At 46.1% G+C, this 63,735-nt stretch overlaps 1 protein-coding gene and 2 long non-coding RNA genes across 4 annotated transcripts; 2 read left to right on the plus strand and 1 right to left on the minus strand.

Moving 5' to 3' along the window:
- Positions 1-14,920: 14,920 nt before the first annotated feature.
- On the minus strand, positions 14,921-35,978 carry LOC138752016 (zinc finger protein 227-like). Its single transcript, XM_069915173.1, has 3 exons — positions 35,892-35,978; positions 35,102-35,338; positions 14,921-18,040 (listed from the first exon to the last, which is right to left on the minus strand). Exon 3 carries the CDS (start codon positions 17,848-17,850, stop codon positions 16,012-16,014), a length of 1,839 nt encoding a protein of 612 aa, XP_069771274.1. The 5' UTR covers positions 17,851-18,040; positions 35,102-35,338; positions 35,892-35,978; the 3' UTR covers positions 14,921-16,011.
- On the plus strand, positions 32,462-35,372 carry LOC138752024 (uncharacterized). The gene is made up of 2 exons (XR_011350319.1): positions 32,462-32,620; positions 35,130-35,372. It is a non-coding gene; the product is annotated as an uncharacterized lncRNA (long non-coding RNA).
- Positions 35,979-36,542: 564 nt separating the features above from the next.
- LOC138752025 (uncharacterized) lies at positions 36,543-48,639 on the plus strand. 2 transcript variants are annotated; one of them, XR_011350321.1, is made up of 3 exons: positions 36,543-38,656; positions 46,138-46,290; positions 47,334-48,639. It is a non-coding gene; the product is annotated as an uncharacterized lncRNA (long non-coding RNA). The 2 variants fall into 2 exon arrangements; XR_011350320.1 differs by having other exon boundaries at positions 36,635-38,656; positions 46,767-48,638.
- Positions 48,640-63,735: the final 15,096 nt, after the last annotated feature.

Consider the following 63,735-nt stretch of genomic DNA (forward strand, 5'->3'; position numbering starts at 1 on the left):
TTCATGGAAATAAATGACAAATTGACCAAATATCAAAGCTCATTTATAAAAATAGCACTGGCCGTCACAAAAAAATGTATCGCGATCACCTGGACGTCGGACTCCCCTCTGCTCATAGCACGATGGGCTGTGGAAATGGACAGCTGTTACCTATGCAAGAAAATCACATATGACTTAAAGAATAAATATGACACTTTTGTAAAGGTCTGACAGCCAAACCTGGACCACATCGGGGCCCAGATACAGTAATAAAAAGGAACCAAAAAGGGTAAAGAGTAACATATATTCAAAAGTGTGGTTCCCCCAGCTGCACTTTATATATTTAAAATATATGTAAGTTCTCACAGTGAACATTTCTGTGTGTGTGTGTGGGATGGGGGGGGGGGGGGAAGGGAGGGATGGACTGCTTTGTTTTTGTTTGTTGTGCTTGTAAGAAAAAGTTTAATATATTGTATATTTAAAATGTTACTATATTTTTTTAAAATCAAAAATAAAATATTCCAAATAAAAATGATTATGGTGTAGGTATGAAGCATCAGACTTCTCAAAACTCAAAAAATTCTTGTTGAGTAGTTTTCAGAGATTTGTTTCTTCATATGAATGTTTCCCTCCTTTGCATGGAGGTGACAGAACTTGTGTTTTCTTCCACAATGATTCCACAAACTCAGGTATGAGTCTGACGAAGTCACCATCCCAATAGTTACGATTCAGAAACAAGAATGATCTTGCTTCCTTTTCCCCACAACTGGGTCAGTCACTAGTGGCTATTTAAAATGCCACCACAGCTCTGCTCTCTCTCTTGACCAAGAGAAGCAACAAAGTGGTCATCCCTTCTGTCGGAGCCACTGTCAGTCTGTGTTCCTCACAGAATGTTTCTGCATTTCAGTCCTCCTCCTTGCAAATGTCTCTGGTTTCAGTATATGTTATCCAAAAGTGTCTTTTATCATGTGATGATGTCATTGCTGTCTTTCAAGTTTATCTCTTCTAAAGGTTTTATGAGCCAATGCTTCAGATCTGTCTGCTGACCACAAGCGAAAGCTTGTTCGTTTAAACAGATACTATCTACGTTTCCATTCTAATAACATGGGAAAAGAAGCAAAGAGTCTTTTGTTTAATTAAATGTCCTCCTTGAGTATTCCAATGAACAACACTTCTAGTTTTATTGGGGTTGATAACCAGACTTTGCAACTCTGAAAATGGCTTCTGTCTGAGTGTAATGATGTGTCTGTGTATCCAAACACAAAATAACCTTACTAAAACTATATAGAGAATTTTATATACTTAAAGATTAAAATTACAATTCAGTCACACACTGCAAGTATTGAGTAACAATCCTTAACAATTACTTTACAATATTGTGAGGAATTAGCCAGTAAACATCGATGGAGTCGCCAAACTACAGGAAAGATGTAAATAAGATTGTAAGAGTGTAGTGTATCTCGTGTAGTGTTCTGATGACACCAAATTGAGTGGAAAAGCAAATTGTGCAGAGGACATGGAGAGTCTGCAGAGAGATGTCGATGGGTTCAGTGAGTGGGCACGGGTCTGGCAGATGGAGAACAATGTTGGTAAATGTGAAGTGACCCACGTTGGAAGGAAAAAGGGAAGATCTGAGTATTATTTAAATGGTAAACAATTGCAGCATGCTACTGTGCAGAAGGACTTGGGAGGGTGTGTGCATGATTCCCACAAGTTTGGATTGCAGGTGCAGCAGGCTATCAAGAAGGCAAATGGAATGTTTCCCCCTGCTGGAGGGATTCATTTTAGGAGCAGGAGTCCTCATCTGGAGCACTGAGTGTAATTCTGATCATCTCTTGAGGAAGGGTGGACTGGCTTTAGAGGCAGTGCAGAGGAGGTTCACCAGGTTGATTCCAGAAATGAGGGGGTTGGCCTATGAGGCGAGTTAATTGCCTGGGACTGTACTCACTGGAATTTAGAAGAATGAGAGGGGATCTTATAGAAACGTAAAATCATGAATGGCATCGATAAGATAGAGGTAGGTCAGTGTTTCCATTTGTAGGGGAGACCAGAATGAGGGGACGTAGCTTCATGATTCAGGGTAGTAGATTTAGAAGGGAAATGAGGAGGAACTGCTGTTCCCAGAGGGTGGAATTCACTGTCCATTGAAGCAGTGGAGGTGACCTCAGTGACTCTATTTAACACAGGGTTGGATAGATTTTTTACATCATAGGGGAATTAAGGGATATGGGGAAAAGACAGGCGGGTGGAGTTGAGTCAATGAACAGATCAGCCATGATCTAATTGAATGGCGGAGAAGGCTCGATGGGCCGAATGGCTGACTCCTGCTCCTACTTCTTATGTTCTTAAGTAGTTCAGAGAGATGTGGGCCAAATGGAAGCAGATGGACGAGTGAGGGGGACATTTTGATTTGTGCAGGCAGGTGGGTCCAAAGGGCCTGTTTCCACACTGTATTACTCTGTTCTACAAGGTCATAGGAGCAGGAATCAACCATCAAGCCTTCTCCGCCATTTAATAAGATCCTGACTGATCTGATCATTAATTCAACTCGACCTACCTGCCGGTCTTTAATGTTGGCATTCCCTTGCTGCACTAATCCAATTCCTCACTAACCCCCACACCCCCCAAAAAATAATCTATTAGCCCCTGATACTGTGCTGGAGGAGGTGTTGAGATGGTGGCTACGAGGAATGGGAAGGAACCAAAGAATATGTTTGGGGATTTTAAAACTAAGTGTTTGTAGACTAAATCCAGTGGAGGTCAGTAGTCTTGGAGAATGGAGGACGGGGGCAGTTAGTGGGGTGGTGAATATGTAAACATCTCTTTAATTTTCTGGTGGCTGCAGTTTGGTGGACATATGTTTGTATCGTGTCCAGGATGGAGGCGAGGAGAAATCAAAATGATCAGGGGTGCATGGTTGCCGTAATGGTTAGTGCAACACCTTTACAGCGCCAGCGATCGGGACTGTCTGTCAGGAGTATGTATGTTCTCCCCGTTGGTTTTCCTCAGGGTCTCCAGTTTCCTCCCACTGTTGAAATTGTCCCGGGGCTGTGGGTTAATTGGGTGTAAGTTGGGCACCACGGACTCGTGAGTTGAAATGGCCTGTTACCATACTGTATATTTAAATGTTGAAAGTTTCTGCCATTGGAAGTTGGGCAGAGGACGTTCACCAGGTTGATTCCAATAAAAGGGGTGATCTCACGAGGAGAGATTGAGTAGTTTGGAACTGCTACTCAGTGAGGTTGAGAAGGATGAGGGGGTGTATCTTATAGAAACCTGTAAAATGAGGAAAGGAGGACAGAGGGGAGAAATGGGAAGATGGTTTCCACTGGCAGGGGAGCCTCACCATTCTGGGAATGAGAGTGAAGACAGAGGGAGGAAGTGCTTCTCCCAGAGAGAGGTGGATGTGGAATTCTCTGCCCAATGAAGAGTCGAGGCTGCCCATTAAATGAATTTAAGACATGGGTCAATTTTTGAATAATAGGGAGGATGAGATGTACTCGTTGATGAGAGACGTTGATCATGTAGATGGCTGGAGGCTTATTCCCCAGGGATGGAATGGCCAACACTGGAGGGGGAGGGGGGGGGCGAAGGGGCATAGTTTTAAGGTACAAGGATGGAGGATGTAAAAGGCAAGTTTTTCACACAGACAGAATGATGGGTGCATGGAATTCTCTGCCAGAAGCAAGGACAGGAGGATCATTTAAAAGACTATTAGATTGGTTCATGGAGCTGAGAAAAATGGAGGGTTATGCTGGAGGGTGATTTTAGGCAGTTGTTAGAGTCGGATATGAGGTTGGCACAGACGGTCTGTATTGTCTTGTAGGTTTCCATGTTCTCTGTTTAAGGATTGTGGGGAATAGGCAAGTAAACGGTGCTGAGTCCATGGCTGCATCAGCCAGGGTCTAGTGAATGGCAGAACAAGCTGATTCCTGCTCCTATTTCTTGTGCATTCTTAGAGAGGCAGAGATGAGGTTTCCATCAGCCGATTAACTCAGCCAGGGGATGGAACAGAGATGAGATGTGACAGTGCAGTGAGAATTGGAGATGTATGTTTAATAAACCTCTGCTGAGTCCCAGGCAATGGAAGTTGAGGTTGTGCTGCGTTGAATCTTCCCGAGATTCATATGTGGAAAATTTCTGCTCATCCACGTGTTGGCTGAACAGCGTGAGCCATGGTCTGACAGAGTGAAGTGGTCCAGAGATGGTGGAATGGTTGAGGTGAAAGGGATGAGTGGAAACATGTGAAACCTGGTTTTGTGTCTGGAAATATGCGTTTAGATCAGAAATGGAGAGGGAACACAGATAGGGGAGGGCCTGATGCAGGTGGGTTTTTAGAATATCTGCGTCAGAACTTGCCCTTTGACCTGACCTGTCCTCTAAGTTAACGACAGAACTTCAAACGGTGTTTCCACTTTGTCTGGTAAATTCAGTGTGTTACAGTGTTAATGTTTTGAATCTTAGTGCTAGTCGGGGAACTTGGACACAACAATCTAACCCGAAACAAAACTTTTATTTTTTATTTTTAATTTTAGAGATCCAGCTTGGTAACACCAAGCTGGCCCACGAGCCAATACCGCCCAAATTCACCAATTAACTGGCAAACCCTGTGAGGTTATTTTGTGGAGGCTGGGAGGAATCCACCCAGGCCGTACAGACAGCGCCGGATTCGAACCTGGGTGCCTGGCGCTGTAAGAGTGTTGCACTAGTCGCTCTGCTCTGCTGGAGGAACTCAGTGAGTCGAGAAGCATCGGTGGAAGAGAAAAAGAATCCCCATCGTTGTCGGTCAGCACCCTCCCGATGTCCCCCTCTCCTCTCGACATCCCCTTCTCCTCACATTTATACGAAATATTCCCTGATATGTTCCGAGGAAGTGCTGGGAAATAATCCTGGAATATTTATTCCTCGATCAACATAAAAACAATGAGAATTGTCATCATCGTTGATGGGAACTTACTCTGCAGTGATTGGCGGCCGCATTTCGTCCATTGCAGCAATCACGGCATGGGAGGTTGATGTGGGAGACACGGGACCAAGGTCAGCTTTGTTTAAAGACAATCACTCAACGTCTTTCATGACAATGACTGTTACCCAGAAATCTCTTCGGCCAAGAAAGTGCCCCATCAACGTGTGAAAGAAGGGAATGAGCTCCGCCAAAGTACCTGGTGCTTGTTGGGAACTGAGGGTGATTCAGCACCAAGTGCCAGGCAGAGGGAGCAGAGTGCAGCAGTGGGTCCTGGAACGGAGGGCTCCAGTGGTTCCGGGGTTTGCAACGCCTGGTTAGAGGATGCTTCTTCCCAGGTCCCAGCCCCTAGTCCCAGCCTCAGTGTTGATTTAACCCACTACCCAGCTCTCCAGGAACCTCCATCGGGTTGAGCACGCACTGTGCCCCGGGGCAAGACTGCATTGATTTATCCCCTGGTCACATCCTCTCGTCCCCACTGTGATGAACCTGTTTCAGTGCTCCAATTGCGGGAAGAACTTTAAAAGGTTGAGTGAGTTAACCAGACATCAGCGGGTCCACACCGGGGAGAGGCCCTTCATCTGCCCTGAGTGTGGCAAGGGCTTCACCCAGACCTCCAGCCTGTTGACCCACCAGCGGGTCCACACCGGGGAGAAGCCCTTCACCTGCCCTGAGTGTGGCAAGGGCTTCACCCAGACCTCTAGCCTGCTGACCCATTTGCGGGTCCACACCGGGGAAAAGCCATTCACCTGCCCTGAGTGCGAGAAAGCCTTCACTGACAGGTCCAACCTTCGGAGACACCTGCAGGTTCACTCTGGGGAGAGGCCCATCACCTGCCCTGAGTGTGGCAAGGGATTCACCCAGACCACTGACCTGCTGACCCACCAGCGAGTCCACACTGGGGAGAGGCCCTTCACCTGCCCCGAGTGTGGCAAGGGCTTCACCCAGACCTCTAGCCTGCTGACCCACCAGCGGGTCCACACCGGGGAAAAGCCGTTCGCCTGCCCTGAATGTGAGAAGGCCTTCACCGACAGATCCAATCTTCGGAAACACCTGCAGGTTCACTCCGGGGAGAGGCCCTTCACCTGCCCTGAGTGCGGCAAGGGCTTCACCCAGACCCCCGACCTGCTGACCCACCAGCGGGTCCACACCGGTGAGAAGCCTTTCACCTGTCCCAAGTGCGGCAAGCGCTTCACCCAGTCCTCCAACCTGAGGACCCACCAGCGGATCCACACTAGTGAGAGGCCCTTCACCTGCAGCAAGAACTTCACCCAGTCAGCCGGCCTGTTGAAGAGGGTCCACAAGTGAGCGGATTCTATTGCTGATATGACCCCATCATTTCGAACCAAAGTTGACTGTGTCCACTCTCTTGTCCCCATCCAGCTGATCTTAACAGCCCCTACAGCTTTATGTTCTTGGCACATGCTAAGTAAGTCACCTGGACCTTGAATGTCCGGTGTGTTGTCTGCTGAAGAGCAAGGGCTGGACCTGGGTTTAGTTAGGATTATTTGAATCATCTTTCTGGTGTTGAACCACAGAACTGCACAGAAACAGGTCATTTGGCCTGTGCTGAACTAATTTTCTGCCCAGTCCCATTGACTGTCAGGCAACAGAGCTTTTCCCTCCTCTCCCTATTCTGGTGACGGAGGGGACTGGGGGAGTCGGGATGAGGGAGCCTGGCCATTTGGGGAACAGTACCTGGGGGGTAAGAGTCTGGAAGCCTTTGTCACAAGTGGGTGATGCATGGTGTATGTCGGTAAAGGGTGGAGACTATTGTGACATATGCCTGGGAGAGGCTGTTCTGTCTCACCTGTTGTAAATTGTAACTAGACGTGTTCCTTCACTAAAAACACACAGAAATGCTGGAGGAACAACAGCTGGTCTTGCAACATCTTAGGGATGTAAAGATATATCACTGACATTTTGCACCTGAGCCCTGTGTGTTTTTACTACATCCACCAGCATCTGCAGACTTTGGTGTTCCTTTACTGATCGACGTGCCGAGCTGCTTGTTGTACAGGGGGTGGCAAGTATTGTTTGTTTGACCCTTGCTTCACCATCAGGATGTGTGATTATCTGATTAACCAGTGTCTGATGTGCATGCTTTGTGTGTGTGTATGTGTGTGTGTGAGTGTGTATATATGGGTGGGGTGGGTGTGTATGTATGGGTGTGTACTTGTGTTCCATGTTGCGAATTCTAAATTTTACATGCCCAGGACTTGTTGCTTCTTGAATCCTTCCAGCATATAACAATTACAGCGCAGAAACAGGCCAGTTTGGCCCTTCTAGTCCATGCCAAACACCTTCTCCCATCTCGTCCTATTGATCTGCACCTGGCCCATAACCTTCACACCTCTCTCATCTATATACCTATCCAACTGTTGGTTAAATATTAAAATCGAGCCCGCATCTTTCATTCATTCTATACTCCCATCACCATCTGTGAAACAATTCCCCCTCATCTTTCCCCTGAACTTTTCCCCTTCAATCTCAATCCATGTCCTTTTACTGCCAGGGCTTCGCTGACAAAAAGGCTACAACAGTCTATGTGTCAGTGAAACCAGCAAATCTGTTTATTGAAAACAACCGTGCTGACTTTTTGAGGAAATCCTCCCACTTCTGTTCCGTGGGCCAATGTCGGGACACTGCTGCGTTACTGATACTGGGCCTGTTGCCCGACAAGAAGGAGCAGGTGTCGTCCCCGTCCCCACTGGCTAAAGACTGTAAGTGCGTGGTTCTCCTTCACACAAATGGGGGCCCAGTGCCATATTCGGCAATTCGACCCGCTTTGACGTGCGGACAGATCTGCCACCCCCCCCCTCCCCCGAAATCGTCGGCACCCCAGGGTAGTGGAGACTGTGTGTCGTACTGCTGAGGTGGCTGGCCCTTCGGTCGAACTGCAATTTCCGGCAACGGCAGGAAAATAGGTGTGCTGGTTTCAAACGGTACAGTGTACAAGTCCTTCCTGCCGCCAATGTCCAGCGTGAAAACCATACCCTCACGACACAGTACCCTGAAAGGCCCTTCGTAGGGGCACTGTAACGGGAACCATGAAGGTCCCTGTGTACAAACACAAATTCACAGGTGTTACACTCCCCAGCAGCAACTGGGAGGCACACAGACGATGAGTTAACTTTTGCACAAAATTTATTAACCAAACTAACAATAATAGAATTAACTCAATAAACTTAACACCTGAGCACCAGCCTTAATGGCAACTCAGTATCAACAACAGACTATTATACAGCGTATGTGGGGGAAAAAAAAACCCAGACCATTACAGTCTAGGCTGAAATGCCCCAAAAATCACTAAAATTTCCCCCCAAAAAGACCAAACCCCCCTTCCCCCACATCAGTCATGTCAAGTCTGTCAGGGGAACACAAGGCTGCCTTAGGGTTCAAATGGGGCTACCAACACCCTTCGCTTCCTTTATCCAGGAATTTCCACAATAACCTGGTCACTAGATGGGGTTCACACCTCCGAAGCCTGCTTTAGGGTTCACAGGTGCCCTTGTAGCACACGTCCTCTTCCTTGGGAGGGGACAGGAGAGGCACTGGTCAATCCTACATACTCCACATACTAATGTGGATTCTGGATCACATTAAATGACATTACCCAAATTTTTGTCCTGGTCAGATTCTTTTTATTCTGCAGAATTGTGAGTTATCTGTTCAAGGCCTCACAAAGATGCTCTCTCTATAAGGGCTGGCAGAGACTGACCTCGTGTTTCTCATCTTGCCTTTGTTCAGTTTACACATGGGTCGGGTTACATTTAGCCCAATCAAAAGTTTACACAATACATTCTTACCCAATGCAGTTACTACTAAGTACAAATTCCATTGCTACACAAGATTGTCAGTTTCTTATCAGACCTGCTCGTTGATTGATTCAGAGTAAATTCCTATAGTTGGTCGTTGTGCTAATTGGTCCTTTAGAAATGCCTTGCCTTGCCTGCCTTACTAGAATTCTGCAAAATCTGGCTGCTCTTACTGGCTTTTAACCCCTTCCTTCTTCATTCCCCCCTTTAGTGATTTTATCACAACTCCCTTAGTGGTCGTGGTGGTTTATAAGCGGTATATTCCAACACAGGGGACACTGCACACTTGTCCCTAACCCACCCTTCGCCACTTCCTCACTGCCTATTACCCTTACACCTCTGTATTCCCCAGCCTCCGACACTCAGTTTCCCAAACCTCCCATTCTATCTGAGCCTCTATCTCCTTCTCATCCCACTGCTCAGTCTCAACCCCCACTGTTCCCATCTTTTGCACCATCATAGGGGCAGCTGGGCTTACCCAAGACAAAAAAATTCTTAATCAATGGCAACAAGCAGCATCTGATCAAGAGGAGAATTACTAATACGACGACAACCATCACAATCTTAGTAACCCAGGAACCCCAAAGGCCAAGGTTCACATGCAACCAGTTAAAGAAACGGTGGCCATATCCAGCAGTGACCGTTAATTCTTGCCACAGAGTCTTAAGTTTATTCCTAGCCTGAGTGAAGGAACCATCTGAAGCTGTGTTGTTAGGAATAAAGGTACAACATTACTTGCCAAACATAACATGGACACCTCCTTCTTTAGCCATTAACCAGTCCAAAGCCTGTCGATTCTGCCACGTCATCTTGCTGGTCACCACAACCTGTTCTCCCAGGACACTCAATACATCATTGGAATAATTAATGAATCTCTGTTGGTTCTAATAAATATAATGAATCCATTCTGCATTCGTCTCAATTCCAATCATTGCTAGTAAGGCTTCCCATCCTGCTGCTATCTCATTCCTGGCCTTGTATTTATTAGGTATGCCCCGGGGTTGTCCAATCACATCTATTCTTTTAATGGGGTCTATAGTGTAGTCACGTTTTACTCGATGGTGTGGAATCACATCAGGAGTTAGTCATACTTTGTTTATAAGCATTCCTCGCACACGTCGACCTGCCCAATCTTACAGGAGGGAATCCCTTAAATCTCCTCCACAATCCCACCATACCTCTGCTACAGCATTAACTAGGGATTCCATAATATCGGGAGGGGCAGGTGGCATCTGCCCTGGGTGATTTTGTACCCACTTAGCCCAATCCTTAAATTCTCCTGAGGTATTAAAAGTGACTTCACGTGGGCCTTGGAATTGTCCTACTTTATTGCTACCCTCTCTTTCATAACATTCAAACTTAGCCCCTGGGGCCCGTATTACTCCTGGAGGAGTCTGAGTATAATTGATAGTAGCCCAGGCATCAAAAGAGTTGCATTCGCCATCTTTTCCCGGAGAATTCCACTAGGGTCTCTATAATCAACTGATTGATCTAACATGTAGCACCAGAGGCAGGTGGTTTGTTCATTTTTGACCCTTCCCTTTGTAGTTTGATTCCATCCACGACAGCTTTTAGAGTTATATGGGACTGGGACCTTTAACTTAGGTGGGTTTGCCACCGAACAAACATAACAATCTGATTGCCCACTTATACCATCCATTTCTCTCCACTTGATACCAGGTGATTTCTTCCTGTCCGGTTGTGATGCCTTGTATCATTCCTTCCAAAACTATTGTCAGTTGGCATCCGATCCAAATCCACTCCATCTTCGTTCTGTCCGTCTTCACCTGTTAGAATACAAATCCTACAACATATAAACTAGTTAGTATCCTATAAGTACATTTCTTCTGTTTCTTCTTCGTCTCCCACATTACCCCCCCCCCCCCCCCACCCCACCACCTTTGGTTGGCTGAGCCAACCAACTTACAATGGTGTAAGTGCACCCAAGAGTTCTTGCCTTCCACTTTTACCACTGTTGGAGTGGTGAGGACGACCAAATGAGGTCCTTCCCGTCGAGGATCCATGAAGCCCTCTCATCCAATTTTTAATCATAACTAAAGAACCAGGCTTAATAACAGTTGGTGTTTGTAAAGGCTCCAGTGGTTGGAAAGCAGCTCTCACACGAGAGGCAGCTTGCTGAATTGCACGCCAGAGCCAGGATATAGGTAGCCCTATCAGAGCTCACGTGATGTAAGGTAACGGGGAGGGGAGAACAATCGTTATATGGGGTGTGCAGAGTATGTCCATAAATGATCTCCGCAGGTGTCAACCCATGGCAGGAAGCCGGTTCCGTAGGAACTTGGAAAAGGGTGACTGGGAACATTGCAACCCACGTTCCTTTTGTCTGCTCGCCGAGCTTTGCCAGTTTAGTCTTAAGGGACTGATTTATCCATTCCATCATACCAGTGGCCCGTGGGTGAAAAACACAATGGAACTGTTGTTTCATTCCAAGGGTATTACAAACCTCACGATTAACAGCCGCAATAAAATGCAGCCCATTATCTGAACTAAGGAACACCAAAATGAGGAATTAACTCCTTACATAACACATGCATTACGGTAGAGGCCTTGTTATCCCTTGTTGGGAAGGCCTCAACCCATCTACTAAAGCAATCTATTATCACTAAAACATATTTATAATTCTGACATCTGGGTAACTCGATAAAATCCAGCTGCAACGTATCGAATGGTCCTTCTGGGAAAGGAGTTTGACCAACCTGGCAAGGATGGCCTTTACCTGGGTTAAAACGAGCGCAGGTGAGACACCTGCCGCTAACATGATCAGCAATTCTTCCTCCCTCCGGATCCCACCAAGTCTGCAGAATTGATGGCAAAGTGAAGTCGACCCACAATGAGGGGCATAATGTACAAGTTTGCCCGGCTGGAGTTACCAAAAGCTCCAGTACATCATTATAATAACAGCTGGAACATTTCCATCGCTCTATTTCTCTGTCAGAGGCGTCCTTCTGGTGGAGACTAATCTGGAGGGAAGCTATAAGGCTTGTTGAGGAGGACTCATGTTGCCCTGATCTTTGGGGACTCCATCCTGATAACCCTGCACTGCAGCTTCAACAGCTTTACCTGCTGCCTCATTACGCTTAGAAGTTGCCATGGGTATATGCTGCAACTTTAAGGAGAGCCGCCCTTTCTGGGAGTTGGATAGCTGATAACAAATTCTGAACAGTTTGTTTATGAGATATGGGGGTCCCTGATGATGTTATAAAGCCCTGATTTTCCCACAACTGTCCCAAATCATGTGCCACCCCCAAAAGCAGACCGGGAATCTGTGTAGCTGTTCACTGACAGGCCCTCGGAGAGAATGGAAGCTCGCACTAGGGCGAAGAGCTCCGCCTGTTGTGCTGAAGGAGCTCCTTCCATAGCAGTGGCCTTCAAGGTTTGTCCATTATCATCCATCAAGGTATAGCCTGTGCATCTTGTACCTTGTGAGTCAATGTAAATGGACACATCAGGTGCTTCCAATGGGTGGTCAGTCAGGTCCTGCTGAGGTAATCCTGTGAGGTGGACATTCTGTAAACAATCATGCTTCGGCTCCTCCATCTCTTCTGATGGGTGCATCACAAAGGTGGCTGGATTCATCATTGTTGCTGTGCGAAAGGACAGTTGGGATTATTAAGCAGTGCTACCTCATTTATTTTGCCTTGCCATGGTCAAATGTGGTGTCTGTAGTTTTCACAGCAAGGTTGTCACCGAATATTCTGTATAATATACTCTGTACTGTTGGAGTGTCAGGTTGGCGGCGAGTTGAAGAGATAAATAGATAGCCATCAAGATCTGAGCGCAACGTGGAAGGCCCAGCATTGATGGCTCCATCTTTGTGGAGAAGTAGTTGGTTGGTCAAAAGGAGTCGCTGTGCCTTTGAGTCAAGACTGCTGTGCCTTAATGGAGTCTTCTTCCTGCTTGGTAGTTGAAGCCACTTCTTCTCTGGTCCACCAAGCCTTATCCATCTGCCTTGCTGGCTCAACTCACGATCAGACATCTCTATGAGAGGAGCTGTTTGCTCAAGGTCTCTAGCCCAATGAGACGACCTCTTCTCCATCTTTACACAGCAACCCGTCTTCTTCTTCGAACTGTGAACAAATTGGTATCTTGCGTGGCCCCTTTATTCCTGGTTGTCTTAGTTCTGTGTTCTCTAGTATTCTGCACAAACTGGCTGTGTTATCTCTTCTTCTGGGCTTCCTGCCTATTTTCCTGGCTGGTAGAGCAGTATATTATGTTTTTCTGCAGAGTTCTCCCTGTCCTCAATGAGGCTTCAGCTTAAACGTGTTTTAACAAAAGCTTCTGGAATTTTCCAGACTTCCTTTAACCAGCTGGCCGGCAGCTTCAGTCAACAGCCTCCCAGCTGCTGAAATGCGCCCTGGCAGTGTTCAGTGCCCCCCCTCCCACCCCCCCCCCCCCGCAGGGACCCACATTGGAGTGTTAAGGATCCTAGTTGCTCATCTTTCTGGGCACCCTCTCTGCTTAAATCAAGATGTTATACCCCATTGGCACCTTAGTAGGTATACTAGTAGGTATATTTGTAGCCATAAGGCCCCCTTCATGACTCCCCTTGGTCCTGGGAAACCCCAATTCCTCCAGAAGGGTGACCATAAGGTGCCCCATCTTCTCCCTGGGGGAGTTCAACCTGTTGACCGGCATGGTGTGGCTTGCCAGCCATGCTGCCATATGGCTGCACTCCTGATGGTTATCATTCCACTTGGGGATTTTCTAATCTGACCCCGAGGTTCCTTTCCTGTCTGTGGGTCACCTCCTGCTGCCCCCATTGGTGACCAGGTACACACGTGCACCCGACAGGATGCCCACACACACACTTCTTAGTTTGATCTCCCACATGGTTAAGAATCCTTGTGCGGCCAGTCGAAACTCTTTGAACCCTGCTCACAGTGCCAGTATCAGATTCGGTGGGTTCACAGAGAGACGAGTTTGGGCACAAGTGCTACAATCACAGGTAACTTTAATGAACACACAGTAGACGAATAGGAGAATGTCAAATGGTCCTTAATTACTATATTACTGAAACAACAATACTGACATTCACATCAGACCTCAGTTGGCTCCGATACCAGTGGCTGCCTACACTCTACACCAGTGATTCTCAACCCATTTCTTTCCACTCATATCCCACTTTAAGTATTTCCTATGCCATCGGTGCTCTGTGATTAGTAAGGGATAACAAGGTGGGACGTGGGAGGAAAAAAGGTTGAGAACCAACGCTCTACATGCTAATACACTCATGTACACACACAAGGAGGGACTTTCACACACACCCTGTACCAAGGGGTGTGGCTCTCTGCAAGTACTGATTTATCACTGAATTATGGCTCAGCTTCATTGTAACACACAACTTACCAATGACATTTCCAGTGTGTCCACAGTAGTGACCGGGCATGGAGCGATGTCCAGGGCTTGGACCACGAGGCAGAGAGAAAGAATGTGCTGTGCATTGGTGTTCGAGACAGTGATAATCTGTGCTTCTAGCCAATAATGACCCTGGGTGATTTAAATGAGCCAACGCAAGGTGTGCACTAATGGGAGGCCGTCCAACCTTGATTGACAGGTGATGTAACTTATGAATAAGTTTTACACAGGGAGGACACATGACCACCCACAATACACATATTCCAGACAGGCAGGGAGGCCACATGTTCCTCCATAATCCACATATTACAGGTACCCACCTGTTTCAAATAGGCCTCAAATGTACCAGTGCCCAGGAAGAGTGTTGTAACCTGCCTTAATGACCATCTCCAAGTGGCACACGTAGCCACAGCGATGAAGTATTTACAGGTACTACGAAAGCTGCTGTTGAAACATCTGACGTCTGAGCAGCGACGTGGATCCATTCTGATTTGCCTTTTGCAGCTGCAGGTCAACGGCAGATTCAATCTCACTGACTTTACACAAAATGCTGGAACACTTGGACAGGAAAGAGGAACAGAATGTTGAATCAATCTCAGTAGAGAGTAGAAATAGTAAGGGGACAAAAATCACTAGTGGGAGTCATCCATCAAAAAACTGCATTACAGTAGCACAGGCGCTGGTCGAGGAGTTTTAATGGACATTCAGGCAGTGACATGCTGTTGGGTGCAGAGATAATGTTGCCCAGAAGGTGATTCAGAAGTCAAAAACAAGGCAAAAGATCTTCCAGTCGCAGCCATTTTTATTCAATGTCCATCAAGGTGCAGGTCAGACAGGGTTTGTCCATACCAGCCAGTCCAGCAAGTACAAAGGGGAAGTGACACAGGAGATCTGATGCAGTGTAGATGAAAAATCTGATGAACAGGTGCAGCAGGTTGACTGGGGATAATACAAACACACAGAGCTAGAGCTGAAAGGAAAATCCCATCGGAACAACAATCTGGACCCCAATCGTCGACCCCACCACAAACTGGAGGGACAACTCCTTGTATTCCATCCCAGGATTCTCCAACCAGACGGCATGAACATTAAGTTTCAATTTCCATTCACCCCCTTTTCTGAGTCTCTCTTTCTCTCATCTTTCTGACTCCTTTCCCCCAGCTCCCCCACACTTCTCCTGTCAGAGGGAACGCTCTGCCCCAGAATGGGGAGTGCAAGATGGGGAGAAGCTCAGGCTACAGGGAAAAATCACCATCAACACAAAAATACTTCAACCTGTGGCCTCTGAAACACCGACCTTTCGGCCCACGTGTCTGTACTGAACAGGAGGCCCAAGTTACACTAAACTGCTGCCTGCACATGACCCACCTCCCTCCATATTCTTGGGTTTGCCTACATTTGGCAGTCCATTCCAGGCACTCTCTGGTCTCTGGGTAAAATATTTGCCCCGAACATTTCCTTTAAACTTCTTTCCTCCCCCCTCACCTTAAACCAGTGGCATAGGTGTTCTGTGGTCAGTAATGGATTAGTTAAGGTGTTACGTGAGTGGAAAAAGGTTGAGAACCACTGCCTTAGACACACATCCTTTGGTGTGTGATGCTTTTACCAAAGGGAAAAGTTGCTGACTGTCCATGGTGAACACCCTCTCCCCATGTAAACACACTGGTGTCCCCACAGACCAGAGAGCTGGTGAACTCCTTCCTGCGAATGGTTTCTCCCGGGTATGAATTCTAGGATGGGCCTGCAAAGAGGAATTGGCAAATCCCTTCCCACACTTGCTGCAAGAAAACGGTCTCTCCTCGGTGTAAAGGCACTGTTGCACCCGCTGTCTGGAGGAGGGAGAGAATTCTGACCTGCACAGAGACCAGTGAAAGGTTAGTCCTGGGTGTGAACTCTCTGGTGCCTCAGCAGGTTAGTGGATTTAACAAATCCCATCCCACACATGGAGCAGGTGAATGGTTTCTCCTCCATGTGAACTCTCTGGTGTAACCGCAGGTTGGAGGACTGAGAGTACCTCTTCCCACACAGAGAGCAGATGAATGGTTTCTCCTTTGTGTGAACTCTCAGGTGATCCTGCAGAGAGGAGGAATGGGCAAATCCCTTTCCACACTTGCTACAAGTAAATGGTTTCTCCCCAGTATGAACTCTCTGGTGCCTCCGTAGGGCAGAGGAAAAAGAGAACTCCTTCCCACACACAGAACAGTTGAAGGGCTTCTCCCCAGTGTGAACCCGCTGGTGTGCCTGTAGGCCAGAGGACTGAGAGAATCCCTTCCCACACAGGGAGCAGGTGAACAGTTTCTCCCCAGTGTGAACCCACTGGTGTGCCTGCAGGCCAGAGGACTGAGAGAATCCCTTCCCACATAGGGAGCAGGTGAACGGTTTCTCCCCAGTGTGAACTCTCTGGTGTGCCCGCAGGCCAGAGTACTGAGAGAACCCCTTCCCACAGAGAGAGCAGGTGAATGGTTTCTCCCCAGTGTGAACTCTCTGGTGTGCCTGCAGGCCAGAGGGCCGAGAGAACCCCTTCCTGCACAGAGAGCAGGTGAACGGCTTCTTCCCAGTGTGAACACTCTGGTGTCTCCGCAGGATGGTGGAATGAGTGAATCTGATCCCGCACAGGGAGCAACTAAATGGTTTCTCCCCAGTGTGAATCCGCTGGTGTGCCTGCAGATTGGAGGACTGAGAGAACCCTTTCCCGCAGAAGGAGCAGGTGAATGGCTTCTTCCCAGTGTGAAGCCACTCATGTGCCTGCAGGTTGGAGGGCCGAGAGAACCCCTTCCCACACAGGGAGCAGGTGAAAGGTTTCTCCCCAGTGTGAACCCGCTGGTGGGCCTGCAGACCAGAAGGCTGGGAGAACCCCTTTCCGCACAGGGAGCAGGTGAATGGTTTCTCCCCAGTGTGAACCCGCTGGTGTGCCTGCAGGCCAGAGGATCGAGAGAATCGCTTCCCGCACAGGGAGCAGGTGAATGGTTTCTCCCCAGTGTGAACCCGCTGGTGTATCCGCAGGTCAGGGGACCGAGAGAATCGCTTCCCGCACTGGGAGCAAGCGAACGGTTTCTCCTCAGTGTGAATTCTCAGGTGTTGTAGCAAGTTGAATGATTGAGAGAACCCCTTCCCACACAGGGAGCAGGTAAATGGTTTCTCCCCGGTGTGAACCCGCTGGTGTGCCTGCAGGTCAGAGGGCCGAGAGAATCGCTTCCCACAAAGGGAGCAGATGAACGGTTTCTCCCCGGTGTGAATTCTCTGGTGCCTCAGCAGGAGAGAGGATGGAGAGAACCCCTTCCTGCACACACAGCATTTAAAGGGTCTCTCCCCACAGTGAATGTTCAGGTGCTGGAGGAGGCTGGAGGACTTCCCACACACATGGCAGATGAATGGACCCTCCCCAGGTGGAACACACCCCTTCCCACCCACGTGGCAGGTGAACAGACCCTTCCCAATGGGAACACACCCACATTCCTCCAGGTCCTTAGAGGCTTGAAAGCTCTTCCTACAGTCAGAGCAGGGGAATGGACTCCCCCTAGTGGGGATACAGTGGTGTTGCAGCAGTGCGTCAGAGCTAGCGAATCCCTCCCCACAGTCGGAACAGGGGAACAGTCTCTCCCCAGGGTGAGCGCAGGGATACGATTCCAGTAAGTCCACAGAAAGCCCCTCCTCATCACACACTTCACTTTGGAATGTTATATCTGCCGTATCACTGGTCACCTGACCCTCCATATCCACTAATTGGCTGAAGTCCAGTTCAAACACTCAGTGGGTGTAGGGATTGTCCGTTAAGTGATCTCCGCTCATAATCCACCGAGAAATCTGGCTGATACTATGGTCCCAAGGAGTCCAGTCGGAGGGTCAGACCACAACGTGGCGTTGTCTGAAGTTTCCTGCCTGGAAACGTGCCACTTTCTTAACCCTGTGAAGACAAGATGGTGGAGTGAGAGGGAGTGAGGCATTCTCCGCAGCCAATGTTCCAGGACGACACACCCTGGACACATGGCCAGCAACACGACAATCCGTGGAGTGTCCTGAACTGTGAAGAGGATCAACACAGACAGGTAGACACATCGAAGGTGTAATTTAGCACAGAGAAACAAGCACGATGGAAAAAAAAGTCAACACATGTTAGAGAGAAGGAACATATTATGAACCCAGGATTTACTGTTCTCTGGGGTCGAGTTCTATGAACAACATTTTAGTAAACACATGATAATGAGAGATATAGCAGGCATTAGTTCACATTTTTGAGCAGAAAGTTCGAAGTAGTTTTTGTTTGGGAGGTCGATGACCACATTATTACCCAGAATCCTTAATGGTCCAGAAACAGCTCTGTCCAAAGAGCCTCAGTAGGGTGCAGATAAACTGCTTCCCCACATCAACTTTTCACTGTGACATTAAAAGGATGTGCATCTTCCAACCTGACCCACCCACAGTCACGTTAGGGACCTGTCACTCAATCACTATCACCCCACGTGACAACGTCAAAGTGTCAATCACGTTCGTTCCCAACTGTTCACGAGGCCCTCACCTCCCTTCATATCCCTATCGCCACTCTTTGACATGCTGGACATGTCTTCCACCGTGAAGACTGGCACAAAACATCTGTTCACTGCCTTGGCCATTTCCTCATTACTCAGTTTCAATCTCCCTTTCTAATCTTCCAACATTTTTTTGCTATCTGTTTTGATATCTTCATAATCCTCTCCCCTTTCCTTATTTCTTGTTGAATTGTCCATTATTGCCGTTTAAAGTTTTCCCAATCCTTTAGTTTCCCACTACTCTTGGCTACTTTGTACACATGAGCTTTTAATTTTATACTTTCCTTCATTTCCTTAGATAACCAAGGCTGACGCTTCCCTCTCTTTCTGCCCTTAGTTAACAGGAAGATATCTTTCTTGAGCATTGTGAAAATCTTCCACTGTTGCTCAACTGTTCTGCCCACTAGCCTGTGCTCCCAGTCCACGCTGACCAATTCCTCCCTCATCCTGTTGTAGTCTCCCCTGTTCAAGCATGATACAATAGTTTTAGATCTAATGATTGCACCCTCCATCTGCATGAGAAATTCAATCATACTAAGATCGCTTTTTCCAAGCGGTCCCTAACGACTAGATCATTAATTGCACCGATCTCATTGCACAATCCTCGATCGAAAACGGCATTCTCCCTTGTTGGTTCCTTAACATGCTGCTCAAGATCAGTTATCACGGATGCATTCAATGAAGTCATCCTCCAGACTCCCTCGACCAACTTGATTTTCCCAATCTACGTGGAAGTTAGTCCCCCACGACAACTGCCATTCCGTTCTTACGTGCCTCAACTCTCTCTGGGCTAATTGCCTGTGCCACTGTATTATTTGGTGGGCAATAGACAACTCCCACAGTGATTTTTTTTTCTCCCTTTACTATTCTTAACCTCTACCCAGATGGACTCAACCTTCTGCTCCTTAGATCTTGTATCATCTCTCACTATTGCCCTGATCTCATCCTTGATTAAGAGCATCACCCCACCACCTTTACCATCCTGTCTATGTTTTTGTACCTAATACCTTGAATATTTAATTCCAATCATGTCCACCTTGCAACCGTGTTTCTGTGAGGCCACTAAATTATATGCCTGGGGACTGATTTGGGCCTCATTCACAACCTTGTTTCTAATACTACGGGCATTCAGATAAGGGACCTGCCTGCTCATTGCCCTTTTAGAATTGGCATCTTTTGTTTTTGACCTTTCTGCCTCTATTTTTCTTTTCCTCTTTCCTAACTCTGGTTCTGTACCATCTTCCTCATTTATCTTTGTAGGTTCCCATCCCCCTGCCCCATTAGTTTAAATCTCCCGAGGACATTGATCCTGACCCTGCCCAGATGTAGACCTTACGGTTTGTACTGGTCCCATCTGCCCCAAAAAACTGAAACCCTCCCTCCTGGACCACTGTTCAAGCCACATATTCATTCTAACTACCCTCTAGTTCTACTCTGACTAGCTCATGGCACCGATGAAAATCCTGAGATTATTACTTTTGAGGTCCTGAAAAAACACACAAATGCTGGAGAAACTCAGCAGGTCAAACAGTGCCTTCATATAGCAAAGATGAAGATACAGAACCAACGTTTCTGGCTTGAGCCCTTCATTAAGGTGTGGAGAGCATGAGAGATGTCCAAACAAAAGGGGGAAGGGGGGTAGGGGGGTGGTGAGAGTGGGAGATGATAGGTGGAGAAGGAGGAGAAACACCACGGCGGGGGTGGGGGAAGGGGAGGAGTTTAGGCTAGGTGGAGAGGGAAAGGAAGAAGGAACTGGAATAACTAGTTAAAGGGTGGTGGAAGGGGGAAGACAAGCTGATTAATGGAACGCAGTGAACTCAATGTTCATGCCCTGGAGTTGGAGGGGGCCCAGATGAAATTGAGATGTTGTTCCTCCAATCTGCGGGTGGTCAGGGTGGGGTAGTGTGAAAGGCCATGAGGTCCTACTCCTTAACCTATCTCCTAGCCCCTAAATTCAGCTTCTTGCATGTCATCCCACTTTCTTCCTATCTCTTTGGTACCAATATGGACCATAGCAGCCAGCTGTTCACCCTCCCCTTTCAGAATGTCCAGCAGCCGCTGAGACATCCCTGACCCTTGCACCTGGGAGACAAAACACCATCCGGGAGTCTCGTTTGGGGCCACAGAAGCTCCTGTCAGTTCCCTTATAACTATTGCCCTACCACTCTTTTTCCCTCCCTCTTATACAGCAGAGCCACTCACTGTGCCATGATCCTGGCTACTGCTGCCTTCTCCTGATGGGCCATCTCCCTCAACAATATCCAAAGTGGCATATCTGTTTTGGAGGGTGACGACCACAGGAGACTCCTGCACTCCTTACCTGTTACTGCTCTTGCTGATGGTCACCCAGTCCCTATCTTTCTCTACTGTGGAGTGACCAAGTTGTTGGGTTTTTGGGAATGGTAGGGTAATATAGAAAGTTCTATAAAACTTTTGCTGACATCTCCTTTCCTTTGACTAACCTTCTGAAGAAGAGTGAAAAGTTTGTTTGAACAGAACTTTGTCAGGAAGCATTTGATAAACTGAAAGCCATTTTATGTCACCAGCCTGTACTTGTCACTGTCTTTGAGAAGCCATTTTCTTTAAGCAGTCGATGTAAATGATGAAGCTGCAGGAGCGGAATTATTACACTAGAATGGCTGTGATGATATTGACCTTCCAATGGTTTACTTATCCAAGAAAGTCAATGAACAGCAAAAGAATTTCTCTACCAGACAGAAAGAAGTGTTCTCCCTTGCAGAGGCTTTGCAGCATTTTGACATTTTCATCTGCACAGCTCAGGGACCAAGTGTTGTGTTTACTGACCCATAATCCCTTGATGTTCTTGAGAAAAATGAAAAACAAAGGTGATCATTAAACTGGAGTCTAATTCTGCAGGATTAGGATTTAATGATATCTCAATATTAAAGGCAAGGATAAAGCAATTGTTAGTTGCCTTTCAAGACGTTGTTTGCAATATTACTAAAAAACGTTTTATTTGTTTGTATTTATATTAAGCAACAACAGAGAATGTGGTATTTCCCAACATGTAGGCTGCAGTTAAGTTTTCTTGATTGGTGGGAGGTGTTATGAGCTCCCATTTAATTTCAGTGTCATTTTAAGGGTTAACAAATCGAGCTGCACCAACCGTTCCCAGCTTTGGAGAGTCTGGGGTGGCCACAAACTCGTACAGGATGCAACAAATTCACTACTTTGAAGAGGAGCGAGGAAATGTGATGCTTTCCCAGCAACACAGGTGGAGAAAGTTATGTAAATGAAATACATTATGGGAACAGGCACTGTGATTGGCAACCCTCTTATAAACCGTGCTGCAGTGACTGTGTGGTGATGGATAATTTGGCTGATTCTCCCCGTCAGGGAAATGATTGAACCACACCGTGACCAAAGGAAAAGTCATTTTGAAGGGGAATTATCGAACTCCACCCTGACTAAAGGAAAGGTTGTTTTGATAGACCTGTATTTGGGTTTTGGAAGCAGAAGAATGACTGCAGTGAATTGTGCCCATTGTGATGGTCATTTTGACTGACCAGTGCCTGGGTTCTGGAAGCATTGTGAAAGTCACTCATTTTGTTTCTCCTACACAAGGAAAAGGGAAGTTCTGACAACCATCCATGTGAAAGGACATTTTTCTGGAAACAACTCAACAAGGATTTGTGAGTTTTTGGCAGTCTGGTCACTCAGTCTCTCTCACCTTCTTCATGATTACTTCTGTGCAACAGTTTAAAAGCCTGGGTTTCAACAGTGAATTTCTAAGATTGACTTTGGAATAACTTTCCAGAATTGTGCCTAAGCTGTAATGGTTTGGGTATCCACACACACACACACACACACACACACACAAACACATACAAGTATATTCACTCATAGTTGGGCTTAGGTTACTTAATGTGTTATAGTATTAGTAGTTATAAGTAAATACTGTACAACTCTGAGACTGTATGGAAAGTGAAAGTCAGTGGCTTGTGGTCAGTGAACACCCTGAATTGCTGGCCTTTCAAAAAGTAACGGTGATCTCTTACTGCCAGGTTCAGCGCTAACAGCTCCCAGTAGAAAAACGCTGTATTTGAGTTCTGGGGAGTGGAAGTGTCTGCTGAAAAAGGCGAAGGTGACCCTCGATGAGTTGTTCTAGCAGGCCCCCTACCACTATGTCAACAGTTAGAGCGGTAGGTGCCTCCAGACTGGGGTGGACCAGAAGGGTGCTATTGGCTAGCGCATCTTTGGCCCTCTGGATGCCCTAGAGGATTCCTCGTCCTAATGTCTTTTGCCTTGCTGGTCATTAGCACAAAGAGGAGTCTCATGATGGATGCTGCTGCTGGTGGTATGAACTGGAGTCAAAAGTTTATTATACTGGTGAATTCCTGCAGCCCTTTCACTGTGCATGGCTTAGCGAAGGTTTGAACCGCCTCAACCTTCTTAGGGAGGGGTGTGAACCAGTGCTTGTTAATTCAGCGCCCTCGGAAAGTCCAAAAAGAAGCCATCTTATCAAGGGTCTTTTACTTCACAGCAAATGGATGGCCCGAGGCCGAAATGATATCGGAAGAAATAAAACCCTATTATACAAGGCACCATGAAATATTGATTGAGGAAGGTTGTTTATTGTGGGGAACCAGGCCAATCAGATCTCCACAACAATCACCCAGGGATGGTTCAAATGAAGGCACTGGCACGTATGCATGTCTGGTGGTCCTCAAATGACATTAATATTGAACAAATGGTAAGGAGATGAAGCATTTGCCAAGATATGCAACCCAAAGCCCCTCAAGCTGAGGCTAACCCTTGCAAATGGTCCTCACGACCACGAAATAGGACTCATATTGATTTCACTGGTCCTTTTATGGGAGAAAACTTCCTTATTGATGTAGATGCATAATCAAAATGGCCAGTAATGTCACACATGATAAAAACAACAACAGACCAGAGAATTGAAAGACTACGAAGTATATTTGCATCATATGGATTGCCGATTGAACTAGTTTCTGATAATGGACCACGGTTTGTATTGGAGGCTTTTAATGAATTCCAACACAATAACAACATGACACGTCTTGTCAGCACCCGACCACCCAAGCTCAAATGGGGAAGCAGAACATTTTGTACAAACCTTCAAAAGGGCAATAAGACTAAGAAACAGGTAAATGCATCATGGGACTCCAAAATTGCATATTTTCTGTTTTTGTTGAACTATAAAAACACATCTCAATCTACTACCAAGAGAACACCAGCTGAATTGATGTTTGGGGGATGTAACCTAAGAACAAGACTTTCTACAGTACACCCAAACATTGGCTGTCAAATGAAACAATCAACATCTCCCAGTAAACCTACTAGGTCTCTAGAAGTGAGAGACTGCCGGGGTCTATTGGTGAGAAGAGTTATCCTTAAAAATGGAGTCCTTGTTCTTACTTTATACTGGTGAAAACTAAAATATGGAAATAGCACATATATAACAGTTTATGGCATGGAAACAGGCCATCTCGGCCTTTCAAGTCCATGCTAGTTCACTCAAACAACTCCGCTAGATCCCCCCACCTAGTCTCTGCCCATAACCCTCCAACCCCCTCTTATCCATGTATATATCCAGCCTCCTTTTAAATGAAAGAATTGACTCTGCCTCAACTATTTCCTCCGGAAGATTATTCCATTCAGCCACCACTCTCTGAGTGAAGAAACATCTTCGAATGTTTCTCCGAAAATTTTGCCTCCTTACCCTCAACTCGTGTCCTCTTGTTTCAACCTCCCCTGCTCTCAGGGGGAAGAGTCTACTTGCATCTAGTCTATCTATTCCATTCATAATTTTAAACACCTCTATCAAATCCCCTCTCAACCATCTACGTTCCAATGAATAAAGACCTAACCTCTTCAATCTTTCTATGTACTCAAGGTATTTTAAGCCAATTGAGAGCAGTGGATGATCCCAGGGTCACGCCCACTACTCACATACAATAACCATACAACCATATAACCACTGACAGCACAGAACAGGCCAGTTCAGCCATACTAGTCCATGCCGTAGCAAATCCCCACCCTCTTAGTCCCACTGACCAGCACCTGGTCCATACCCCTCTAGTCCCCTCCTATCCATGTAACGATCCAGTCTTTCCTTAAATGTAACCAATGATCCCGCCTCGACCACATCTGCCGGAAGCTCATTCCACATCCCCACCACCCTTTGTGTAAAGAAATTTCCCCTCATGTTCCCCTTATAATTTTCCCCCTTCAATCTTAAACCATGCCCTCTAGTTTGAATCTCCCCCTTTCTTAATTGAAAAAGCCTATCCACATTTACTCTGTCTGTCCCTTTTAAAATCTTAAACACCTCTATCAAGTCCCCTCTCAACTTCCCTGTACAACCTTTCCCTGTAACTCAGACCCTGAAATCCTGTCAACATTCTCGTGAACCTTCTCTGCACTCTCTCTATTTGGTTTATATCTTTCCTATAATTTGGTGACCAAAACTGTACACAGTACTCCAAATTTGCCCTCACCAAATGCCTTGTACAATTTCATCATAACCTCCCTACTCTTGAATTCAATACTCCGATTTATGAAGGCCAACATTCCAAATGCCTTCTTCACACCATCTTCCTGAGTATCAGCCTTGAGGGTACTATTTACCATAACTCCTAAATCCCTTTGTTGCTCTGCACTCTTCAATTGTCTACCATTCAATGTATATGACCTATTTAAATTTGCCTTTCCAAAATGTAGCACCTCACATTTATCTGTATTAAATTCCATCAGCCATTTCTCAGCCCACACCTCCAGCCTTCCTAAATCATCTTTTAATCTACGGTAATCTACCTCACTGTCCACAACACCAGCAATCTTTGTGTCATCCGCAAACTTGCTTATCCAATTCTCCACCCCTACATCCAGATCGTTAATATATATAACAAATAATAGTGGACCCAGGACCGATCCCTGAGGAACTCCACTAGTCACCGACCTCCAATTGGACAAACAATTTTCTACCACTACTCTCTGACACCTCCCATCCAACCACTGCTGAATCCATTTCACTACCTCTTTATTTATACCTAATGCCTCCACCTTTTTTCCTAACCTCCTGTGGGGAACTTTGACAAAAGCTTTACTAAAGTCCAAATAGACAACATCCACAGCTTTCCCTTCATCAACCTTTTTTGTAACCCCCTCGAAGAACTCAATCAGGTTTGTCAAGCATGACCTACCCCTGACAAAAACATGCTGATTACTCCCTATCAATCCCTGTACCTCCAAAAATTTGTAAATAGCATCCCTCAGAACACTTTCCATCAACTTGCCCACCACAGACGTCAGACTTACAGGCCTATAATTCCCAGGTTTGCATTTGGACCCTTTCTTAAACAGAGGAACCACATGCGCCACCCTCCAATCCTTTGGCACCACCCCCGTGGCCAGTGACATCCTAAATATCTCTGTTAATGGCCCCACTAACTGTCCACTAGTCTCCCTGAGTGTCCTAGGGAATATTTTGTCCGGTCCGGGAGATTTATCCACCTTTATCTTTTTTAACACCGCCATCACTACATCCTCGGTTATCCTTATATGCTTCATGACCTCCCCACTATTTTTCTTGACTTCAACTGGTTCAACATTTTTTTCCCTAGTGAATACCGAGGCAAAGAAATCATTCAAAATTTCCCCCATTTCCTCAGACTTCTCACTCAGCCTACCCTCGCTATCTACAAGGGGTCCACTTTTTATCTCTCACTAATCTTTTACTTTTAATGTACTTATAGAAACCCTTTGGATTTATTTCTACTCTGTCAACCAAAGCCTCTTCATGCCTTTTTTTGGCCTTTCTAATTTCTTTAAGATTCCTTCTACACTCCTTGTAGTCCTCCTTCAACTTCTCAGCTCCCTGCTCTTTATACCTCTTGTACACCTCCCTTTTTCTCATAACCAAATTTCCAATATTCCTCGAAAACCAAGACTCCCTATGACTTCCAGCCTTTCCTTTGATCCACACTGGGACATAACTATTCTGAACCCTCAAAATTTATTTTTTGAATATCCTCCATTTTTCATTAACATCCTTACCTGAAAATATCCTGTCCCACTCAATACTCCCCAAATCCCTTCTTATTCCTTTGAAATTTGCTCTTTTCCAATCCAGAAGCTCAACTTTAGGCCCCTCCTTGCTCTTCCCTAAAACTACCCTAAAACTAACAGAATTATGATCACTAGACCCAATTGGTTCTCCAACATTAATGTCCGTTACCTGACCTAGCTCATTCCCTAACTGATTTAGAAAAACAATCCTGAGCACATTTAACGAACTCCAGCCCATCCAGCCCTCTAACCGTATGGGTATCCCAATCAATCACGACATAGGAACATAGAAAAATAGGTGCAGGAGTAGGCCATTTTGCCCTTCAAGCCCACACCGCCATTCAATATGATCATGGCTGATCAGTACCCAGTTCCTGCCTTCTCCCCATACCCCTTGATCCCCTTAGCCACAAGGGCCAAATCTAACCTACTCTTAAATATTGACAAGGAACTGACCTCAACTACTTCCTGTGGCATAGAATTCCACAGATCTACCACCCTCTGAGAGAAGAAATTTTTCCTCATCTCAGTCCAAAAAACTTTATCCTTCTCCTTTAACTGTGACCCCTGGTTCTGTTTTTTCCCACCATTGGAAGCAGCCTACCTCCGTCTAGTTTGTCTAAACCCTTCAGAATTTTATATGTTTCTATAAGATCCCCCCTCAATCTTCTAAATTCCAGAGAATATAAGCCTAGTCTATCCAATCTTTCTTCATATGCAAGTCCTTCCATCCCTGGTATCAGTCTAGTGAATCTTCTCTGCACCCCCTCCATGGCTAGGATGTCCTTCCTCAGATAAGGTGACCAAAACTGCACGCAATACTGCAGGTGTGGTCTCACCAAGGCCATGTACAACTGTAGCAGGATCCCTGTACTTCTGTACTCCAATCCTCTTGCTATGAACGCCAACATACCATTCACCTTCCTCACCGCCTGCTGTATCTGCACGCCCACTTTCAATGACTGGTGCGCAGCAACACAGTCTCTCTGCATCTCCCCTTTTCCTAAACAGATACCATTTAGATAATAGTCCTCTTTCCAGTTCTTACCTCCAAAATGGATAGCCTCGCATTTATCCACATTATATTGGATCTGCCACATCTTGGCCCACTCCCCTAACTTGTCCAAATCCTCCTAGCATCCTCAACACAGCCAACCCTGCTACCCAACTTCGTGTCATCTGCAAATTTTGAGATATTGCTATCTATTCCCACATCTAAGTCGTTGATATATATTATAATCAACTATGGCCTAAGCACGGAGCCCTGCGGTCCCCTGCTAGTCACTGACTGCCATCTGAAAAGAACCCATTTATACCTACTCTTTGCTTCCTGTCCCTCAACCGATTCTCTATCCACCTTAATACCATACCTCCTATACCATGCTTTTTAAGTTTGTACGCTAATCTTCAGTGCCGAACCTTATCAAATGCCCGACTAAAGTCCAGATATACCACATCCACTGATTTTCCCCCTCTCCACTCTACTGGTTACATCCTCAAAAAACTCTATTAGATTCGTCAGACATGATTGTCCCTCCACAAAACCATGCTGACTCTGTGTAATGATACCACTACTCTCCAAATGTACTGCAATTGCATCTTTAATATCCGATTCTAGCACCTTTCCTACGACCGATGTCAGGCTAACTGGTCTGTAGTTTCCAGGTTTTTCTCTCCCTCCTGCCTTAAAGAGTGGGGTTACGTTGGCCTTCCTCCAATCCTCAGGAACTAATCCAGGAACTAATCCAGTATCTGAGGAGGTTTGAAAAATTATCACTGATGCATCCACTATTTCCTGGGCTACTTCCTTCAGCACTTTTGAATGCAGACTGTCCGGCCCTGGGGATTTATCCGCCTTTAATCCCTGCAATTTAACTAATACAACCTCTTGACTTACAATTATTTCCTTTATTCCCTCCCTCACATTAGGTCCCCGATCCTCAACAATTTCCTGAAGATTAGTTATGTCTTCCTTGGTGAAGACAGAACTAACGTAGTCATTCAGACAGTCTGCCATACCCTTGTTCCCCATGATTAACTCACCCGTTTCTGTCCGCAACAGACCCACATTTGTCTTAACCAACCTCTTTTTCTTAACGTATCTATAAAAACTCTTACAATCATTTTCTATGTTCCCTGCCAGCTTCCTCTCATATTCTCGTTTACCTTTCCTAATTTATCCTTTTGTCCTCTTCTGCGGAATTTCTCCCAATCATCAGGAATATCATTTTTTCTGGCCAGTTTATATGCTGCTTCTTTGGATTTGATCTTCTCTCTGATTTTCCTTGTTAGTCATGGACTTGCTTCCCTCCTTCATTTATTCTTTCTACAAACTGGGATGTACATCTGTTGTACTTGCTCCACTCTATCCTTAAACGATGGCCGTTGCATTTCTACCGTTAGTCCTTTACGTACCATTTGCCAATCTATTTTAGCCAGTTCACATCTCATACCATCAGTTACCCCTCTTCAAATTCAGAACCTTTGTATCTGAATCAACTCTGTCACATTCCATTCTAATGAAGAATTCCACCCTATTGTGATCACTCTTGCCCAAGGAGTTCCTCACTACAAGATTGCTAATTAACCCTTCTCCATTACTCATTACCCAGTCTAGAATGGCCTGTTCCCTCGTCGGTTCCTCGACATGCTGATTTAGAAAAAAATCCCGCATGCCTTCTAAGAAATCCTCTTCCTCCTTACCCTTGCCATTTTGGTTCACCCAATCTACATGTAGAATAAAGTCACCCATTCTCACTCCTGTCCCTTTGTTCAACGCATTACCAATTTCCTTCCTAATCCCCTCCCTAACCTCACTGCTACTGTTAGGTGGCATGTATACAACACCCATTAGCGTCTTCTTCCCTTTCGAGTTTTGCAGCTGTATCCACATCGATTCCACATCTTCCAAGCTAATGTCATTCCTTTTTATTGCATTTACCTCTTCCCTAACCAACAATGCTACCCCACCTCCTTTTCCATTCCGTTTATCCCTCCTGAATGTCGAGTAACCCTGAATGTTCAGCTCCCAGTCACAGTCCCCCTGAAGCCACGTCTCTGTGATCCCAACTATATCATAGTCATTAATAGCTATCTCCACATCCAATTCCTCCACTTTATTACGAATGCTCCTTGCATTGAGACACAAGGCCTTCAGACTTAGTTTAGCCACATTCTTAACCCTTTTACCATTATGTAAATAAGTATCTCTTTTTGATATTTTCCCCGGTCTTACCTGCCCGTTACTATTGCTTTACACCTTGCCACCCTTTGCTTCTATCATCTTTTTACACCCCTCTGACTCTCTGGACTGGTTCCCATTCCCCTGCCACATTAGTTTAAACCTTCCCCAACAGCGCTAGCAAACAAACCCCCAAGGACATTGGTCCCGGCCCTGCCCAGATGCAGCCCGTCCTGTCTGTACAAGTCCCATCTGCCCCAGAACTGATTCCAATGTTCCAAGAATCTGAAATCTTTCCTCCTACACCACCTTTCAAGCCACAAATTCATTCCAGCTATCTTGTTGTTCCTATTTGTGGTACGGGTAACAATCCTACTCCTCAATTTACTTCCTAACACCCTAAATTCATCTTGTGGACCTCATCCTTTTTTTTCCAATATCATTGGTACTGATATGGACCACGACAACTGGCTGTTCACCCTCCCCTTCCAGAATGTCCTCTAGCCGCTCCAAGACATCTGTGACCCTTGCACCCGGGAGGCAACATACCATCCAGGAGTCTCGTTTGCAGCCACAGAAACTCCTGTCTATTCCCTTAAAATTGAATCCCTTATGACTATTGCCCTACCACTCTTTTTCCTGCCCTCTCTCATAGTAGAGCCACTCACGGTGCCATAATCTTGGCTACTGCTGCCTTCTCCTAGTGGGCCATCTCCTCCAACAATATCCAAAACGGCATATCTGTTCTGCAGGGAGATGATCGCAGGGGACTCCTGCACTACCTTCCTTGTACTTTTCTTACTGCTGGTCACCCAGTCCCTATCCTTCTCTACCCTTGGAAACTGCAGTGTGACCAACTCACTAAAGGTGCTATCCAGCAGCATCTCAGCATCCTGGATGCTCCAAAGTGAGTCCATTCGCAGCTCTAGTGCTGACACGCAGTCAATCAGGAGCTGCAGCTGGACACACTTCCTGCATACATAGTCCCTAGGGACATTGACAGTATCCCTGAGCTCCCACACAGCACAGGAGGAGCAGGTCACAGGTCTGAGCTCACCTTCTCTACCTGAATCAAACTCTTTGTGTCTAAATAAAATTAAATGAAAAGAATGGAAAAACTCCCCCTCTATTATTTCTTACCTGTGCCTCCACCTCTGTGTCGAAGCCTCTCAAGTCAAAGCCTCAGGTGTCCCATTCCTTCATCGGGCTGCTCCTCGCTGGCCACTCCCTATTCCTCCCCATCTATTTATTGGCCCTCTAAACAATCATCCAATTAATCATTTAATTTTTAATTGATTAATTAGCCAATTTACCTGTTGCCTCCTCTCCCGACTGTTTGACTAGGCCCCGGTAAGTGCCCTTTTATATGCCTTACCTTCCCAACACCCTCTCTCTTCACTCCTCCAACGGTCACCCTGATTCCTTTCCCCTCCTGATGTGATCAACAAGCCCCCAGATAAGTGCCTTGAAAAATACTCCTTACCTTCCCACCTCTTTACTCATCTCCCAACTTTTAGGCCCCCAGAAAGTGCCTTTAGTAAATACTTCTTACCTTCTCCCCTCTTCTTTCCTCTGTCACCTCCTCTCCCTGATGAGATTCCAGAACCTACTGTTGACATTCCAGAAATAACTTCAGAAAATGAGTCTCCTTCAATATTGACTGCTCAACCAAGCATCCCTCAACTGTGCAGCCCTATGGTTCCAAAGAGCAGCCCTACACTACGTCCCACCAACAGCTCAGTCCTGTTCAAAGTCGCAATGAGGTATGCCAAAGACAGTTCACCATCCTTACCAGCAAGGGAGGAGTCACCCCAGAATGCAAATACTTTCTAGAAAAGTCAGGAAGTACCCCGACACTTTCTACCTCTCTAAGACGATCCGAGAGAGAGAGGTCCTCCAGAATGACTGAAGGACTATGTGCAGTGACCGGCCAGTCTAGCCTCTCATTTTTATGCTATTCTGTAATTGTAATCCCCCATCATTCGTCTAGGGGCACAACGTAGTTAATAGTCTAAGTGTTACTTTCACAAAGCATTTATTTAATGGTGATGATGTTGTCACTCGTGTATACTGTGCACTGGGGAACCATCTTCAATTCTATTAAACCACTAAAGAAGCTTCATGTCTCTGTGTACTTATGGATTACTATATTATGAATACATAACAACAGGGGAGAGGGCAGACGGTTTCTCTCTGACAGGAGTACTTGCTGGGCTGGCTGGTGCACTGTCTGACCTGTACCTTGATGGTCAATGAATTAAAATGGCTGTGACCGGTACATTTTGGCCTCGTTCTTGACTTCCAAAGCACTTTCTGGATGACGTTACCTCCCACCCAACAGCATGCCATTGCCTGAATGTCCTTTAAAACACCTCCACCAATAGCCTGAACTCCTCCCCATCTCATTCGCCCCACACGATTATTTGGGCTTCTGCTCTCTTTCCCTGCTATTCTGAGCGTGGGGATCCTGCCGTCTATTGCCTTCCACGGATGCTGTCTGACCTGCTAAGTTGCTCCAGCATTTTGCACCTCCTGCTGAGGTGACTGTGGGGGTGACCTCTGACCCAGTGCCTGCATGGCTGGGCTTTTGTGATGAGATCATAAACCAGCCAGGAAATGTCAGCATCGTTCACTGCACGATGAGACTTCGCTGTGCAAGTCCCCTTTGGTTTGTGAAACTGATCAAGTTTAAAACTTGATGCTGCAACCTCTGGATTTTCAGGTGATGAGGGTGTGCAGATGCTGGGGTCTAATGCAGGACACAAGATACATTTAAATTTTTAAATATAAATTTTACAATTAAATACAGCACTGTTACAGGCCATTTTGGCCCATGAGCCCGTGCTCCCCAATTGACCTACAACCTCTGGTACGTTTCAAACAGTGGGAGGAAACCGATGCAATGCACATTAGTGCTGGAGAAACCCAGCAGACACACAGCAGCCTCGGGAAGTGAAAGGCAGTCGATGCTTTGGATTTGGGCCCTTTTTCAGGAATGTGGAAAATAGGCAGTCACCTGAAGGAAAAGGAGGGAAGGGCAGGGGAGCAGCACAGGGTCACTGGTCAAAGGTCATAGGTGGGTACAGGTGGGAGGGGAGGAGAGAAAGAGCTGAGAAGTGACAGGGAGAGGGCAGAGGGTTTCTCTCTAACAGGAGTACTTACTGGTGTGATGCAATATTTGGGAATGTTTTTGGGAGATAAATTGGTAAAATTAGAGTAGGTTACATACACACACATTTTAAAACAGATCTTATTTGAAATACTGAAGAATTCATATTCAGTGACTTTACAGAAACTATGGAGAATGCGAGGCATGTTTCACAAGTAGGTGCTAATTGAAATGATGTCATGAAATGAATGGACTGGAGTTAGGTCATCTGTTTTAAACATTTCTGACCTCTCTGCAAAGTGCTCACTCAAAGGTCATTGAGAGGTTTGTTTACCTAAAACAATTTCCTCCTATTGTTTACTGGAGAAGGAGGGGGTTTTGCAAGAGAGAGAGAAAAGGACATGTGGCTAACAGTTGAAATCTCAGATGGAGAGAGAGAGACAGCTGAACAGTGTCAGCAGGAAAAGCTTGTTGGAACTAAAACAGAAGCTCCAGGGTGGCGGATGGCTGGAAGTGCTATCTGTCTGATGTTTCTCTTGGAATAAGTGGAACAGAAAGGAATTCTGTGATAGTCTGAAAGAAAGAGGTCATCATCTGGAGAACCCTGATGGGGCAAGTTTCATCAGCAAGACATTGAGGTGATTAAGTGAGATTGAACTGTGAACCAAAGAACTTTTCTTAAATTTACACACACATTACATACACGTGCGCTTAGAATTAGAAGGGGGTTGAGTTGGGTAGTTAAGTTAATAGTGATAAGTTAAAATTTGATTCTGTTTTCATGTTTAAAAATAAGTAATTACTTGTCATGGTGAATATCTATTGGTGCTAGGTTTTGGAGTCCTTTGGGCTCGTAACACTGGGCTGGCTGGTTAAAAACCCTGTCTGACCTGTATCTTAATGGACATTGAATTAAAATGGTTGTGACTGGAAGATTTTGGCCTTGTTCATGACTTCTGAAGCACCTTCTGAGCGACATTATCTCTAGTCCCAACAACACACAGCAGGGAAACCACGAGGACATCGTGGAGATTGGGCAATTCGATTATCGCCAGTCTGATCAAAATCGCTTCCCTCAAACAACATCAATAAGCCATATAACCATATAACAGTTTACAGTGCGGAAACAGGCCATATCGGCCCTTCGAGTTCGTGCCGGTTCACTTGAACAACTCCACCAGCTGCCCCCTCCCACTCTCCGCACATAACCCTCCAACCCCCTCATATCCATGGATACATCCAACCTTCTCTTAAATGACAGAAAGGACTCTGCTGCAACTATCTCCTCTGGAAGATCATTCCATTCTGCCACCACTCTGAGTGAAAAAGCCACCTCTAACATTTCTCCTAAAGTTTTGCCCCCTTACCCTTAACTCATGCCCTCTTCTTCCAACCTTCCCTGCCTTCAGGGGAAAGAGTCTACTCATGTCTAGTCTATCTATTCCCTTCATAATTTTAAATACCTCTATCAAATCCCCTCTCAGCCTTCTACATTCCAATGAATAAAGTCCCAGTCTCCTTAATCTTTCTCTGTACTCTAGATGTTGTAAGCCAGGCAACATCCTTGTAAATCTTTTCTGCACCCTCTTCTCCTTATCTATATCCTTTCTATAATTTGGAGACCAGAACTGAACACAATACTCCAAACCTGGCCTCACTCATGCCGATCTTTCCTGCCAGGATGGACCGGTTCTTTCTTTCTTGTGCTTTTCCTTTCCAGATTTTTCCACTTTGTCAACAAGCTCACATGGCTTATTCCCCCCCCCACCAACACAGGCCATACTTTTTCACTCAGTTAGTCAGCGCTGCCCTTAATCTTATCTCTGGTTTCTCTGTCTCCTCATCACACATTATTTCGCTGGATTCTCCTGGCTGCCTCGCCAAATTTCTCCAGATCAGGATCTGGACCGTCTCCTCTTTAATCTAATAACTGCACGACACCCACTGGCCAGTTATCCCCACTCTGAATAGACCAAGTCCTCAGTTCAAATCCCCAAATAGCCCGAGTCCCGCCTCACTGTCCAATTCCCAAATAGACTGAGTTGAGAACTGACTGAATATCCCGAACTCGCTGCCCAATTAAAACATACTAACCTCATGCAATCCATATTCGTTCCTGCAGATCCTTTAATGGATCAAGGCAATCCGGTCAACCTTGGGCAAGGGCCTGGACTACCGGGGATCGATGGTGGGAAGTCAAGGTAAATTTACACTGGGGGCCCTATCTCCCTCTGTTGCTCTGACACCAGCTCAGCCACTTATTCAGCCCAAACTTGATCTGCGATTCTTATCTTGGGATCCTGTCGACTACGCCAAACGTTGAAGGTGGACCTGAAACAAACATGAATAAAGCTGCAGAAACAAACTTTTAAAGTCTTTGCAAAGTAGAAGTGAGTAGGATGTTTCCATTTAGATTGGGAGAGATAAATACGAGAGGTCATTGCTTTAGCCTGAAAGGGGAGACGTACAAGGGGAACAGGAGGGGAAAGTTCTTCACTCAGAGAGCAGTAAGAGTGTGCAATGAGCTTCATCGGATGTAGTGAATGCAGATTCAAATTTCAGTTTTAAAAATAAATTGGATAAATACATGGATAGGAGAGGTCTGGAGGGTTATGGAATGAGACCAGGTCAGTGGGACTAGCTAGTTTTATTGGTCAGCACAGTCTGGAAGGGTTGAATGGCCTGTTTTTCTGGGCTGTAATGTTCAATGGTTCTAAGGCTGTTACAGCATGAAAACACAGCCAACTAACTAGAAAGGAGCGACTCATGTTTAACCAAATCACAGAATTTATAGTTTCTCATCTCTTGTTTCTGGACCATTTGAAGGAACACCTCGTATCCCTTAAAATTCTCTCAGAACTCCACCAGATAAGGAGATCCTTACCATCTCCCCAGCTGCAGAACAAGTCAGGAACATGGCCACTAATGCATCCTCCCCGTGTTCCTTCTAGTCCCCATTTTAAACTTATACCTTCATTCTATTCTGAAATCTCCTTTCTCAGTTTGATGACCTATGGACAACCCCCACCAGTGCCCTGTGACCAGCCCCCACAAAGGCCCTATGACCAGCCCCATCAGGGCCCTATGACCTTTGACCAGCCACCCCCCAGGGACTGTGACCTGTGGACAACCCCCCCCAGGGCCCTGTGACCAGTGGACAACCCCCCCCCCCCCCGGGCCCTGTGACCATTCTCCCCCCCCTAAGGGCCCTGTGACCAGTGGACAACCCCCCCCCCCGGGCCCTGTGACCATTCTCCCCCCCCTAAGGGCCCTGTGACCAGCACCCCACTCAGGGCCTTTTGGCCCCAAACTGGCCCAGGTCCCAATGTGTCCTCACGTGGCTCCTCCACAATAAACAACAAACACAGCCCCAGAGCCACAGACCAGCAACTCCAGCCCCAGCAGCTGTTCCCCACCCTCATACATATTCATATAACCCCAGCATCTGCTCCCCGCCCTCATACATATTCATTGGCTTCAATATAGACAGAACTTCCCCAACTCACCAGCGAACACTCCTCACAAACAGGCGACAGGGATCCAAAATGGCAGCCCCGGCACGTGACCCCCACCCGCTAATCAGAGGGGCTGCACATACACCAGACGGCCAGCAGGTGGGGTTGAGAACCACCAGTGACGTCACCTTCCCTCTGATCTGTAGAACCAGGACCTGGACAGGACTGATCCAGGATCAGGATTTCCTGTGTTTGCCGCAGCTCCACAGGGCAAACCTGCCCATTTTAACCAGCTCTCTCTTCCGTGACGGGTTCACTGATCCTCCCGGAATCTGGCGACGGAGGGGAAAAGCCATCCTTGTGCCACTGGGAGCTTGTCTTCAGGCCCAATGGGAGCAGAGTGAAGGGGCCCGGCCTGGGCAGCAGGGTCTTTCAGGACAGAGGCTGCTTTATTAAGACCCCGTCTCATGTCATGTCCTCGATGAAGTCTGGTGCCTGATGTCGCAGCCGAGTTACGAACCCTCTGGAGTTTATTCTTGTCCTGAGAGTTGGCGCCTCCATCTCCAACATTCAGCCCCCTACAAACTCGATCATCTCCCACTGTCACCCGGATCCTACCCTGAATCAACAGGGGCTTCCCCACCTCCCAGGGTGCTCCTGGGAGACTGTGGGCTGTAGTGCGGCCCCTGTGTGGACCCCATGCCGTTCACTGAGTAAAGGGAGATCTCCAGCCATTTCACGAGGTCAATTGCCCCTTTTTCGTCCAACTTTTTCTGCTCAAGTAGCCTCTGGTGCACATTATCCAACCTGACGCCTGCCACATAGGCCTCCAGGATCACATCCTCCGACACCGACTGGAAGTTCCACGCTCGTGTGAGTCCCTCCAGGGCCTGGAGGCCACAACTCCAGAGGAATTGTGCAGAAAGACTGAAAGCAGTCTGAGGCTTCTGGCGATTGTGCAGTGATCCTCAGCTTCTCAGGCTTCAAGAGTTGTCCCATCATTGGAAAAAATATTGTAAGTCAAATTGTTGACCTCTCAATAACTCAAAAGACTGGAGTGATAGAACGATAGGGTTTTATTTATCATAAAGAACGGTCATGCTGTGACCCAGGCTCTGTGATGAGGGGATGTGGTGTTGGAACCTTCAGACAGGGTCCAGAGAGGCAGAGCCAGATTATTGAGTGTCCAGCAGTTCTCCACAGTGTTTTTGCTCCGTCCACGGTATTTGCAGAATGTTGTGTTTTACCTGCCACATCTAATAGAGGCGAAAATACAAAGGAGGAAAAACCCAACCGCTGCAACCGTGTCTGCCTGTCCCGCATCGGACTTGTCAGCCACCAACGAGCCTGCAGCAGACGTGGACATTTACCCCCACCATAAATCTTCGTCTGCGAAGCCAAGCCAAAGAAAGATAACAGAGGCAGAATTCTTAATCTGGTCCCGTGACACAAAGCGGCCCGGGAACCCCCACCTTCAGAAGGAGACACAAATGCCAAGGATGGGACCGGTGTCCCCCGGACCCGGGATGACAGTGACGTTGACTCGGTGAGGCCGCCGCCAACTGCAAAACTCAGGACTCGTTCGTGATCGTGGGATGCGCTGTCGCTCAGAAGCAATTTAGTGGACGGAACCTTCCCCAGAGCCGCCTGGGTCTCGGGCTGGGCTGCTGGGAGCTCTTCGAAGGGCGGCTCAGGCTTCTATCCCGGAGTCCGGGTGGGGCTTGGCCCCGTCAGGTCGCTGATTGACAGCCGGCCAGGGGTTCTTTTGTGCAGGGGCAGAGGAGACCAGGGCTGGTCCTGATCCCAAGGGGGTAAAGGGGGGGGGGGCAGAATGCAATGGGTTGGGCCAAATTCGGTGCCTCTGACCCCCTTTGAAATCTGTGCTCCAGGCAATATCTTAATCTGGTCCAAAGCAGCGTTTCCTCAACCTGCTTCTCACTTCCTGTCCATCACGGACCCTCGTGGACTGGGCCGGGGAAGCCCCTGTGCGCACGCGCAGGGACGGCTCGGGCACGGCCGTGCTTCGGGTGGAGGGCTCCCTCCGCCCGGGCTGTGGCCGCCGCGTCACGTGACAGAGTTCCCGGCCCCGGTGTGAGCGCGCTGACGTCACCGGGTCGGCGAGCGTCCCTGACCGCCGTTCCCTCAGCAACGGGCCGGTCCGCGGAGGAGGCCGCGGCCTGGGTCCGAGGTGGAGGTGAGACTTTCCGCGAGTGGACGGGGGGGCGGGTGGTCTTGTTGGAGCCGGAGCCGGTGCTGCCGGGTGGATGAGCGCGGGCTGGGGGGAGGAGGGCGAGCGGCACTAAGGTCAGGCTGGGGCCTCGACCCCCCACAGTCGGGCAGGGGCCTCGACCCCCCCCACAGTCGGGCAGGGGCCTCGACCCCCCCCACAGTCGGGCAGGGGCCTCGACCCCCCCACAGTCGGGCAGGGGCCTCGACCCCCCCCACAGTCGGGCAGGGGCCTCGACCCCCCCCACAGTCGGGCAGGGGCCTCGACCCCCCCACAGTCGGGCAGGGGCCTCGACCCCCCCACAGTCGGGCAGGGGCCTCGACCCCCCCACAGTCGGGCAGGGGCCTCGACCCCCCCACAGTCGGGCAGGGGCCTCGACCCCCCCACAGTCGGGCAGGGGCCTCGACCCCCCCCACAGTCGGGCAGGGGCCTCGACCCCCCCACAGTCGGGCAGGGGCCTCGACCCCCCCACAGTCGGGCAGGGGCCGCACCTCCTGTCACACGGGGAGGGATCGGGGAGAAGCGTCCCTGGCAATGCCGTGGGCAGCGAGTGTGTCCGGCTGCAGCCCCGTCCCCCCGCAGCACGGATGGGTGGGGAGAGCAGTCATACTGGGGGGACGGGGAGGAGAGGGAGGGGGGACGGGGAGGAGAGGGAGGGGGGACGGGGAGGAGAGGGAGGGGGGTCGAGGGGGAGGGGGGTCGAGGGGGAGGGGGGTCGAGGGGGAGGGGGAGGAGAGGGAGGGGGGTCGAGGGGGAGGGGGGGTCGAGGGGGAGGGGGGGTCGAGGGGGAGGGGGGGTCGAGGGGGAGGGGGGGTCGAGGGGGAGGGGGGGTCGAGGGGGAGGGGGGGTCGAGGGGGAGGGGGGGTCGAGGGGGAGGGGGGGTCGAGGGGGAGGGGGGGTCGAGGGGGAGGGGGGGTCGAGGGGGAGGGGGGGTCGAGGGGGAGGGGGGGTCGAGGGGGAGGGGGGGTCGAGGGGGAGGGGGGGTCGAGGGGGAGGGGAGGAGAGGGGCAGAATGGAATGGGTTGGGGGACAGAGGGGACTGGGGGAGGGGGACAGAGGAAGAAGGACAGAGGAAATGGGGACTTGGAGAAGAGGTCAGGGGGTACAGGGATTGGGGACAGGGGGACTGGGGAAGAGGTCGGGGACAGTGGAGGGGGTGGGAGGGGGAGGGTGGGTGGGACAGAGGGGTGACAGGGGTGGGTAACAAAGGGGAGGGGAACAGAGTGGGGGAGGGGGGAAAGAGGGACAGAGGGAGTGGAGAAATCAATAGTGAACTGCAGTCAATAACTTACCAGACAGGAGTTATGTGAAGAACGTGGGCTTTTATTAACAAGAAAATGGCAGTGTTGGCCATTCATGAGGTTGGTTTCAATCTGAGCTGAGAGCAGTGGACAGGGGAAACAGCAGCGTCAGCCCCACCACTGGGGGTCCTATGAAGCAGGGTGGCACTCAGTTACAGTGAGCAGTAGGCCCTTTCAAATTGCTGTTTAAAATGGGGTTAACTGGGCAATTTATGAGGTTAGCACCCCAGTTATATGGGAGTTGGAAAGGGTCCAACTGGATCCTTGACCTACCTCAATTTACTGAGGTCTTCTCCATGGCTGTTTTGAAAACAAAAATGGCTGACCTGTGTATTTCAGTGATGTCAATGTTTGAGTGTGTGAGTCACCAGGCAGCCAGTATCTGAACACCCTCACCCCCTGTAATTTGAAATGTGTTTCCAGCACCTTTGCCCCAATATAGTGATGTAATGTATTATGCTGACTGCTTGCTATTGGTTATGACTGTAGTTTGGCTCCACCCTAATGGTATAACAGATGGTGTAACTTATCCCATTGGTCAGTTGAGGTGGCTTCTTCTGTTAATAAAAGCCTATAGAATGATACAAGTCTGGTTCTTGCTTATGGCATATCACCCAGTAATTGCACCTGGGTCTCAGGAGGGCTACCCAGGTGCTGCAATTTGAAAGGGGTTAGTGACTGGGGACTCTGTGGTCTGGGGCATAGACATGCACTTGTGTGAGGGGGATCCAGGATGGGGATTTGCCTCCTTGGTGCTAGGGTCATGGATGTTTCACAGCAGGCTCAGGACACAGAATCCTGGACAGGAAGAAGGAGCAGCCAGAGTATGTGGTTCATCGTGGTACTGATTCCATTGGCAGGAAGAGAGATGAGATTTTGCAGATGGAGCATTCAAAATTAGAAATGTAGCATTGTAATCTCAGAATGCCATGAACCAGTGAGGTAGAAATGGGAAGACCTTCCAGTCAAACATGTGACTAAGGAGCTGGTCCAGGTGTGATGGCTTCAGATATATGGACCACTGGGCTCTCTTCCATAGTTGGTAGGATATTTACATTATGGGCAGATCAGTGTGGTCCTTCGTTTCAATAACGTCAGCAACATAAACAAGATGAGGTTCTTCAAAGAAAAATTTGAGACTTGGGTAGCAAGTAAAAGTCCTTGAGTATTCTGACCTGAGGTTTACACCACGTGCCACAGAGTGGTAAGGAATTGAAAGTTGAAGTTGATTCTGTGGCTAAGGAACTGGTGCAGGGTGGGGCCAGGTGGGCCTGAAGTGGAGGAGAACCCAGATCACGTCAGGGAAATGTGCTGGGGCTGGTCTGGCAGGGAGTTTTGACCCAAAACAGTCATCTTCCAGAAGGGAAACCTGTAGCTAATAGACATTTAAAGGATGCAGGTTGAGTGTACAGGACAGGCCGAGGCAAGTCAGGGGTCGGTGCTGAGCCTGCAACTTTTTATGCATACATAAACTATCTGGAAGAGGGGAACCAAGTGTAGTGTATCAACATTTGCTTATTACACCAAATTGAGTGGAAAAGCAAATTGTGGAATAGGAGAAGCTGAAGAGAGATACTGTTGGTTTTTTTGAATATTTTATTTAACTTTTTTCATACATGTAAATAATAAACAATTATATAAAACAATAAGAATTTAATTTAAAAGCATTTCAATCATTACATGATATTTATAACCCCTCCCATACCGTCCCTCCATAAACCCCCTACCCCCAAAGAAGTGTTTGTGTGTATATATAAAAAAGGGATATATAGTAAAGAAAAAGAATAGCTTCATGGATTGCTCGGTGGGTCGTTTTGCAACACACAGGACTCTAGCAAGGTTTATATGGTCAATTTGGGGAAGATTAACACAGGTCTCAAGAGGCTAGAAGAACCACTACATATTTATCCCTAAAATTTGCATTTTATGGGCTCCAAATTTGTAGAAATATTTATTTCTCAAATTGTATGTAATTTTCTCTAAGGCGATACAGCTTTGAATTTCTGCATTCCATCTTCCCATACCCAAGTGTGAATTTGATTTCCAGGTCACCGCAATATACTTCCTTGCTACCGCTAATGCTAGTTTAACAAATTTCATTTGCTACATTGATAGTTTCTACTTCGTTCTTGTTTCTTCTATATTACCCAATAGAAGTAAATCTGGGTTTTGTGGAAATACAATGCCTGTAACTTGTTCTAAAAAAAATTCATAAATCTACCCTTTTATGGGCCCAAAACCCAGCAGCAATAAAAAATCACCAAAACAAATGGTTACTTCAACAAAAGTTGCTTTAAACATCTTTAAACATGAAAACAGGATCAAACTTACATGTATGTAATGCTTGTGTAAGTTAAAAAATGTTGTTTTATTCACAGTCCAATCTCTCTTCTCACTCCTCCAAGTTCACTGGTTGCAGGCAATTCTTCTACTGTGCACAAAATTTAACATTTTATCAAAACAAAATTTTTGAATTTTACCAGGCTTTGGTGATTGAAAGGTAAATGGTTACTGCTCAGGAAGGTTGTTGATTTTCAGAGAGATTTGTTGCTCGTTGGACACACACAAGTGATTCCTTCTGATCAGCCACTTCAGTGTCTTGCTGACGAAACTTGCCCCATCAGGGTTTTCCGGATGATAACCACTTTCTTTCATGTCACCACAGAGTTCCTTTTTATTTCCCTTATTTCAAGTGAAACATTATGCAGCCAGTCCACTCCTCTTGTATGGACCACAAGGGTGTTGACCAGGCTGAACTAAGAACTCACATCCCGTCTTCAAAATGGGGTTGTTCCACAAGCTTGCCAGCTTGTCATGTTCCACCGCAGCTGCTACTGTAGAACTGAATTCTCTCTCTCTCACACTCAATAAACCACATGGCTCTCTTAGAACAGCATTCCACAATCAGACAGACTGCAGCACCGGACCTAATCTTCTGAGTGTGTTCATCTATTGCTTTCCAAATCAATAATCCATTGCTCCACAGCATATCCAATTAACACCTACTTGTGCAGTCCTTATAGGCATTCTTGAAAGTTTTTCAAAGGCACTTGGAGTCTGGACTGTCTTGCTTCAGCAGAGCTCTAGCATTTTAAATGAGGACTGTTTTGAAGTGTTTGTATGTGACCTACACTAAAAAATCTGCCACAATTTATCTCCTTTAAAACATATCTATATATAACATAATTCATCACAACCCAACAAGGCTTTATCTTGGGACTTGACTACGTTGAATGCAAGGAAGTTCCTATCTCTTCACCACACATAAAACATTGATTTGATAAATCTATATTCATTCTATTCAATTTTTATGGTGTTATATATAACTGCTGTAAAAAATTACATTGAACTAATCCATACCTTAGATTAATAGTATTTGTCATACAATCACGACAGAGATTTGACCATCTTTGCTCATCAATTTTAATATTCAAATCCAACTCCCACCTCTGTCTAGATTTATGAACTCCACGTTTGGTAGTTCCTGTTGGTAATAAAAGATATATTGCAGAAGTAAATTTCTTAGTATTTCCCCTCCTAATAAGAGTTTCCATCTCACTACAAGTGGATAACAGCATCACTGGACCACCTAATTTTAGCGAGGATAAGTGAGTTGTCAGAGATCTGGCAGATGGAGTACAATGTTGGTAAATGTGAGGTTCTGCATTTTAGAAGGAAAAATAGATCAGATTATTATTTAAATGGAAAGTGATTGCAGCATGCTGCCATGCAGAAGAACCTGGGAGTGTTTATGTATGAATTGAAAAAGGTTGGTTTGCAGGTGCAGCCGGCTATTAAGATGGCGAATGGAAAGCTATCCTTCATTGCTGGAAGGATTGAGTTTAGGAGCAGGGAGGTTGTGCTGCAACTGAAGAAGGTACTAGTGAATTCTCATCTGGAGTACTGCATGCAGTTCTGGTCTCCTGACTTGAGGAAGCATATACTGGCTTTGGAGGTGTGGCAAATTGATTCTAGAGATGGGGGTTAGCCTGTGAGGAGTCTCTGCCTCTCCTGTCCACTCAACCTGCATCCTTTAACCTGTTTATCAGCCACAGTTTTCCCATCTGTAAGATGACTGTTTTAGGTCAAAACCCCTTGCCAGATCAGCCAATGCTTCAAAAGGCCTCAATCATCCTGGTACCCAAGAAAAGCACTGTGAGCTGCCTCAATGACTACTGCCCAGTTGCACTAACTTCTGTAATGAAATGCTTTGAGAGGCTGGACATGGCCAAAATTAACACATACCTAAGCAAAGATCTGGACCCACTGCAATTTGCCTAATGTCAGAATCACTCCACAGCAGATACAATATCGCTGGCTCTCCACTGAACTCTGGATCACCTTGAAAACATCAATTCATGCTTATGGCTGCTCTTCGTTGACTACAGCTCAGCCATCAATACTATTATTCCCTCAGTGCTGGTCAAGAAGCTACAAACTCGAGGCCTCTGTATCCTCTCTGCAACTGGATCCTTGACTTTCTCATCGAAAGACCACAGTCAGTACAAATTGGAAACAACATCTCCTCCTCACTGATCATCAACACAGGCACATCCCAAGGATTGTGGCGTAGCCCACTGCTCTACTCGCTAAACACCCACGACTGTGTGGCCAAGCACCATTCCAATGCCATCTACAAGTTTGCCATTGACACTACAGTTGTCAGCAGAATCACAGATGGCAATTAGGAAGCACACAGGAGGGAGATCGATTAACTTGTTGAATGGTGTAATGACAACAACCTTGCGGTTAAGAACTTAATCTGTCTTGAAGCCTCCACTTTGTTGCAACACAAAGAAGGCTCACTAGCGACTCTACTTTGTGAGGTGTCTGAGGAGATTCAGTATGTTACTGAAGACTCTCATAAACCTCTACAGGTGGGCCATGGAAAGCATTGTGGTTGGCTGCATCTCTGCCTGGTATGGAGGCAACAATTCTCAGGACAAGAATAAACTCCAGAGGGTTGTTAACTCAACCTTCAACATCACAGGCACCAGACTTCATCGAGGACATCTACGAGGCGGTGTCTTAAAAACGCAGCCTCTGTCCTCAAAGTCCACCAACACCCAGGCCATGCCCTCTTCACTCTGCTACCATCAGGAAAAAGTTACAGGAGCCTAAAGACAAGCACTCAATGGCACAAGGACGCTTCTTCCCCACTGCTGTCAGAGTCCTGAATAATCGATGAACCAAAGACACTGCCTCACTTTTCTTGCACCATTAATTTGACATTTTTTTTAGTAATGTCGTAAGACGGTTATAATATATGTTTCCATTATGATACTGGTGCAAAACACTGAATTTCATGACTTGTTCATGTCAATAAATTCTGATTCGGAGATTGCTGGGGTTTTGAGGAATTAGATGGGATCTTCTAGAAATGTATAGAATTATGAAAGGCAGAGATAAGATTGTGGTGGGTAAGTTGTTTATATTGATAGGAGAGACCAGAACTAGGGGACATGGCCTCAAGATTCAGGGTAGTAGATTTTGGGTGGAGATGAAGAGGAACTGGTTTTCCCAGAGAGTGATTCATCTATGAAATTCTTAGACCATTTGAAGTAGTGGAGATGACCTCGTAAATATGACCTCGTAAATAAGGTTGGATCGATATTTACATTCAGTAAAAGTCCATACTTTATCTTGCATTTTCCTGACTTCTGCATGGTCACTTGTCGCCACTATGCTTCTGTGGCACTTAAACATGCACAAATGCAAAAGCCGAGTGTTTTCAAGAACTCCAGATTCTCATATGGTACAGATTTCAGCTAAGAGTTTCTTAGAAGTTCGGATTTTTGACTTTGACTGGACTAGTGGAATTGAGGGATATTGGGGAAAAGGCAGATTGGTGTAGATGAGGCGATCATCAGATCGCCATGATCTTGTTGAATGGTGGAGGAGGCTCGATGGGCCGCATAGCCTGCTCTTGCTTCTTGCATTCTCTTGCTTTTCTCTCCACAGGCACTGCCTGAGCTACTGAAGATTTCCAGCAGTTTGTCTTTATTTGGGATTTACGGCGCCTGCAGTGTTTCTGTGTGAAAATTGGAGTCTGACGTCAAGGCCTTGAAGTGAAGTGGAGTTGGTCTGTACTTGCTGAAGTTGAGAAGGATGGGAGGTGATCTGATCGGCTTCTCTTGTGGTTTTCAGATTAATGTGGAGAGATGGAGAAGGTGGTGATTGCATCAAACGAGCTGGTCCTTGCACTCTGCCATTCCCATGTGGGTCTGTGACCTGACTTGTGGGCCTGACTGATCATCCACTGTGGACCTTGGTGTCTTCCAGCCCGGCGGGCAGTGAACAGTGAGTATTTGTCAGAATTAGGATCAGGTTTATTGTCATGAAAATGAGTCATGAAACTTTTTGTTATGTGGAGCAGTATTGTGCATTACAGATGTAAAATTCCTATAAATTAGGGTTCTGTAAATACCACATTGCACAAATGATTCGTATTGATCAACAGTTGAAAGGGTTTGTAATACATCAAACTGAACATAAGATTAGTTTATTCGCAGATGGTGTGTTAGTGTATTTAACTCAACCACAATTATCATTACCTTGACTTTATAAGCTGTTAATGGAATATGGAAAAGTTTCAGGATATGAAATAAATTGGGACAAAAGTGAAGTAATGGAATTGGTACAGGGGGATTACTCACATTCATTTTAAATGGTGTAGTGTGCTGGATTCAAGCTAGTGAACAGACTGGAGACACAGACTGTGAGCTCTGAGGTTGCAGCAGGAATGTTTATTTAAACTTCACACTCTTGCTTTTCAGCTGAGCAGCCGAACCGCACATATGCTCTGCTGCTTTGTCACGCTGACACAAGCACGCACACCATCTTCCGTCACGAAGAGATGGGAACCAGTCAGCATCCCTGCCATGACTACCCCCACCGATCGCGTGTAACAAGCGGGGCCAGTTTGTTGTGGCAGATTTGTGTGTTGCCGCAATGGACAGATTAAATATTTAGGTATCTGTCTGTACCGATAACAATTTGAAAAATTTATACAAATTAAATTATATTCTATTATTTAAGAAAATAGATGAAGATTTTAAAAAGTGGGTAAATTTACCTATTTATTGAATTGGAAGAGTCGATTGTATTAAAATGAATATTTTTCCAAGAATTCAATATTTATTTCAGACTTTACCTATTTCCATACCTCAAAAATATTTTCAAGATTTAAATAAGTTAGAAAATTTCTTTGGAAAAAGAAAATGGCAAGAAAATCATTAGAAAAATTAACATGGAAATATGAATTAGGAGGATTACAACTTCCTAAATTTAGAAATTATTATAAAGCAGTACAATTAAAATTTCTTGTTTCTTTATATGGGAAGATTAAACCACCATGGGTCGAAATTGAATTAAATAAGATTGGAGAAACTATACCTGAAGAATTTATATATAAAAGGGAACCAAGGACGATGACAACTGATAGAGATGCTCCAATAGTGAAATATTTGCTTAATGTTTGGAATAAAATTAAATTAGAAATTGATGGAAATCTTTTATTGTTAAAAATGGCATTGATTAATCCTCTTGATTTTTTCAAAAGATGATCCTTTTTTGAATATTTGGAATAAAGGAATTTCTAAATTAGCAAATTGTTACGATAATGATAGGCTGATGTCATTTGATCAATTAAAAATTAAGTATATTTCTCACACACACTTTTTTGTTATTTTCAATTAAGATCTTATTTAAGAGAAAATTAGTATTTGATATGATTTTAAAAGATCTTACTGATTTAGAACAGTTAATTGCTGATGGAATGGCTAAAACATTTATTTCAATAGCATACATGATGTTACAGGAAAACGCACCTAAATGAGGTTTTAGTTAAAGGAAAGATGGGAACAAGATTTAAATATATCAATAGATCAACAGGTTTGGCAAGATTTATGTAAATAATACAATTAATTTAAGGTATAGATTACTTCATTATAACTTTTTACATCAATTGTATGTTTACGCCTCAGAAATTGAATAGATGGAAATCAGATATATCAGATCCATGTTTTAGATATGGAAAGGATGTTGGAATTTTTGTTCATTCTACATGGTCCTGTTCAAAGGTTAAACCTTTTTGGATTTCCATTAGTAATTTTTTTACAACGAATTACGGGAGTTGTTTTTCCATTAAATCCTGAATTATTGTTGATGGGAAATTTTGAGAATATAACTCCTAAATTATCTATCAGATTTTCAATTGAAATTTGTTAATAGCAAGGAAATGTATTGCTGTTACTTGGAAATCTGATGTTTCATTAACATTAGGAAGATGACAAACAGATTCAAAGTTGTATCCCTTTAGAAAAAATTACATATAATTTGAAGGATAAATATTCTGTATTTTTACAAGTTTGGAGCCTGTATGCTCGAATAATGGGGATTAAATTTATAAATTATAAATAATGGGATTAAAATTATAAACTATTTATAATCGTCAAAACCGGTGAAGTTTTCCCTGAAAATGAGTAAGGGTTTTATTAGAATTTTTTTTGAGATCCTAGAACATCCTCTGAAGGAATCCAAATCAATATATAGCTGTGTTATGTATTTTAGATTTGTTTTAGTTTAGTATGGTCAGTAAGGGTTGGAAGGGAGGTAGGGGTGGGGAAGATTAGTTGGGTTTTTTCTTTTCTTTATATATAAATCAGCATATATTTGTAAACTCTATCATTGTGATTTATGATTTATTGCTGTCATATATGTGTTGATTTAAAATAAAATATTCAAAAAAATACAATATTAGAACCATAGCACAGAAGATGGGTCCTTTGGCCTCTTTAGTCTGTACCAAACTATAATCAGCTGAGTTTCACTGACCTGTACCCATTCCATCTCCCTTCATTCCACTACCAGACATGCACATGTTCAAATTTTTATTAAATATTAAAATAAGACTACATTCATCACTTCAGCTGGCAGCACGCTCCTAACTCCCACGACTGTCTGTGTGAACAAATTCCCCGTAATGCTCCCCATAAACTTTTCCCTTTTCACCCCTAACCCGTGTCCTCTGGTTTGTATCTCACCTCACAATGGAAAAAGAATACTTGCATTTACTCTGTCTATACCTTTCATAATTTTGTATATATCAAATCTCCCCTCATTCATCTACACTCCAGGGAATAGTTCCAACCTATTTAACCTTCTCCTGTAACTCAGTTCCTAGAGTCCCAGCAACATTGATATTCCCAGATCCCTGTATTCTACCTCACTCCTCTCAGTATGTCCTAACTTGGTTTGTCATTTCAAAATGCAACACCTGTTGCATTAAATTCAACACTTGTCTGCATTAAATTCCATCTACCATTTCTCAGTCCATTTTTACAGCTGGCAAAGTTCCTCTGCAAGGTTTGAAAACCTTAGTCGCTCTCCACAATGCCTCCAATCTTTGTGTCATCTGCAAACTTGCTGATCCAAATGACCACATTATCATCCAGATCATTGATATAGATGACAAACAACAAGGACCAGCACCGGTCTTGAGGCACCCACTTGTCACAGGCCTCCAGTCTAAGAAGCAATTGTCCACTACCACTCTCTGGCTTCTCCTGTATAACCAGTGTCTAATCCAGTTTACTACCTCACCATGAATACCAAGCACCTGAACCCTCCTTATTTTTTTGAATATTTTATTTATATTTTCACAAACTTGTACAGCCCATATCCAGTGTCCTGCCAGCAATGATTGGCAGTTCACATTCAAATATACATATATTCATTCTCTTTATGACTGTAGATACAATCCCATGTCTCTACCAACCCCCCTCCCCCCACATATAAAACAACACTGCTCACTCAAACCGACCAACAACACAAAACTTTAACACTAGGAAAGTAAATAATAAATAAGGGACAGGGATTGTCACAGCTCAATGGGTGGCCTCTGGGCTGATACTCATTCCTCACTTTCCTTGATCGGGATCAGTGAGAGGGAAAGGAAAGAAACTGCAGCAAGGAGCGGGGAAACCAATCACCGCCATGGACCTGTGTAGTACATGTATGGCTACCAGATCTCACGAAAGGGACTGTATTTCTTTCTCAGGTTATGTTATTTTCTCCAGGAGAACACAATTCTGCATTTCCATGTTCCATCGTTCGATACTAAGACTAGGGTCAGATTTCCAAGTTGCTGCAATGCATTTCGTGGCCACTGCCAATGCGATTAACACAAATTGGATTCGAAATTTGGACAGCTTCTTTGTATGTTTCCCAACAGGAACAACACTAGGTCTAGTAGGAATCGTTTACCTATGATTTTCTCTAGGACTTTGCCTCGTTCTTCCAAAAAGGGCCTCACCTTGGTACATGACCAGATTGCGTGCATGAACATTTAGTCGCCATGCTGGATCTGAAACATTGGTCCAAGAGTTCGGGTTTTGAAGTTTATTTTTTGTGGTGTTAGATGCAGCTGGTTGAAGAAATTATACTGCACCAGCCTATACCTTACATTGATGACCATGGTCAAAGTCGGACCAGCATCCCTCATCAATTACAATACCCAAGTCCAACTCCCATCTTTCCCTCAATCTATGGAGGCCCGGTTTGGGTCCATCTGAATGGAGCAGGAGAAACTTTGCAGAAATGAATTTCTTTCCACTCCCCCTTCAAATCATAGTCTCTATTGCACTGCGCTGAGGTAGGCCCATACTTGGACTCAATATGTCCCATTAATTTTTGAGTTGCTCAAACGATATTAGTTGCCCCTTGCTCATAAAAGTCCTCTATGCACCTTATGTCATTACGGTGCCAGGCGTCCAGGATCTTGTTGCCGACTGTTAATGGTATTAATATATTAGGAGTCAAGGGCATTTTTGGGGACAATCCCAATTTGATGTTCAATTATTGGTTAATTTTGTTCCAGATATTAATCACTTGTTTTAATGTGGGGCTGCCCTTCATTCCTCACACCAATTTAGCATCACATTTATAAATAAATTCCTCTCCTATCCTCTCGCCCACCAGGTGCAGATCAATTTGTGCCCAGGGTGGTACACCTCCTCCCTGGAAGAGAGAGGTGATGTATCTCAAATGGGCTGACCAATAATATTTTTTAAAGTCTGGCATCCTCAATCTGCCTAGACTGTAGTCCCATGTTAATTTTTCCATCAAGACCCTGGCCACCTTACCATTCCAGAAAAACCTTGTTTAGCAGTTGTTTGAAGAAACCCTGGGGTAATGGCACAGGCAATGTCTGGAAAAGGTACTGGAATCTTGGTAACACATTCATTTTAATACAGTTAACCTTGCCCATTAATGTATGGACAGGGACATCTATTTAAATCCTCCTCGACTCTTAACAGCAAGTGGCGTAATTTAACTTGTATAAATTGTTCAAGTTGCCATCAATGTTAACTCCTAGGTATTTGATCCCTTCCTGTGACCACTTTAAATTGCTATTTTCTTTAAGTTGGTTATAATTCCCCTCAATGAGTGGCATCACCTCACTTTTTCCCCAATTGATCTTGTACCCGGAGGGTTTCCCATAGTCCTCCAATACCATGTGCAGTCGAGGCAAAGAAGTCACAGGGTCTGTCAGATACACCAGCAAGTCATCAGCAAATAAGTTGATTTTGTGCTCCTCCTGGCCCACTCCATAACCTTTAATATCCGGATCCTGAATGGCTTCAGCCAGTGGTTCCATCACTAGCACAAAGAGAGCCAGTGACAGCAGGCACCCTTGTCTACTAGATCTGGTAAGTGGGAAAGCTGAAAAGATTTAATCTTTTCCTTGGACACATGGTATAGAACACACGTGTCAAACTCTAGCCCGCGGGCCAAATTTGGCCCGCGATATAATTATATTTGGCCTGCAAGATCATTTCAAAAATGTATTAGAGGTGGCCCGCCCTGCAGCGAGAGCCAATGCTGTTTTTTGGTAATGTCACCCCCACCATCCTCCCCCTTCATTGCACATCCTTCCCCACCCCTAACTATCCCCTCCCCCCTAAAACCACCCCCCTTAAAAGATGGCCAGAATATTCTCAAAAAGGAATCCAGAATGGTAAAGTTCCACAAACCTTCTGCTGGGAATCCTAACAACACCCGGGCATCAGATCCACGGGACGCGGAGGGAGCAAGAGTGTTGCAGGTTGACCGTGCAAACTTTGAGAACGGGGAAAACAAAATTGTAACACGAGAAGTCTGTCGATGTCATCAGCCGGCAAGCCAGTTGGAAGGCTCCCCGCACAACCAGTCACTTCTCCCACCTGTCGAGCAGTGCGGCGGATTGGCGAGCGCCTGTGATTTCCTGTCGGCGCGATGGACATGGCAGACTGTACATGGCCCCCGCTGTTCCGCAAAGGCTGATCGGCAGCACGCTGGGCCTGAGTGGGTGGGTAAGCAGGGGTGGGCAGAGGATGTAGGTGAGGAGTAATGGGCAGGGGAAGTTATGGTGGTGCGGGGGCAGTTAGAGGGAGGGATGAGTAGAAGGAGGGGTGGATAGGGAAGAGGTAAAAAGGGAGGGGCAGGGCGAGTAGGGGAGGGGTGATTAGAGGGTGAGAGACAGGTAGAGGGAGGAACAGGTTGAGGGGAGAGGCAGTAGAGGGGCGTGTATAGGATGGGGTGGGTAGAGGCAGAGCGAGTGGAGTGAGGGGTGAGTAGAGGTTGGGTAAAGGACTGGTCAGGTAGAGGGATAGTGGGTCGAGGATGAATAGAGGCCTAGAGCCTGAGGAGTGAGCAGGAAATGCTGAGTCCTGATGCAGGCCAAAATGGACACAGCCTGTGAATACTGACTACATCTCCACAGGGGCCAAATATGTTTCCCTCAGGTCAAGCAAAGGGTGAACTTGAGCTACCTACTCCTGACCTGTAACATTATCCTCCTAAAGTTATATCCTAAAGTTTAACATTACAAATGTTGAAAGAAGAGAAAACATGCAGATGTTGTTGAAAATTTTCAATAAATATTTAGTTCGGCCCTCGACTTAGTCCAAGTTTTTAATTTTGGCCCTCCGTGAATTTGAGTTTGACACCCCTGATATAGAACCTTAATCCAATTTCAAAACGTTGGCCCTAACCCTACCTTCTTCAGCACTTTAAATAAAAATTCCCACTCCAGTCTGTCATAAGCCTTCTCTGCATCCAAGAAAACAGCCAATCCATTCTCATTTCTAACTTGTTCCAGATGCATTACACTCAACAGTCTGCCAGTGTTACCTGCTGCTTGCCTCTCCTGCACAAAGCCTGCCTGGTCTTTGTATATTAATTTTGATAAATGCAATGCAATCTGTTTGCCAGGGCCTTGGCAAGGATCTTGTAATCGGTATTCAGCAGGAAAATTGGTCTATAAGAAGGCAAAAAGTGGATCTTTGCCCTTTAAGATCATCGTAACAATCGCCATTGTGAAAGATCCTGGGAGGGTCTGTGTTTCCTTTGCCTGGTCCATCACCTCCATATACAGAGGCATTAGTAAGTCCTTAAATTCTCGATAGAACTCAGGTGGGAATCCATCCTCCCCCAGAGATTTGCCAGCTTGTAGCGCACTCAATGTTTTCATCTGCTCTTCCTCTGAAAGAGGAAGGTCTAATCCCACCTGCTCCTCCGGTCTTAAGTTTGGGAGATGCAATCCAGCTAGAAAATCATCCATTCGATTAGAATCCCCAGTCAATTCAGGTTTGTACAGTCCTTCATAAAATTATTTGAAGGGCTCATTAATTTCCTTTGGTTTATATCAGATCTGGTCATTCTCTGTTTGTATTGCATTGATTGTTCTAGAGGCTTGTTCTGCCTTTAACTGCCAGTTGAGGACCTTGTGAGCTCTTTCCCCCAACTCATAATACTTTTGCCTCAACTTTGTAAGGGCCTTCCTTCTTCATATTATATTCCAATTTCTTGTTTGTAAGAGCTCTAAGCCTGATTTGTGAAAATCTTTCTCTAATTGGGTTATGTCCTTTTCCAATTCCTCCAGTTCCCTCATATAATTTTTCTTGGCTGTCTTTGTATACCCAATTATCTGGCCCCTCAAGTGTGCCTTAACAGTGTCCCACAGAAGGAATTTATCTAGATTAGAGGGGCAGCTAATCTCACAAAACAGGGCTATTTTGGCTCTTATGAAACTACAAAACTCCGGCTTTTTCAACAACAGAGTATTAAGAGTATTAAGGAAATGGCAGAAGTTAGAGTTGATGCATTGGTGGTCATATACCAAAATTCCTTGGATTCTGGGCAGGTCCCAGCAGAATGGAAGACAGCAAATGTCACGCCACTTTTTAAGAAGGGATGGAGGCAGAAGACTGGAAATTATCGGCCAATTAGCTTGACGTCTGTAGTTGGAAAAATGCTTGAAGCCGTCATTAAAGATGAAATAGTGAAACTTTTGGAACGTAAGGGTTCAATCAGGCAGACGCAGCATGGTTTTAGAAAGGGAAGATCTTGTTTGACAAACTTGTTAGGATTGTTTGAGGATATAATGGGTGCGGTGGATAGAGGGGAACAGCATGATGTTGTATATTTGGATTTCCAGAAAGCGTTTGATAAGGTGCTGCACAGAGACTTCTCAATAAGTTACAGAAAAGTGGTGTCCGGGGAAGTCCATTGGCCTGGATTGAAAATTGGTTGTCTGACAGGAGGCAGAGAGTCGGGATAAATGGGAGTTTTTCAGGTTGGCAGAGAGTGGTAAGTGGGGTGCCGAAGGGGTCAGTGTTAGGCCCACAACTGTTCATCATTTACACTGATGACTTGGAAGAGGGGACAAAATGTGGTGGAGCCAAGTTTGCGGATGACACCAAATTGAGTGGAAGAGCAAATTGTAATGAGGACGTGGAGAGTCTGCAGAGGGATAGAGTTAAGCTGGATGAGTGGGCAAAGGTCTGGCAGATGGAGTACAATGTTAGTAAGTGTGAGGTGATCCACTTTGGCAAGAAAAATAAAAGAGATGAATATTATTTAAAGGGTGAAAAACTATAGCATGTTGTAGTGCAGAGGGACTTGGGAGGGCTTGTGCATGAATCGCAAAACGTTAGGTTGCAGGTGCAGCAGGTTATTAAGAAGGCAAATGGAATGTTGGCCTTCATCGCTAGAGGAATTGAATTAACCATATAATCATAACCATATAACCACTTATAGCACAGAGCAGGCCAGTTCGGCCCTACTAGTCCATGCCGTAGCAAATCCCCACCCTCTTAGTCCCACTGACCAGCACCTGGTCCATACCCCTCTAGTCCCCTCCTATCCATGTAACGATCCAGTCTTTCCTTAAATGTAACCAATGATCCCGCCTCGACCACGTCTGCCGGAAGCTCATTCCACATCCCCACCACCCTCTGCGTAAAGAAATTTCCCCTCATGTTCCCCTTATAATTTTCCCCCTTCAATCTTAAACCATGTCCTCTAGTTTGAATCTCCCCCTTTCTTAATTGAAAAAGCCTATCCACATTTACTCTGTCTGTCCCTTTTAAAATCTTAAACACCTCTATCAAGTCCCCTCTCAATCTTCTACGCTCCAGAGAAAAAAGCCCCAGTCTGCACAACCTTTCCCTGTAACTCAGACCCTGAAATCCTGTCAACATTCTCATGAACCTTCTCTGCACTCTCTCTATTTTGTTTATATCTTTTCCATAATTTGGTGACCAAAACTGTACACAGTACTCCAAATTTGGCCTCACCAATGCCTTGTACAATTTCATCATAACCTCCCTACTCTTGAATTCAATACTCCGATTTATGAAGGCCAACATTCCAAATGCCTTCTTCACCACACCATCTACCTGAGTATCAGCCTTGAGGGTACTATTTACCATAACTCCTAAATCCCTTTGTTGCTCTGCACTCCTCAATTGTCTACCATTCAATGTATATGACCTATTTAAATTTGCCTTTCCAAAATGAAGCACCTCACATTTATCTGTATTAAATTCCATCAGCCATTTCTCAGCCCACACCTCCAGCCTTCCTAAATCACCTTTTAATCTACGGTAATCTACCTCACTGTCCACAACACCACCAATCTTTTTGTCATCCGCAAACTTGCTTATCCAATTCTCCACCCCTACATCCAGATCGTTAATATATATAACAAATAATAGTGGACCCAGGACCGATCCCTGAGGAACTCCACTAGTCACCAGCCTCCAATTGGATAAATAATTTTCTACCACTACTCTCTGACACCTCCCATCCAACCACTGCTTGATCCATTTCACTACCTCTTTATTTATACCTAATGCCTCCACCTTTTTTCCAAACCTCCTGTGGGGAACTTTGTCAAAAGTTTTACTAAAGTCCAAATAGACAACATCCACAGCATTCCCTTCATCAACCTTTTTTGTAACCCCCTCGAAGAACTCAATCAGGTTTGTCAAGCATGATCTACCCCTGACAAAACCATGCTGATTTCTCCCTATCAATCCCTGTACCTCCAAAAATTTGTAAATTCAGGAGTAGGGAGGTAATGTTGCAACTGTATAAGGTACTGGTGAGACCGCACCTGGAGTACTGTGTGCAGTTCTGGTCTCCATATTTGAGGAAGGTTATACTGGCTTTGGAGACGGTCCAGAGGAGGTTTACTAGGTTGATCCCTGGGATGAAGGGGTTGACTTATGATGGAAGATTAAATCATCTAGGATTGTATTCGCTCGAGTTCAGAAGAATGAGAGGAGATCTTATAGAAACATATAGGATTATGAAGGGTATGGATAGGATAGATGTAGGAAGGTTTTTTGAGCTGGCTGGGGAAACTAAAATGAGAGGACACAGTCTCAAGATTCGGGGGATTAGAGTTAGGACAGAGATGAAGAAAAATAGTTTTTCCCAGAGAGTAATGAATGTTTGGAATTCTCTAACCAGGGAAGTGGTTGAGGCTGCCTCATTAAACATATTTAAAATTCGGTTAGATAAATTTTTACATGATAGAGGAATTAGGGGATATGGGGAGAAGGCAGGTAGGTGGAGTTAGGTCATAAATTAGATCAGCCCTGATCGTATTGAATGGCGGAGCAGGCTCGATGGGCCATTTTTGGCCGACTCCTGTTCCTACTTCCTATGTTCCTATAAGATGCTACCTGTATGCTGTGTCCTGGCATTTCTATAGACAAAACTGGGGGGAATGATCCGAAAGAAGAATTTCCCCATCCTCAGCTTCCATGATTCTACCCTCTATATGGGATGTCAGAAAAAAGTGTAGGAATCCTGTTGCTTTGAGTAAAACGAATAATCCCTCTCTCGGAAGCTTTTTCCGCCATACATCTCTCAAATTTAACCCCCCTCATGCAGTCAATGATGGTGTTTGCCCATCTAGTCCCAGTTATTCATTTTGTGGATTGACCCAGCACCGGAACCAGCCACCCCCCCCCCCATTAGAATATCTTCATTTACCTCTGGCAATCATAGGGAAATGTCCTGTATAATTTTTTCATCATGGGGGGGGTACACATTCACTAGGGACTAGGGTTCTGAATGTATCTGACAGTGTACCATAATGAAGCTTCCCATTTTATCTGTAATCACCTGCACTGGAAGACTCTTCCCCACTAGAATTGCTAACCCACTTGCCTTTGAGCCAAATGAGGAGGATATGACCCTCCCTCCCATCCCCTTTTTAGCTTCTGATGCTCCCACTCAGTTAAATGCATCTCTTGGAGGAAGGCCAGATCTATCCCCATCTTTTTAATGTGTGCCAAGACCCTTTTTCATTTCACTGATCCGTTTAAGCCATTAACATTGAAAGTAGCATACGTTACACTTTTAGCCATCACATCAGGGCTCCCTCCCTTAATGTCTTCCCCCCCATCTCCACCACCACCACCACTACCCCCCCGCCCCCCACACAGCCAACCAACCTTTTACCATCCACCCGTTGCTCTACCCCATCTGAGCTGCAACAAGCCATGGGGAAGAAAAGACACCACAAACCCATTCGCCCACAACATCACCACTCACAACTATTTTCATCAAAACAATAAAAGGGAACACACACCCGACACATACCATACATAAATCTCAGCTGCCCTCCGCTCACTCCTCTGGCAGTCTCCCTCCTCCTCTCACCGCCAGTACTCCTTACCATGTGGTCACCGTGACTCTCCATTCTCACCCTCAGCATCCTCCACCCAATCAGTCCCAGAACTCCCAGACCCTTAACACCTTTCATCCTCTTTTTAAAAAAAATCAGAAAACAGCCAAAAGCACATTCTTTATATAACACAGAAATCCAAGTCCTCCCAATCTACCAGTTTTAAGAATCTTTTTTGTCCTGTTGCCCCTTTTACTCTTTTCCACTTGGTCCTCCATTTAGTGCCGGCAGGGTATTTATAAACTGATGCGCTTTCTCCTTTTCTGTAAAAAAGATTCCCTTCCCCCCCCCCCCCCCCGCCCCGACAACATGATTTTCAGGGTAGCAGGACGACGTAGAACACAATCATAGCCCTTCTGCTTTGCCAATTGTTTAACCAGCTCAAAGTCTTTCTGTTTCTTGAGCAGAGCTGCACTAATATCTGGATAAAAGAACACTTTCGACCCCCTGTATCCAAGGAAGCTCCCCTCTGAATTTCCCCTTTTGCTGCCACCCCTAATATTTTTTCACGATCTTCAAAATATTTTATCTTTATAAGGATCGGCCAGGGTCTTTGTCCCAGTGCTGGCTTAGGGATTGGGGCTCTAAAGGCTCTTTCTATTTTAATGGGGGTTCCCAGCGCCTCCTTTCCGAGTGCTTCAGGGATCCATTTAGTTGAACTCTGTAAGATTCCCCCCCCCCCCCCCACCAGGAGTCTTTTTTCAATCCCACTATTTTAATGTTGCAGCATTTTGTGAAGTTCTCCAGGAAGTCCAGCTTCACCCATACCTCATCTCTTTTTAAGGAGGCCTTTAACTTCTTGCTCCATTGTGGCAATTCTATCCACCTCTGCCCCCAATCTCTCCTCCACCTCTATCACCCTGCCTGTTACATTCACCAGGGCCCCCTCCATCTTGTCTCATTTTTTCAAACATGTATCTGGCCCTTCTGTCCACTACCTTCTCCAACCTATTTTCCATTTGGGTCAGAGTCTGTAAAATGTCTCGGTCAACCTGCTCTGCATCCTCGTCGGAGCTCGCAATTCCTGAGCTCATGCTGGCTCCACTTGAGCTCGCTGCTCACAGACTCGACGCACCACCAGCGGATCCCGACTGTCAGGTAGACCGTTGCTTTGCACGTGAACTCATGAGCTGTGAGGGAGAGGCAGCTGTCCCCTCTCACTCCTGCTCACCTGCTTCAAGGCTTTGACTGGCCTTACTGCCGCTCGAGGCCGTTCTGGGCACCGCCTGCCTGTGGAGCTCCCGTTGTTGCTGTGGGGTGGGGGGGGGGGGTTGCGTTGTCTTCTACGGCCCTTGGGTCGGCACCGCCATTACTCCCGACACAAGGCTCCTCCACTTGCCTTGGATCCTTGTCGTGTCATCCATATCCTCATAATTTTGTTATTTTTGTTGATTGAACCTTCCTCAATCCTCTTCTTGTATTCAGGCAGAGTTTTTACTTTTTTTTGTCCTGGATTTCAATTTTTAATGCTGTTTTCTGATCTATGTCTGGGAGCTTCTAGGATCTGCAGCCTCTTAGACTCTCACCATCACATGACCTCACATCTGAACCCTCCTGACTAACCTCCCATGTAGGACCTTGTTGACGGCCTTACTAAGTCCATGTAGACAACATCCTCAGCCTTTCCTTCAACATTCTTGGTAACCTCCTCTAAAAATAAAGATTGGTTAAACATGACCTACTGTGCACAAAGTCATATGGACTAGCCCTAATCAGTCCCTGGACATCCACATTCCTGTACATCCGATCTCTTAGAACACTTTCCGATAATTTACCTTCTACTGACGTCAGGCTCACCGGCATATAATTTCCTGAATTACTATTGGAGCTTTTTTTAAACAACTGAACAACATGAGCTACCCTCCAATCCTCTGACACCTCACCCAAGGCTAAGGACAGGTCAGGCCTTAGGGATTTATCCACCCTCATTTGCTTTTAAGAATATAAGCACCTCCTCCTCTTTAATCTGTATTAGTTCCATAGCTTCACTGCTTGTTTTCTTACATCCCAAGTCTCTGTGCCAGGTTCCTGAGTAAATACTGATACAATTAAAACCATTTAAGATCTCCTCCATCTCTTATAGATTAATGCATAGCTGACCATTCTGATCTTCAAAGAGACCAATTTTGTCCCTAACTATACTTTTGCTAGCAGATTTTCCTTCACATTCTCTGCCAAAGCAACCTCATGTCTTTTAGCCTTCCTGATTTCCCTCTTAAGTTTTGCCTCCACAAGTACCTCATTTGCTCCTTCTTGTCTATTCCTGCGATATGCCTCTCGTCTTAAACAGATCCCTAGTATCCCTCAAAAACCAAGGTTCACTATCCCTGTTAACTTGCTTTTAATCCTGACAGGAATATGCAAACTCAGTATCTCAAAATATCGCCTTTTGAAGCCCTTCCACTTAATGAACACATCTTTGCCAGAAAACAACTTAACCTGTCACACGCTTTCTAGATCCTTTCTCATTTACTCAAAATTAGCCTTTCTCCAATTTAGAATCTCAACCTGCAAAAGTGAGAAAAAAGGTGAGGTTCTGTCTGTAGGTTCATTGTCTGTTCAGAAATCTGATGGTGGAGTGGAGGAAGCTGTTTTTGTAATATTGGCCGTGCATCTTCAGACTCCTGTGCCTCTTTCCTGATCATAGCAGAGAGAAAATGGCATGGCCTGGGTAGTGAGGGTCCATGATGATCGAGGCTACTTTCTTGACCTAAAAGTCTGAATATGCCTGAGATTGTCTGATCTCGGAAGCTAAGCAGACTCAGGCCTGGTCAGTACTTGGAGGGGAGACCGCCTCAGAACACCAGGTGCTGTGGGTTTCGGTGAGGACGCTGGCCAAAAGTTGTGACTCTCTGTCTGTACCCATGGTAGACAGAACAACTGAGACTTGCACCAGGACATTTTTTTCTACCTGGGTGACACGTTTTGGGGTACCTGTGCATATCACCTCTGACAGATCCGCAGTTTACTTCTGCTCTTTGGCCTGCACTGTTCCACCTGTGCGGCACATGACCCGATTTCACCTCGTACCTCCACCCGCAAGCCAATAGGCCAGTGGAGCACTTTCACTGGCACTTGAAGCAGGCTCTGTGAGCATGTCTCATGGCCCCCAGTGGTTGATTGCACTGCCCTGGGTGATGCTGGGAATATGGACTGGTCTAAAAGAGGATTTGCAGGCTTCATCAGCTGAGCTGGTTTACGGCACACCCTTGTTAGCTCCAGTCGACATTCCACCCTCGTCTGATGCGCTGATTCCATGGGATTCCTACGCTTGTGCCACTGTCTGAGGGCATTGGCCCCAGTCCCGGCCACAAGACATAGCTCACTATCCACGCAAGTCCCGGCGGATCGCGACTTGGCACCTTTTGTATTTGTCCACCAACCCCCCCCCCCCCTACTTGGGACACAGCTACAGCATCCCTACATAGGACCATGGAATGGGTCCAGCCTGCTGTTGAATATGCCAAACATGAGCTGTATACAAGGGACCAGCTCAAAGCTGCCCACATGGACACTGCCGAGCCAGTGCTATTTCCACCACCGCATCGCCGTGGTTGCCCCCCAAAAAAAGCCCAAGACTCAAACTATCACACTGGGGACGATTATGGGGGTGGATACTGTAGCGGCAGCCAGGAGGGTGGGGCTTCACATTCGAATCGTCCCTGTGACGCCAGCCAACCACGAGTCCCGGGGTCCCGCGCTGAGATGGCACTGGATCCCCTCCACCCCGGGAATGAAGCCCATGGGCTGAGAAACACGTCAGGAGTGTTATGACGCTATTTACGGTTTTGGAATGGCCGAACTGGAAGTGACTTAAAACAGTTCTTTGCTGGTTACAACGTGAACCAGTGTTTTCCTTTGCAGCTCTGCCATAAAAGGCACCACATGTATTGTCCACATATTAGTTACCTAACTCTTATACAGTGCAGCACAGAATATGGATCAGGAGTGGACAAGGGATTCACAGAAGGAGAGGTCCCTGCAGAAGGTGGTGAGGGGAGACTGAGCCTAGTGGTGAGATCATGAGAGGCAGGTAGTATTGAGGAAGTCTGCAGAAAACCATAGGTTGGAAGATTGGGCAAGGAAATAGCAGATGGAATGCAGTATAGATCATGAACTTTGGTGGAAGGAATAAAGGCATAGATTTTTAGAATAAAAACTCAAAATGCTGGAGAAACTCAGCACGTCAAACAATGTTACCAAGATAAAAATACATAACCAACGTTTCAGACTTGAGCTATTCATCAAGGTATGACTTAGAAATCAGAGGGTCATGGGAATTCTTGAGCAAGACTCCCTGAGGTGAATTTGCACGTGGAGTGCGTGGGAAGGAAGGCAAATGGAATGTTGGCTCATTTCCAGATGGATAGAATATGAAAGCAGAGATGTAATGAGGCTTTATGAAGCATTAGTGAGAGCACAGCTTTGGGCTCCATATCAAAGGAAGGGTGTGTTGGCATTGGAGAGGGCCCAGAGGGGGTTTACAAGGATGATCCCTGGAGTGAGGGATTTCATACAAGGGGAATTCGGGGGCTCTGGAATTGTACTCGCTGGGGTTTAGAAGAATGAGGATGGGGTCTTATTGAAACCCATGGAATACTGAAAAGCCTGGATATTGTGGACGTGGAGAAGATGTTTTCTCTGGTAGGGGAGTCTGCAGCCAGAAGGCCCAGCCTCAGAATACAAAACGTCCCTTCAGAACAGAGAGGAGGAATTTCTTTACGCAGACAGTGGTGAATTTGGGGAATTCGTTGCCACGAGCGGCTGTGGAGGCCAATTCATTGGGGATATTTAAGGCAGTGGTAGGAAGCGAATCAAGGCAGGAGAATGGGGTTGAAAAGAATAGTAAATCAGCCATGATGGAATGGCAGGTCAAGTTTTATGGACCAAATGGCCTAACCTGTTTACCATCTTATATTACAGGCAGCAGCAGACATCATGTCTGTGAACCTCGCAGCACTGGAAGAACTTTCTTCGCCTGGATTTTAAATCGGCCCCTGTGTGTCAGAGGTAACCCCAGATCCTAGAGCCCTGCACCACTCTCCCCACCTGCATTTCCAAGGCAGGGGTTTGCTCGCCATCCACAAAGCACCTGTTCAATGAAGGCTTCTCTGACCACAAAGCCCCAAACTTGGCAAAAGGCTCTGCAGCCATCATTCTGCGTTCTCTGAATGTGCTTTCCAGGGAAGTTGGCAATGCATTCGGGGTAAGGCACTTGTCAGAGACTGAAGCCGATTCAGCACCAGGCACTGGGAGCAGAGCGCAGCACCAGGTCGCGGAACAGAGGGCACCTGTTGCTGTGGGTCTTGCAGCACTCAGCTAAAGGATGCTTTTCCCTTGGTCCCGGCCCTAGTCCAGCCTTAGTGATGATTTAACCCTCTGCCCAGGTCTCTGGGAGCCTCCATCGGGCTGAGCACTCATTATGCACTTCGGGGCAGGTCTGCATTGATTTATCACCTGGACACACCCTCTCATCCCCCACAACGATGAACCCCTTTCAGTGCTCTATCTGCGGGAAGAACTTTAAAAGATCAAGTGAGTTAACGAAACACCAGCGATTCCACACTGAAGAGAGACCCTTCACATGTCCAGAGTGCGGCAAGGGCTTCACCCAGACCTCTGACCTGCGGAGGCACCAGCGTGGCCACACTGGGGAGAGGCCCTTCACCTGCCCAGAGTGTGGCAAGGGCTTCACACAGAACTCCAACCTGCAGAGACAC

This window comes from Narcine bancroftii, chromosome 1 (genome assembly GCF_036971445.1).
Source record: "Narcine bancroftii isolate sNarBan1 chromosome 1, sNarBan1.hap1, whole genome shotgun sequence".
Taxonomy (NCBI): Eukaryota; Metazoa; Chordata; class Chondrichthyes; order Torpediniformes; family Narcinidae; genus Narcine; species Narcine bancroftii.

Coding starts and splice junctions, on each gene's coding strand:
- LOC138752016 (XM_069915173.1), bottom strand. CDS start 17,850: ATGGAGGGTCAGGTGACCAGTGATACGGCAGATATAACATTCCAAAGT.